The sequence below is a fragment of the Lynx rufus genome, unplaced genomic scaffold (genome assembly GCF_022079265.1).
Source record: "Lynx rufus isolate CCGP_SWC_20201006 ecotype Redwood Valley unplaced genomic scaffold, mLynRuf1.p SCAF_15, whole genome shotgun sequence".
Classification (NCBI taxonomy): Eukaryota; Metazoa; Chordata; class Mammalia; order Carnivora; family Felidae; genus Lynx; species Lynx rufus.
In genome coordinates, this window is record NW_025814829.1 from 63,688,501 (window position 1) to 63,760,589 (window position 72,089).

At 37.2% G+C, this 72,089-nt stretch overlaps 2 pseudogenes; one reads left to right on the forward strand and one right to left on the reverse strand.

Annotated features, from left to right (window-relative positions):
• Window positions 1-22,025: 22,025 nt before the first annotated feature.
• On the reverse strand, window positions 22,026-22,976 carry LOC124509891 (putative vomeronasal receptor-like protein 4; annotated as a pseudogene).
• A 26,626-nt stretch (window positions 22,977-49,602) lies between these two features.
• On the forward strand, window positions 49,603-50,552 carry LOC124509892 (putative vomeronasal receptor-like protein 4; annotated as a pseudogene).
• The last annotated feature ends 21,537 nt before the right edge of the window (window positions 50,553-72,089 follow it).

A 72,089-nucleotide genomic window follows, 5' to 3' on the forward strand; every position in this document is an offset into this window, starting at 1 on the left:
AAGTACAGAGTCTCCATATACCATACCCCTAACACACCTAGCCTCCCCTGTTGTCAACATCTTGCACGACAGTGGTCCATTTTTAGTAGTATATTTGTTTCAGTTCCTTGGTTTAGTTTTGAGCAAGAGAGCATGCATGTGTGTGAGCAGCAAAGGGGCAGGGGAGAGGGGGGAAAGAATCCTGTGCTGTCAGGACAGAGCCTGATGTAGGACTTGACCCCATGAACTGTGAGATCATGACCTGAGCTCAGATCCAGACTTGGACGCTGAACCAACTGAGCCACCCAGGCACCCTGAGAACAGTGGTGCATTTTGTATGGACACTAACTCTTCATTTTGAGGCCCAGTCTCTAATTTGCATTAGTGTTCCTCCTTGGTGTTCTACATTCTGTGAGTTTTCACAAACGTGTAATGATGTGAATCCACCTTTGTGGTATCGTGTGAAAGAGTTTCACTGCCTTAAAAGTCCTCTGTGCTGTGCCCCTTTATCCCTACATTCACCCCAACCCTTACCTCCATAGCCTTGCTCTTTCCAGAGTGTCATGTAGTTAGAATCATACAGTGGATATCTTTGAATGTTTAGAAAGTTAAAATTCCCTGGTAATTGAAGGTCGGCATTCAAGACATTCTTTGCCCTTTGTTTTGTTTTGTTGCTCTTCAGTAGAGGATCTGATGACCTATGCCTTCCATGAAAAAAAGCATGATTTCTCTAGATGTGTGTCACCTAATGGGGAGGGTTGAGAAAAATGACATCGTGAACCACTACATAGCACTCACATTGGGATCATCCTCCTCTGTGATGTGCGGTGGGTGTAGATAGACTCTCTAGCAATGGAAGGAGACAGTCCCAAGAGGTTAGAACTTTATCAAAGTGGAATGCCAAATCCTTCTTACTTACCTTGCCATTGGAAATAAGGTCAGGGAGAGTGTGTTTGCTATGGTGTGGCCATGCTGCAAAGGACAATAGCTATAGAGCACACGTTGTGAGGCAGTGTTTCATCCTAAAAGTGAACAGTCTCTACTGAAGGTTGGGGAAGTTCTGCCGTGTTAGAGCCAAATAAAGATACTGTCTTTTAACTCCTCTAGTAGTGGAAGTCCAGAAAAATCATGCTAGTTTCAGTTTGACATTGTCAGCTTACGATCATCATTCTCCTAACGATACCATTTTTCTCCAGTGTCATAGAGTCGGTCAGTGATGGTCATTGGAAACATCGGTTCACCTGTAGGTGTCAAATTCTGATAAAACCTATTCTTGCTTTTGGTCAATAAGGAGGAGAAAAGTAAATTTCTTAGTGCTTGAACCCTACCAATCGTGTAATTACCATTCAGTGTAGTGTGGTTTCCAGGTGTGGTCCCAAAGGAATACTTTTTGACAAATCATAAGCCGTACACTTGTAATTTCCTCTATTTTTCGATTGTGGATTTAACATGTATTTTGCTTTCTTCTCTAGGAGGAGATAAGAATGCTGAGGAAGACTCTATAACCAGGTGGGATTTTTATGGATTTGTAAAAATGACATTTGTTGGGGCACCTGGGGGGCTCAGTCGGTTAAGGGTGTGACTCTTGATTTCCACTCAGGTTTGTGAGTTCAAGCCCCACGTCGGGTTTTGCGCTGACAGGCTCCATGGGCTATCTTCCCCTCTTTCTGTGTGCACTCACTCTCAAAGTATAAAGGAATGAAATGAAATGAAATGAAATGGAAAGGAAAGGAAATGAAATGAATGAAGTGAAAATTATGTGTTTCCTAAGGGAACGCAGAGAACAAAAGCAGTTGTTGAGTGTTCTACCCTGGACTAGACACTATATCTTATGGGTAACATCTGTTCAGTTATATAGTCACTGCATAGCTTTGCAAAGTAGCTGTGTTATTGTAGCCTACTTTTTATTTCTTTGGCAAATGCGGTTCAGGGAGGTGGATTACTGGCCCCATGATTCCATAGTTAATGGGTAGCTGAGGGCTTTGCCCGTCAGCCCGTGAAGCTTCCACATCCATTCTCTGGTTCCTCAGCAGCTCTGAGATGAAGATACAGATCCTAGTGCAGATCAACTCAGAATGTCAAAGGTAAGGATGTCGGAACTCTAATTGAGGGTTTTCTTAAGAATCCAGGTTAGTCCAAGCATTTGCCCTTATATATTTGACCACTAGTGCTAACAAAAGTCATTAGTGCAGTGGTAACTAGTCCCTTGTTTTTGCCATCAGAGATTTTAGGGTGGATGTCAGCTATGGCCATGGTGTCACGGCTTTTACATAATAAGCAAGATCTCGTCAGGCAGCAACCTTAGATGTGGTGATATCTCCTCTTTTGAGACAAATGATTTTTCTGTAAGGGAAGGATATCTAGTTGTAGACCATGTTACGTTAATTAAATTCAGCCTCTCTTTCGAGGATTTTGCTATATGATTCTCTGTTGCCTGAGTTCCCAGTCTGGTTTCCCTTTGGGCTAGTACCCTTGACTAGTTCTAGGAAGCTTTTTCTTTGTTTGGAGATGTGTTTCCCTATGACTTTTCTGTACTGTGTTTTTGCCTTTTCATTTCTTCTCTGGTTTTTTTGGTATTTTTTTTCCATTAATTTTTCCACTTCTGCCAGCGAAGGACTCTCCATTTTTCCAGAGGCCAAATCAAAAGCACTTAGAATCTCACGATTTAGGGAACCTCAGAGATTAATTCATCAAAATACCCTCTGGTACTTCAACCTCTGTTCAACCTCCTTGCCCAATGGTTGTTTCCATGGAGAATTTGAAACTCAAAAGAGATTGAAGTGACCTATTTGGATATGATAAGTGACAGAAATGAGATTTCCATTCGGGTTCTTTTCTTGGTTTCTTTCTTTCCTTTACTTGTTTCTTTTTTGTCTTCATCTTTCAGGCAAATGTTTTAATAATAGAAAGCTGGAGAGTGTGTCTAATGAATACAATGAAGGAGAGTAAGAATCGAATTAGCAGAGGAGAGCAGGTTTCAAGAAGAACAACACTGAGTTGGATAAGAATAAGAGTTTTAGAAGAGACGTCAGAATATGGGGGTTTATGCCAAGTAAGATAAAGGTGAATGACAGGAATGAAGGACCCAGGATTAGGGGAGTTGTTTAGAAAGGCATATTCAACTAGAGTGTTCAAGAGGGTCCTGACCAGGTTTCTGGTTTTGTGTGTGTTGGGTTCATTGAAGGTGTGAGCATACTTCAGATTTTCTGATGAGAGAGATTAAAAATCATTTGAGCTGCTGTGAAGAGTGTGTTTACAGCAAATAGAACTATGATATCATCTACTTCCACCCCAACTTAGGGAGGATGGCTTAGATCCTCTGAAGGAATTGGGGGTGGGGGGTGGAGATTCTGAACAACAGAGATGTATGGCCCAAGGCAAGCTGTCTCCTCACTCCACTCTTTTCCTAAATCTGTGATGCCCTTCCCATGTACCTGTAGGGCTGGGCACGGGTAGGACTGACTTGTCAAATCAGTAAGGGAGCTTCATCTGGATCGGTGATAACATGCCTATGTTGAGGTGACTGTGTGGATGACTGAGACTCCCAATTCGCTTGTTCTCCAGGAGCAGGACATGGCTCGTACCCTCGGTCATTTGAGCCCATCCTTGTTGTAGGAGTGTGTGCCTTCATAGGCTAAAGATTGAAAGGTTGGAGAATGCCACTGAACCGTGTCGAAGAGTGATGTAGGAGTGGGAGCTCATAGGGAAGAAAATATTCAGGCAGCATATAGAGAAATAGAGGCACAACTACCAGGACCATTTTGATCACAGTGTCTCTCCCTGAAGGCTTGGAAGGTCTTGCTAGTTATTATGGACCTAAATAAGGCAAGACCAGTGGAGGAACACAGTTGGCCTTGGGAAGTTTTAATCTTTTAATCTCTAGTTAGTACTGCCACTCACAACATAGAAACCTAAACTTTGATACGTTTACTTAAACGGAGGTCTTCCTGACACACAGTGTAATATGTGATGCAACAACTCTGGATGTTCCACGATGTTCGCCATAAGCGTAGCTCCCATCTGTTAACGTATGATGCTGTTACGATACCACTGACTAGATTCCCTGTGCTGTACCTTTGAGCCTTGTGATTTATTCATTCTATAACTGGAACCCTGAACTTCCCTCTCCCCGTCACCCATTTTGTCCATCCCCCCACCGGCCCTCCCTTCTGGCAACAGTCAATTCTCTGCATTTATGGGTCTGTTTCTGCTTTTTCTCTGTTTGTTCATTTGTTCCCTTTTTTAGATTCTACATAGAAGTGAAATCATATAGGATTTGTCTTTCTCTGACTTATTTCACTTAGCCTCATACCATCTAGGTATATCCATGTTGTTGCAGACGGCAAGATCTCATTCTGTTTTATAGCTGTGTAATATTCCAGTGTGTGTGTGTGTGTGTGTATGGGTGTGTGTGTACATGGTCTGTTCATCTGTTGATGGACAATTGGGTTGCTTCCATATCTTGTCTATTGTAAATAATGCTGCAGTAATGATAGGAGTGCATATATCTTTTCAAATTAGTATTCCATTTCCCTTGGGTAACGAAATACCCAGTAGTGGAATTACTGCATCCTATGGTATTTGTATTTTTAATTTGTTGAGGCCCCTCTGTACTGGCTTTCACTGTGGCGATACCAATTTACATCCCGACCAGTGCGCAAGGGTTGTTTTTTCTCCACACCCTGAGCAACCCTTGTTGTTTCCTGTGTGTTGAAACTGAGCCATTCTGACAGATGTGAGGTGAGAAGTCATTGTGGTAACGTTTATAGATTTAATTTTCAACCATTTCAGAGAATTGCCTGCCTGTCACCCTTGGTCACGGAAACTCAGACTGGGTCTTTCCTGGAGATTTCACAGGTTAGGAGAGGTGGAGGCAAAATAGAGAACTGAAAGCTTTTTTAAAATGGGGTCCAAAATTTGAAAGACCTGTACTCTGGAAACCGTACAACACTGATGAAAGAAATTGAAGGTGACAGAAAGAGAAAGACATCCGATGCTCATAGATGGGAAGAATACTTTTTATGAAAGTGTCTACACTACCCAAAGCAATCTACAGATGTCATGCAATCCCTGTCCGCGTACCAACAGCATTTGTCACAGAGCTAGACAATCAATCCTAAGCGTTGTATAGAACCACAAAGACCTTGAATGGCCAAAGCAATATTGCGAAAGAGGAAACCTGGAGGTATCGCAATCTCAGATTTCAATTTTATTCCAAAGCTGTAGTAATCCAAACATTATGGTGGGTACTGGCGTAAAAAGTAGCCACATAGCTCAATGGACTAGAACCGAAAACCCAGAACTAAATCCACCACTGTATGGTCAGTTCATCTTCCACAAACAGGAAAGACTATGCAGTGGGGAAAAGGCCGTCTCTTCACCAAATGGTGTTGGGAAGAGTGGACAAGCCACATGCAAAGAATGAACCTGGAGCAATTTCTTTACCATACACAAAAAGAAACTCAAAAGGAATTAAAGACCTAAGTGTGAGACCTGAAACCATAAAATATCCTTGAAGAGAGCACAGGCCGTCATTTCTCTGACTGTGGCTGTAGCAGCATTTTACTAGTTATGTCCCCTAGCCAAGGGAAACAAAGCAAGAACAAACTATGGGGACTACATCAACCTACAAAGCTTTTGCACAGTGAAGGAAACCATCAAAACTAAAAGGCAACCTCTGGGATGGGAGAACATATTTGCAAATGTTTTGCATATCCAGTAAAGGGTTAGTATCCACAATGTATAAAAAATTGATACAAGTCAACACCCCCCTCCAAAAAACCCCAGTTTCAAAATGAGCAGAAGACATAACCAGACCTTCTTCCAAAGACAACATACAGAGGGCCAACAGACACATGTAAAGATGCTCCCCAAAACTACAACGAGATGCCATGTCACACCTATCAGAATGGCTAAACTCCAGGACACAAGAAGCAAGTGTCTGCGAGGATGTGGAGACAAGGGAACCCTCTTGCACTGTTGGTTGAAATGCAAATGGGTGAAGCCCCTGTGGAAAATAGTATGGAGGTTCCTCATAAAGTTAAAAACAGAACTCTCCTATGATCCAGTAATTGCACTACTGGATACTACCCAAGAGAATACAAAAACACGTATTCCATGGGACACACGCACCCCTGTGTTTATTGCGGCATTATTTCCAATAGGCATCTCAAGCGTCCTTTGACAAATGAGTGAACGAGGAAGAAGTCCTATATGTATGTACGTGTGTGAATATGTATATCCATACACACACACACACACACACACACATTGGAATATTACTCAACCATAAAACAATGAAATCTTGCCATTTGCAATCACCTGGATGGAGCCTGAGAGTAGTATGTTAAGCAAAGTCAGGGAAAGACAAACACCATATGATTTTACTCGTGTAGCACTTAAGAAACAACGAATGAGCAAAGGGAGAGAAAAAAGGGGGGACAAACCAAGATACAGGCTCTTAAAGCCAAGAACAGATGGTTCCCAGAGAGGAGGTGTGTGGTGGGCGGCATGAAGGAGGTGATGGGGATGATGGAGTGAGTGCCCTTGTCATGATGAGCACGGGGTGAGTGTGGAGTTGATGAATCACTGTATTGTACAACGTAAACTAATATAACACTGGATTTTTTTTTATTTTTTTTTCAACGTTTTTTATTTATTTTTGGGACAGAGAGAGACAGAGCATGAACGGGGGAGGGGCAGAGAGAGAGGGAGACACAGAATGGGAAACAGGCTCCAGGCTCTGAGCCATCAGCCCAGAGCCTGCCGTGGGGCTTGAACCTTCAGTTTAGTGCAGACAGAATCTCCACAGAATATATATATTCTGTTATTATTTGGATCTACCATATTTTTTAAAAGATTTTATTTTTAATTACTCTCCATACCCAACATGGAGCTTGAACTTACCCAAGTTCAAGAGTGGCAAGCACACCAACTGACCTAGCCAGGTGGCCTAGATCTAACTTCTTTAAGAAACATAACAAAACACTCCTAAGATTAAGCTTGCTTGCTTGCATGCTTTCTCTCTCTTTTTCGTTCTTTCTTCCTTTGTTTCTTTTTCCTGGACAAAATGACAAAACAGAGTAATTCACTGAAACAGATAAGAACAAGAAGTAGAAGTAATGGGCATGGATTTAATCAACAGAGGTATAGGTAAAATACAGACATAAAATTTAAAGCGACAATTATAAGTATGCTAGCTTGGCTTCAAAAAAGAAAAGACTATAGAGAATCCTTTACAGCAGAGATAAAAGAGTTAAAATCTAGGCCGAAGTTGGAAATTCTAGAACTGAAATGGAAACCATATGGAAAGCCATAAAAAGAGGGTGCATAAATCGGACGTATGAAACAGTGATGTAGAAGATAAAAGTATGCAAAATAATGAAGCTGAAAACAAGGGCGTAATTAAAGTATTGGATCATGAAAGTAGACTGAGCAAACTCAGCAAATTCTATAAATGTAATCACATTCATATGAAGGAGCCCCAGCAGATGAAGAGAGAACCAAAAGGGCAGAAGGTTTACATGAGCAAATTATAGCTTAAAGCTTCCTGAATCTGGGGGAAAGACACAGACACCAACATTCAAGAAGCCCAGAGATCTCCTGTTAAATTCAACAAAAGCCAGCCATCACAAGACGTATCATAATCAAATTCACAAAATACACAGTGAAGGAAAGAATCCTGAAGCCAACAAGGGAAATCAAGTCCTTAACCTACAAAGGAAAAGAGATCAAGTCTGCAGCAGATTTCTCCAAAGAAACTTGGCAGGCCAAGCGGAAAGTCAGTATATATTCAACATGCTGAAAGTATGCAGACAAGACTACGTTATCCAGCGAGGCTGTCATTCAGAATGGAAGAAGTAGTTTCCCAGACAAATAAAAACTGAATAAGTTTGTGACCACTAAACAAGCCTTGCTAAAAAATATTAATGGGTACACTCTGTGTGGAGAAAAAAGCCCAAACAATAAAGACTGGAAGGGAGCAGAGAACATCACAGAAACACAAGCTTTACAGGTAACATAACGATATTAAATGCATGTCTTTCAATAATAACTCTGAATATAAATGCATTAAATGTTCAGATCAAGACATAGGGTACCAGAATGGATAAAAATAAGACCTAGGTACATGCTGCCTAAAGAGACCCATTTTAGACCTAAAGACAACAGCAGATTGAAAGTTAGGGACAGATGGGGCACCTGGGTGGTTCAGTTGGTTAAGCATCTGACTTCAGCTCATGTCATGATCACACAGTTCATGATTTGAAGGTCCACATCTGTCTCAGCACTGGTGGCACAGAGCCTGTTTTGGGCTCTCCCTGCCCTTTCCACACTTGCATGCTCTCTCTCAAAATAAATACATAAACTTAAAAAAGCATAAAGTAAGGTAATGGAGAACCATCTGTCATATGAAAATATTTCAAAAGAAATCTTCAATAGCCATACTTATATCACACATACTATACTTTAAAAACAGAGTGTAACAAGAGGTGAAAACTGGCATGATATAATAATCTAAGGGATCTATCCATCAATAAGTTTTAACATTTGTAAATAATTGTGTCCCCAACATGGTAGATACCATACTGCAATACAATACAATACAAAATACAGTAATCTAGGAGACAGTGATAACCCACTTAAGGAGTGGACAAAGTATCCAAGCAGAAAATCAAAAGGAAACAATGACTTTGAATGACACACTAGACCAGATGGATTTAACGGATATATTCAGAATATTTCATCCCAAATCAGCAGAATACATATTATTCTCAAGTGCACATGGAAAGTTATCCAGAATAGATCGCATACTGGGTCACAAAACATCCCTCAACAAATGCAAAAAGATCGAGATCAAAGCATGAATATTTTCAGACCACATCGCTATGAAACTTGAAGTTGACCTGAAGGAAGAATTTAGAAAAGCTACAGATATACGGAGGTTAAAGAACATCCTACTGAAAATGAATGTGTTAACCAGTAAATTAAAAAAATACATGGAGACAAATGAAAATAAAAATACAGCAGTCCAAAACTTTTGGATTCAAATAAGGCAGTCCTAAGAGGGAAGTGTATTGCAAATCAGGCCTACCTCAAGCAGCAAGAAAGATCTCAACTAATCACACTAGCCTCATACCCAAAGGAACTAGGAAAGGAACAGCACACAAAGCCTAAAGCCAGAATAAGGGACATAATAAAGACTAAGAAAAAATAAATGGTATGCAAACAAACAAACAAAAATAATAGCACAACAGGGCACCTGGGTGGCTCAACTGTTCAAGCGTCCAACTCTTGATTTAGGGTCAGCTTATGATCTCATGGTTGTGAGATCTAGCACTGCATAGGGGCTCTGCTGTCAGTGCAGAGTCTGCTTGGGATTCTCTCTTTCACTTTCTGCCCCTCCCCTGCATGCCTTGCCTCTCTCTCAAAATAAATAAATTAACATTTTTAAAAATACCAGTGGAACAGATGACTGAAACTAAGAGTTGTTTCTTGAAAAAATTAATAAGATTGATAAACTCTGAGACAGACTTACCAAAACAAAAAAGAAAGAAAATAAATAGATGAAATATTGAATGAAAGAGGAGATCACAGCCAACACCATAGATATACAAATAATCATAAGATAATACTATAAAAAATTATATGGCAATAGTCTGGCAATCTGGAAGAAATGGTCAAATTCCTAGAAACTCACAAAGTACCCAAACTGAAACATTAAGAAATAAATATTTGAGAAAACATATAACTAGCAAAGAGATGGAATCAGTATTCAAAAATTTTCCAATAAACAAACCTCCTGGTCCAGGTGACTTCCCACGTGAGTTCTACCAGACATTTATAGAAGATTTAACACATATTCTTCTCAAAATTTTCTAAAACTAGAAATGGAAGGAAAACTTCCAATCTTCTGTGATATGCTAGAATTACCTGAAATCCAAAACTCCACAAAGATCCTACAAGAAAGTAGAAATACAGACCAATATCCCTCAATAACATGGATACAAAAATTCTCAACAAGAGAGTGACAAATCAAATCCAACAGTCATTAAAAGAATTATTCACCATGATCAAGTGAAATTTATTCCTGGAAAGAAGGGCCGATTCAATGTTCGCAAATGAATCAAAATGATAAACCACATTAATAAGAGATAAGAATCATATGATTATCTCAATATATGAAGAAAAAGCATTCAAAAAATACAGAATCCATTATTGATAAAAAAAAAACCTCAAAGAAGGAAGTAAGGGGTCCCTGGAAGAAGATGGTGGCGTAGGAGGATGCTGGGCTCGCCACTGATCCTGCTGATCACTTAGATTTCACCCACATCTGCCTAAATAATTCACAAAACCACCAGAAGTCTAGCAGAACAGACTCTCTGGAGCCAAGCATAGACAAGAGGCCCACGGAAGAGGGTAGGACAGAGAGGCAGTGCGTGCTACACGGACTGGCAGGAGGGAGCCAGGGCGGTTGAGGGGCAGCCCGCCCTGCAAGGCAGAGCCCCCGAGTCTGACTTACAAAAGCAGAGGGGTGGGACAGAGTGTGTTCTGACAGCCAGCGGGACTTAACATCTGGAATGTTAACAGCTCTGCTCTGAGAGTGGGAGGGCTAGAGGACAATGGGAGGGAGAGGTGTTGAGCCCCAGAGGACAGAGCTCAGCTCAGCGGGGAACAAAGGAACTGGCCAGAGCCATCTCCCTTGCCCATCCCCCAGGCAAAATCCCAAAGGGAACCAGTTCCCGTCACGGAACTTGATTGCACTGCACAAACACCCAATGCTGTGCTTCTGTGGATCCATCCCTCCAAAAGGTCAGCTTCCCTCTCAGTGCCACTGGGCCCCCCCGCAGTGGACCACCAAAGGGAAAGTAAGCTGATCCTGCACCTCCAGGCCCTGTGCACCTCATGGATCCACCCCAGCTAATACGCCAGATCCCATAGAAACAGCAAGACAAGCCTGGCAGTGTGCAAGTAGCCGAGACAGGGGCCATACCACTCCACAGGGAGTCCTGCCCCTAGGAGAGGGGAAGATAAGGTACACACCAGTCTGATTGTGGCCCCATCGGTGGGCTGGGGCAGACATCAGGTGTGACTGCGGCTCTGCCCACCAACACAAGTTACTCCAGACAGCACAGGGGAAGAGCTCTGCAGTTCCGCACCACTCCAGGGACTATCCAAAATGATGAAATGGAAGAATTCTCCTCAAAAGAAACCCTAGGAAGTAGCGACAGCTAATGAAATGACCAAAAACGATTTAAGCAATATAACAGAAAATGAATTTAAAATAATAGTCATAAAATTAATCGCTGAGCTTGAAAAAACTATAGAGGACAGCAGAGAATCTGTTGCTACAGAGCTCAAGGGACTAAGAAACAGTCAGGAGGAGCTAAAAAAATGCTATAAATGAGGTGCAAAAAAATTGGAGGCGACCACAGCTCGGATTGAAGAGGCAGACGAGAGAATAGATGAATTAGAATATAAAATTATGGAAAAAGAGGAAGCTGAGAAAAAGAGATAAAAAAAAATCCAGGAGTATGAGGGGAAAATTAGAGAACTAAGTGATGTGATGAACCACAATAATATACGTATAATAGGGATTCCAGCAGAGGAAGAAAGACAGAAAGGTGCTGAAGGTGTAATTGAAGAAATCATAGCTGAGAACTTCTCTGATCTGGGGAAGGAAACAGGCATTGAAATCTAAGAGGCTCAGAGAACTCCCTTCACACATAACTTGAATCAATCTTCTGCACGACATATCATAGTGAAACTTGCAAAATACAAGGATAAATAGAAAATTGCGAAAGCAGCTAGGGATAAACGTGCTCTAACATATAAAGGGAGACCAATAAGACTAGTGATGGATCTACCTACTGAAACCTGGCAGGTCAGAAAGGAATGACAGGAAATCTTCAATGTGATAAACAGAAAAATATGGAGCCGAGAATCCATTATCTAGCAAGTCTGTCATTTAGAATAGAAGGAGACATAAAGGTCTTCCCAAACAAACAAAAACTGAAGGAATTCATCAACAATAAACCAGCCCTACAAGAGATCCTGAGGGTGATCCTGTGACACAATTACCAGAGACATCACTACAAACATGAAACCTACAGACATCACATTGACTTTAAACCCATATCTTTCTATAGTAACACTGAATGTAAATGGACTAAATGCTCAAACCAAAAGACATAGGGTATCATAATGGATAAAAAAAGAATGCCCATCTATTTTCTGTCTACAAGAGACTAATTTTAGACCTGAAGGCACCTTCAGATTGAAGGTGAGGGGATGGGGAAATATCTATCATGCTACTGGAAGTCAAAAGAAACCTGGAGTAGCCATACTTATATCAGACAAACTAGACTTTAAATTAAAGGCTGTAACAAGAGATGGATAAGGGCATTATATAATAATAACAGGGCCTATCCATCAGGAAGAGCTAACAATTATAAATATCTATGCGCAATATGGAAGCCCCCAAATATATAAAACAATTAATCACAAACATAAGCAACCTTATTGATAAGAATGTGGTAATTGCAGGGGACTTTAATACTCCACCTACAACAATGGACAGATCATCTAGACACAGGATCAATAAAGAAACAAGGGCCCTGAATGATACATTGGATCAGGTGGACTTGACAGATATATTTAGAACTCTGAATCCCAAAGCAACAGAAGATAGTTTCTTCCCAAGTTCACATGGAACATTCCCCAAGATAGATCACATACTGGGTCACAAAAGAGCCCTTCATAAGTATACAAGAATTGAGATCATACCATGCATACTTTCAGACCACAATGCTATGAAGCTTGAAATCAACCACAGGAAAATCTGGAAAACCTCCAAAAGTGCGGAGGTTAAAGAACACCCTACTAAAGAATGAATGGTTCAACCAGGCAATTAGGGAAGAAATTTAAAAATATGTGGAAACAAATGAAAATGAAGATACAATCCAAACGCTTTGGGATGCAGCGAAGGAAGTCTTGAAAGGAAAACACAGTACGATCCAGGCCTACCTCAAGTAACGAGAAAAATCCCAAATACAAAATCTAACAGCACACCTAAAGGAAACAGAAGCAGAACAGCAAAGACACCCCAAGCCCATCAGAAGAAGAGAAATAATAAAGATCAGAGTAGAAATAAACACTATAGAATCTAAAAATACTGTAAGCAGATCAATGAAACCAAGAGTTGGTTTTTGGAAAAAATAAACAAAATTGATAAACCCTAGCCAGGCTTCTAAAAAAAAAAAAGGGAGATGACCCAAATAGATAAAATCATGAATGAAAATGGAATTATTACAACCAATCCCTCAGAAATACAAGCAATAATCAGGGAATACTATGAAAAATTATATGCCAACAAACTGGACAACCTGGAAGAAATGGAGAAGTTCCTATTCTCGATTATGGAGAAGTTCCACCCACTTCAAAACTCAAACCAAAAGAAATAGAAAACTCGAAAAGACCCATAACCGGTGAAGAAATGGAATCAGTCATCAAAAATCTCCCAACAAATAAGAGTCCAAGACCAGATGGCTTCCCAGGGGAATTCTACCAGACATTTAAAGCAGAGATAATACCTATCATTCTCAAGCTATTCCAAATAATAGAAGGGGAAGAAAAATTTCCAGACTCGTTCTATGAAGCCAGCATTACTTAAATTCCTAAACAAGACAGAGACCCAATAAAAAAAGAGAACTATAGGCCAATACCCCTGATGAATATGGATGCAAAAATTGTCAATAAGATACTAGCAAATCGAATTCAACAGCATATAAAAAGAATTATTCACCATGATCAAGTGGGATTCATTCCTGGGATGCAGTGCTGGTTCAACATATGCAAATCAATCAACGTGACACATCACATTAATAAATAAAAGATAAGAACCATATGATCCTGTCAATCGATGCAGAAAAAGCATTTGACAAAATTCAGCATCCTTTCTTAATAAAAACCCTCGAGAAAGTTGGGATGGAAGGAATATACTGAAACATCATAAAAGCCATTTATGATAAGCCCACAGCTAATATCATCCTCAATGGGGTAGAACTGAGAGCTTTCTCTCTGATATCAGAACACGACAGGGATGTCCACTCTAACCACTGTTGTTTCACATAGGGTTGGAAGTTCTGGCATCAGCAATCAGACAACAAAAGGAAATCAAAGGGGTCAAAATTGGCAAAGATGAAGTTAAGCTTTCACTTTTTACACATGACATGATATTATACATGTAAAACCCGATAGACTCCACCAAAAGTCTGCTAGAACGGACACATGAATTCAGCAAAGTCACAGGATACAAAATCAATGTACAGAAATCAGTTGCATTCTTATCCACTAATAATGAAGCAACACAAAGACAAATAAAAGAAATTGATCCCATTCACAATTGCACCAAGAAGCATAAAATACCTAGGAATAAATCTAACCAAAGATGTACAAGATCTGTATGCTGAAAATTATAGAAAGCTTATGGAGGAAATTGAAGAAGATATAAATAAATGGAAAAACAGTCCGTGCTCATGGATTGGAAGAATAAATATTGTTAAAATGTCAACACTACCCAAAGCAATCTACACATTCAATGCAAGTTCAATCAAAATTGTACCAGCATTCTTCTGGCAGCTAGAACAAGCAATCCTAAAATTTGTATGGAACCACAAAAGATCCCAAAGAGTCAAAGTAACATTGAAGAAGAAGACCAAAGCAGGAGGCATCACAATCCCAGACTTTAGCCTCTTCTACAAAGTTGTAATCATCAAGGCAGCATGATATTGGCACAAAAACAGACACATAGACCAATGGAGTAGAATAGAGACTCCAGAATTTGACCCACAAAAGTATGGCCAACTCATCTTTGACAGAGAAGGAAAGAGTATCCAATAGAAAAAAGACAGTCTCTTTAACAAATGGTGCTGGGAGAACTGGACAGCAACATGCAGAAGGATGAAACTAGACCACTTTTTTGCACCATTCACCAAAACAAACTCAAAATGGATAAAGGACCTGAATGTGAGACAGAAAACCATCAAAACCCTAGAGAATAAAGCAGGGAAAAACCACTCTGACCTCAGCTGCAGCAATTTCTTACTTGATACATCCCCAAAGGCAAGGGAATTAACAGCAAAAATGAACTATTGGGACCTCATAAAGATAAAAAGCTTCTGCACAGCAAAGGAAACACTCAACAGAACTAAAAGGCAGTCAATGGAATGGGAGAAGATATTTTCAAATGACATATCAGACAAAGGGCTAGTATCCAAAATCTATAAAGAGCTCACCAAACTCCACACCCGAAAAACAAATAATCCAGTGAAGAAATGGGCAGAAAACATGGATAGACACTTCTCTAAAGAAGACATCCAGATGGCCAACAGGCACATGAAAAAGTGCTCAACGTCGCTCCTCATCAGGGAAATACAAATCAAAACCACACTCAGGTATCACCTCACGCCAGTCAGAGTGGCTAAAATGAACAAAACACGAGACTATCGATGCTGGAGAGGATGTGGAGAAACGGGAACCCTCTTGCACTGTTGGCAGGAACGCAAATTGGTGCTGCCGCTCAGGAAAACGGTGTGGACGTTCCTCTAAAAATTAAAATAGACCTACCCTATGACCCAGCAGTAGCATTGCTAGGAATTTGCCCAAGGGATACAGGAGTACTGATGCATAGGGGCAACTGTACCCCAATGTTTATAGCAGCACTCTCAACAATAGCTAAATTATGGAAAGAGCCTAAATGTCCATCAACTGATGAATGGGTAAAGAAATTGGGGTTTATATATACAATGGAATACTACTTGGCAATGAGAAAGAAATATGGCCTTTTGTAGCAATGTGGATGAAGCTGGAGAGTGTTAAACTAAGTGAAATAAGTCATATAGAGAAAGACAGATACCATATGTTTTCACTCTTATGTGGATCCTGAGAAACTTCACACAAGACCATGGGGGAGGGGAAGGGAAAAATGTTAGAGAGGGAGGGAGCCAAACCATAAAAGACTTTTAAAAACTGAGAATAAAGTAAGGGTTGATGGGATGTAGGAAGGAGATGAAAGTGGGTGATGGGCAGTGAGGAGGGCACCTTTGCGATGAGCACTGAGTATTGTATGGAAACCAATTTGGCAATTAAATTCATATTAAAAAAATTAAAAATAGATCCATCCTGTGACCCAGCCATAGCACTGCTAGGAATTTACCCAAGGGATACAGGAGTGCTGATGCATAGGGTCACTTGTACCCCATTGTTTATAGCAGCACTTTCACCAATAGACAAATTATGGAAAGAGCCTAAAAGTCCAGCAACTGACGAATGGATAAAGAAGATATGTCATATGTGTGTGTGTATATATATATATATCATATATACTTGACAATGGGACAGAATGAAATCCAGCCATTTGTAGCAATGTGAATGCATGAATGAACTAGAGGGTATTATGCTAAGTGAAATAAGTCAGACAGATAAAGACAGTTACTAATGTTTTCATGCTTATGTGGATCTTGAGAAACTTAACAGAAAAACATGGGGGAGGGGACAGGGGGAAATAACAGAGAGGGAGGGAGGCAAACCATAAGAGACTTATTGCTGAGAAAAAAATGAGGGTTGATGGGAGGTGGGGGAGATGGGGAAGTCGGTGATGGGCAGTGAGGAGGGCACCTGTTGGGATGAACACTAGGTGTTGCATAGAAAGCAGTCTGACAGTAAGTTGTATTTAATGCATAAAAAACGAATGAGTAGGTTAACCAGAAAATCAGCAAAAAATTTAAAAACATATACATGGAAGCAAATGAACTTGAAAACACGACTGTCCAAACTCTATGTGATTCAGCAAAGATCATCTTAATAGGAATATACATAAAAGTCTATCTCAAGAAGCAAGATAGGTCCCAAATACATATCTCATGTTACACCTAAAGAAACTAGAAAATGTGCAGCAAATAAAGCCAAAAGCCAGCAGAAGAAGGGGAATGATAAACATTAGAACAGATATGAACAATATTTGAAACCAACAAACAAAACAGTACAGTAGATAACTAAAAGTAAATGTAGGTTCTTTCAAAGAAAAAAAAACTGATAACATCCCAGTCAGACTTATCAAGAAGAAAATAAAGAATACTGAAATCGAAAAAATCACAAAAAAAGAGGGAAGACCACAATGTATGTCAAAGAAATATAAACAATGATAAGATCCTGGACCAGTTGGCTTCCCAGGAAATTTCTTCCAGGCATTTAAGAAGAGTTAATACCGACTTTTCTCAAAGTTTTCCCCGAAAATATAAATGGAAGGAAGGCTGGCAAACTGATTCCAGGACAGCATCATTACCTTGGATACAACACCAGACAAAGATGCCACACAAACACACACACACACACACACAAAACAAACAAACAAACAAAGGACACTTATCGGCCAATATCCCTGATTAATCTGGGTGCAAAAATCTCAACAAGCACTAGCAAATAGAATTCAACATTACATCAAAAGAACTATGCACAGGGGCGCCTGGGTGGCGCAGTCGGTTGAGCGTCCGACTTCAGCCAGGTCACGATCTCGCAGTCCGTGAGTTCGAGCCCCGCGTCAGGCTCTGGGCTGATGGCTCAGAGCCTGGAGCCTGTTTCCGATTCTGTGTCTCCCTCTCTCTCTGCCCCTCCCCCGTTCATGCTCTGTCTCTCTCTGTCCCGAAAAAAATAAATAAACGTTGAAAAAAAAAAAAAGAACTATGCACAGACATCAAGTGGGATTTATACCTGGGCTGCAGGGCTGATATAAATATTTGCAAATAAGTCAACGTGATATACCACATTAATAAGAGAAAAGATAAGAATCATGATACCATAAATAGATACAGAACATGCATTTGACAAAATACAGAAATCTCTCTTGATAAAATCCTCAAGAAAATAAGGATACAAGGAACAATTCTCAACATTATAAAGGCCATATAGGAAAGACCCACACCGAATATCATCCTCAATGGTAAAAGCTGAGAGTTTCCCCCCTAATGTCAGGAACATGACACAGATGTCCATTCTCACAGCTGTTGTTCAGTATATTACTGGAAGTCCTAGCCTCAGCAATCACACAACAGAAAGAAATAAAAGACATACAAATTGGCAAGGGAAAAGTCAAATTTTCACTCTTCACAGATGACATGATATTCTATGCTAAAACCCCAAAGACACCCAAAACTGCTAGAACTGATTCATGAATTCAGAAAGCTGCAAGGTATAAAATCAACATACTGAAACTGGTTGCATTTCTTTACACCAATAGTGAAACAGAAGGAAGAGGAACCAAGGAATCAGTCACATTTACAATTACACCAAATGATGTAAAATACCAAAAAATAAACTTAACCAAAGAGGTCAAAGACCCATATGGTGAAAAATATAGAAAGCTTATGAAAGAAATTGAACACACAAAGTGGGGCGCCTGGGTGGCTGAGTCAGTTAAGCATTTGACTTTGGCTCAGGTGATAATCTCTGAGAGTGTGATTTAGAGCCCTGTGTTGAGCTCTATGCTGACAGCTCAGCACCCGGATCCTGCTTCGGATTTTGTGTACCCCCTCCCACTCACACTTTGTCTCTCTCTGTCTCTCAAAATTAATAAACACTTAAAAATTAAAAAAAGAAGACACAAAAAAGCATAAACATTCCATGCTTGTAGATTGGAGAACAAATATTGTTAAAATGCTTATACTACCGAAAACAATCTATACGTTCAATGGAATCCTTATTAAAATAACACCCGCATTCATCACAGAGTTTGAAAAAACAATTCTGAAATTTTCATGGAAAGAGAAACATCCCCAAGTAGCCAAAGTAATGTTGAAAAGGAGAAAATATGGAGATCTCACATTGTGAACATCAAGCTGTATTACAAAGCTCTAATCATCAAGACAGTATGGTATTGGCACAAAAACAGACACATAGTTCAGTGGAACAGAACAGAGAATCCAGAAATGGACCCACAATGTGTGACCAACTAATCCTTGACAAGACAGGAAAGAATCTCTAGTGGAAGAAAAGACAGTCTCTTTCGCAAATGGCGCTGAGAAATCTGGATAGTGAAATGCAGAAAAATGAAGCTGGATCACTTTCTTATACTATAAACAAAACTAAATTCAAAATATATGAAATCCCTAAATATGAAGCAGGAATCCGTCAAAACCCCAGAATAGGAAACAGACATTAGCCTCTTTGAACCCTGCAACAGCAAATTCTTACTAGACATAGCTCCTGGAGAAAGGGAAACTAAAGGAAAAATGGACTATTAGGACCCTATCAAGATAAAAAATCTGCACATCAAAGGAAAAAAACAAAACTAAAGGACAGCCGATGGAATGGTAGAAGAGATTTGTAGATTAGATATCAGATAAAGGGTCAGTATCCAAAATAGGTACTTATTAAACACAACAACCAAAATACAAATAATCCAGTGAAGAAATGGGCAGAAGGCATTAATGCACAATTTCCAAAGAACACACCCAGAGGACCAACGGACACAGAAAAGATCCTCAACATCACTCATTATCAGAGAAATACAAATCAAAACCACAATGAGATACCACCTCACACCTATTAGAATGGCTAAAAAACAAGGGAGGAAACAACAGATTTTGGTGAGGATGTGGAATTAGGAGAACACTTTTACACTTTTGGTGGAGATACAAACTGTTGCAGTCACTCTGAAAACAGCATGGAGGTTCCTCAAAGAATTAAAACTAGACCTACTGTATGACCCAGCAATTGCACCAGTAGGTATATACCCAAAGGATACAAAAATGCCAAATCAAAGTGACACATGCACCACAATGTTTTTAGCAGCACTATTAACAATAGCCAGAGTATGTAATGAATCAAAAGGTCCATTGACTGACGAATGGATAAATATATTACATAATGGAATATTATTCAACAATCAAAAAGAACGAAATCTTGCCATTTGCAAACATGTGGATGGAACTAGTGTATTATGCTAAGGAATGAGTCAGAGAAAAACCAATATATGATTTCACTCATATGCGGAATTTAAGAAACACAATAGATGAATATATGGGAAGGGAGGGAAAAATGAGATAAAAATGGAGAGAGGAAAACCATAAGAGATTCTTAAATACAGAGAACAAACTGAAGGTTGCTGGAGTGGTGTTTGTTGTAGGGATGGGGTAATTGTGTGACGGGGATTAAGAAGGCACTTGTTCAGATAAGCCCTGGTCATTATTGAAAGGGATGCATCACTGGGTTGTACTCCTTACAATAACACTACAAGTTAACTAACTTTAATTTATATAGAAAAAATATATAAAATACAAAAGTAAAAAAAATCCTTATAATGTACTGCAAGGATAATAATAAAATATAAGAACATCCCAGAAAGCTAAGTAATTCAAGTGAAGGATCTAAAGAAGCAATCAAATTCAGAGACCGTCTCGCCATCTAGATCTTGACTGACTACAAGGAACTCAAACCTGTGTGGTACTCCAACTCATCCTCAGGGTGATTGGTACAAAGAGACTAGAGATACCTGCACTGTGATATGTCCCAAAGCTCACAATGAAATTATTAATGGTGAAACACAATTAAATTAGTTTTGGGTATAGGGTAGAAGAAATTACATGTCACAAAATAAATATATCAGCAATATGTTTAAATTATTTGATAGTTATTGAGGAGGGCACCTGTTGGGATGAGCACGGGGTGTTGTATGGAAACCAATTTGACAATAAATTTCATCTACAACATATAAAATATGTAAGTAAAGACAGGAAAAATAGGAAATAAAAATAATGTCGAAAGACAAACTATACACTTGTAAGATATATTGTGAAGAAGAGGCCTAATGTAATTAAATCTTGAAAATTAAATAACACAATTTAGTACACAACAATTTAGTTAAATATTATATTAGTCTGAATTGATGAAAGAAATAATAACCTAGAATACTGAACAAAAATGTTGAAGCCAAATCCATTCAAGAGAGAATATTTATAGAGAATAGAATTGTCACTATATTATATTAAGATCAGGGGCGCCTGGGTGGCGCAGTCGGTTAAGCGTCCGACTTCAGCCAGGTCACGATCTCGCGGTCCGTGAGTTCGAGCCCCGCGTCGGGCTCTGGGCTGATGGCTCAGAGCCTGGAGCCTGTTTCCGATTCTGTGTCTCCCTCTCTCTCTGCCCCTCGCCCGTTCATGCTCTGTCTCTCTCTGTCCCAAAAATAAATAAACGTTGAAAAAAAATTTATATTAAGATCAGAATGGGAAGAAATAAGAATCATTTAAATGTTTCACTACTGTATACAAATTAAAAAACAAAACTAAAAAAATGACGATTATAAATTTCTAATTTCAAAACTAGGCATGAAGTTACAAATAAGAAATTAATTGTAACAAAAGCAGATAAGTAAAATACTCACCAGAAATATTACTCAAACTGTGTAAATGAAAGAAATTAAAAAAATATATATGTTGTAACATGAGACAAAGTTTACAACCTTTAAAAGAAGAGAATGATAAATTAGAAAACATACAGAGGTGAGAGTACACTCTCTGCAGCCCTAATACAAGCCGGAACTCATAGAAATAAATATAAATAGTGCTGAGAAAAGTGTTTCTCAGTTAAAATTAGAGGCACAGCTAAATATCTTGAAGTAAAAAGAGTAAATAGAATTTTCAAATATTGCATTACCAATAGGTAATGCATTGTAATAGAATACAATAGTCATGCTTTAGAGTGTATTTTACTTTTATAGAGAAAATTTTCCTTAAGAGTGTTTGAGAAATAAAATGAAAGATAAAGGAATGTTCAACACATGGTAATATTGAATCTTACTTGATACTAAACTCAAAAAAAGCAGGTGGGTAATTGTTACCAGAGGTTTCAAAAATATTTATTATTTATATACAGTAAACCTTTCAATGACATACAAATTAAAATTATATTTAAATGTGATATATGTAAATAAACACTCTATAATTTGAATGAAATCAAAATGATCAGTTCTAGATAATGATTTCCACAATATGTACCTATAACTTGATTGTAATTTTTTCACACATTCGAAACACATTTTCTGTCCTTTAATCAGAACTTATTAGCACCAACGCACTGACAGTGGCATAGACATTGGGCACAAGCTTCTGGAAATCCAGAATGACTGTGTCATATGCCCATAAGAGAGTGGAGGAGAAGGAGATAATGAGGCCCACCTAGTACATGACCACAAAAAAACTTGCCAACAGCAGCATGGTTTGGGTAGCCCTTCTCTCTGGGGAGACTCTTGAGGAGAGGCTGATGCTGGGAAGGTGCTGGCACTGCCCCTGAAGCCTGGACAAGAAAATCACAATGTACACACTTGAGAGCAGCATGCCTCCAACAAAGAAAACATCCATGGATATTGAAAACGTGAAAAACAGTCCCCTGATGATGGAGTTTAGGCGGGAAAGTGAGCAGTGTTTACTGACACAAATAGATTTCTCTGGGTCACATTAGAAGGAGCAGCAGTATACAAGATGCAGTCACTAATGAGAGACAAACTGAGAAACCATAAGATGATAAAAGAATGGAAGATGTACGTTTTGCACGTATGTTTAAAGCTGGCCAACCAGGAGGTGCTAGGGCTGATCATGATGGCCTTGAACATGCTGAGGAGGCAGGTGGTGCTCAAGGAGAGACCCATTGTCACCCTATTCATGCACAATAAAGCCGTGCATTTGAAATCATTTAGAGTGTTCAGTACTTCAAACAGGTCTGTAGACATTAAAAAACAGTGCCGTGAAGAGTTTCATTATGTGGACAAAGGCCAAGTGATAGATGATCAGGACAGTTGGCTTAGGTCTGTGATCTAGAAGTAGCATGAAGATGTGGAAAAGAAGCAGGAAGGGGCTGGCAAAAATTCCAATACGAACTTGTAAAAACTGGCCTATCTTCATACAAATATAATGGACGATATCATCATCACAGTGACAAAGCAAAAGCATATTTTGTTTATCTGAAAAATTAGACCTCACGTTATCAATGTCATTTAATCCTTTGTCAAAATCATCACCACAGATAATTTTTTGTTTTACTCAATTAATCATTAAGTCTATGTTATATAAAGTCTTAGAAATAGAGTCTCAAAATTATTTGTACACCATTTGATTGTGTGTATATTATGTACATACGTATCTATATGTTATCTTTCTATATCTTTCTCTCTCTCTCTCTCTCTCTCTATCTGTCCATATGTGTCATCTAAATTGGGAAGGAGAGAAGGAAAGAGAGGGAAGGAGAGAGACATAGAGAAAGAGAGATCTCATATCCATATTAATGCCAGGATGATGTCCCCATTCCCCATACTCCCCATACAGTATATTCATTTGTTTTTTTTAAAAGTTTGCTTTCCTGTTCTGCATTTTCCTGTCTCATATTCAGCATCAAGAATCCTAATAGCCATTAAAGTTTGCATAGATGTTTGTATAGTTCAACTGTTGCACATTTTACACTAATGGGAAAAGAATTACGAAAGAAACTTGGGGGAAAATTATGCCCAGGCAAGTCTTCCATCACATACTGTGACACTTTTTCTTCTCCCTCCTTCCAAACTTAGAGACCATCATGATCGTGTTTGGTCTATCCTGTTAATTCAGCACAATCTCCCCTTAAAATTAGATAATTATTAATCATCTTTCAACAAAAACCTTAATTCTCATTGTCATACAACCTAATGATTCATATCAGGGATATGAAGATTTGCATACAAACATATGAGAGGATGGAAATAACTATTTTATTACAAATCCTATTAACAAAATTTATTCACATTGAACCTGGCACATTCCTCTTTATTTTCATCACGGTGATTCATTTTATAATCGCTTTTTATATCAGTAGGGAATTGCTGAAGTCCAGCTCTCAATTTTCAAGAGGACAAGAGGAAAAACAACTAATATCCACTTTATGATGTCCACAAAATTGTTTTAAAATATTTTTATGGAGATCTTTGCAGGGAACTTCATTTAATAAAAGGATAGCCTCTCGTGCCATTAAAAAATCTCCAATAGGGGCACCTGAGTGGCTCAGTCAGTTATGGTCTGTCTCTTGATTTTGGGTGTGGTCATGATCTAAGGGTAGTGACTTATGTAAGCTTCTGCACTGACAGCTCAGAGCCTACTTGGGATTCTCTCTCCCCTCTCTCTCCCCTTGCCCCCTCTCACACACTCTCTCAAAATAAAAAAATAAACATTTGTAAAATTGATTTGTATAATTGGACATATTGGGTATACACACACACACATATTAATATATGCTCATCTTCGTGTGTGTGTGTGTGTGTATATATATATATATAGGATATATATATAGGATATATGAATATATTGGTGATATATATTATCATATATATATGCTCATCCTCATGTCTCTTCAGGATATTTCCAATATCAGAATACTTTGTAAAATGTCATTGAACACTTTTGCAATTATCTTATCATGGTATTTGCCCTATATGTAGGCATAATTATTTTACTCAATTAATGTAATAAGAATATTTAGCTATATACATATTTCATTTATTCTTCTATTGAAATGAGAGAGTACTTACCTTTGTTTTCAGTGAAGAAATTTTGACAGTGAATGTTCTTGGCTGAAATTCAGAATATCAATTGCTCTATAAAATTGCTTTGGTAAAAAAATTGCTCTATAATCACCTGATATATGGGATTTTATAATGCAGTAATTGTGCATTTGATTAAACGGCTGTAACTATATTACCAAATAATTATTATGTGAGAAATTTCTCAAAAAGTCAGAATCAAAAAACTAACAGTTGCAACAAATATATATCTGTACCACAGAGCACTGGGGTTATGCTGTCCTATTAGGCCCTAGAGACTAGAACTTATCTATTGGGCTATACTGCTTTAAAGGCACAATGATATCCAAATTGTAGGCATTATATTCCAGTGACAGTAAAGCCATATTTGGGTGATGGCCACTAATATACATGTATAATTACTTAATAAGTGTATATATGAAATATTTTTTTATTTTATTTTAATTTTGTAATTTAATTTTTTTTATTTTTTAAAATTTACATCCTAATTGGTTATCATATAGTGCAACAATGATTTCAGGAGTAGATTCCTTAGTGGCCCTTATCCATTTGACCTATTCCCCCTCCTACAACCCCTCAAGTAACCATCAGTTTGTTCTTTATATTTGTGAGTCTCTTCTGTTTTGTCCCCTTCCCTGTTTTTATATTATTTTTGTTTCCCTTCTCTTATGTTCATAGTTACGTCTCTTAAAGTCCTCATATGAGTGAAGTCATATGATTTTTGTTTTTCTCTGACTAATTTCACTTAGCATAATACCCTCCAGTTCCATCCACATGGTTGCAAATGACAAGATTTCATTCTTTTTGATCGCTGAGTAATACTCCATTTTATAGTATATATACGACACTTCTTTATCCATTTATCCATTGATGGACTTTTGGGCTCTTTCCATACTTTGACTATTGTTGATAGGGCTGCTATAAACGTGGGGGTACATGTGTCCCTTGGAAGCAGCACAGCACACCTGTATCCCTTGGATAAATACCTAGTAATGCAATTGCTGGGTTGTAGGGTAGATCTATTTTTAGTTCCTTGAGGAACCTCCATACTGTTTCCCAGAGTGGCTGCACCAGCTTTCATTCCCACCAACAATCCAAAAGAGATCTTTTTTCTCCGCATCCTTGCCAACATCTGTTGGTGCCTAAGTTGTTAATGTTAGCCATTCTGACAGGTGTCAGGTGGGATCTCATTGTGGTTTGATTTATATTTTCCTGATGATGAGTGATGTGGAGAATTTATCTGGATGTCTTCTTTGGAGAAGTGTCTATTCATGACTTTCGCCCATTTCTTCACTGGATTATTTTGTTTTTGTTTTTGTCTTTTTTTTTGGTGTTGAGTTTGATAAGTTCTTTATAGATTTTGGATACTAACTCTTTATCTGATATGTCATTTGCAAATATCTTCTCCCATTCTGTCGGTTGCCTTTTAGTTTTGCTGATTGTTTCTTTTGTTGTGCAGAATTTTTTATTTCGATGAGGTCCCAGTAGTTCATTTTTGCTTTTGTATCCCTTGCCTCCAGAGAAGTGTTCAGTAAGAAGTTGCTGCAGGCAAGATCAAAGAGGTTTTGCCTGCTTTCTCCTCGAGGATTTTGATGGCTTCCTGTCATACATTTTATGTACATACATACATACCTCAATGTATGAGGTCTTTCTTCCATTCTGAGTTAATTTTTGTGTATGATGTAAGAAAGTGGTCTAGTTTCATTCTTCTGCATGTCGCTGTCCAGTTTTCCTAGCACCACTTGCTGAAGAGACTTTTATTCCATTGGATATACTTTCATGCTTTGTCAAAGATTAGTTGGCCATACACTTGTGGGTCCTTTTCTGGGTTCTCTATTCTGTTCCATGGATCTGAGTGTCTGTTCTTGTGCCAGTACCGTATTGTCTTGATGATTACAGCTTTGCAGTATAGCTTGAAGTAAGTAATTGTGATGCCCGCTGCTTTCGTTTTCTTTTTCAAGATCGCTTTGGCTATTTGGGGTCTTTTCTGGTCCCATACAAATTTTAGGATTATTTATTCTAGCTCTGTGAAAAATGCTGATGTTACTTTGATAGGGATTGCATTGAACATGTAGATTGCTTTGGGTAGTACTGACATTTTTACAATATTTGTTCTTCCTATCCAGGAGCAGGGAATTTTTTTCTAGTTTTGTGCGTGTGTGTGTGTGTGTGTGTGGTCTTCAATTTCTTCCATACGCTTTCTATAGTTTCAGTGTATAGGTTTTTCACCTCTTTGGTTGGATTTATTCCTAGGTATTTTATGGTTTTTGGTGCAACTGCAAATGGGATCGATTCACTGATTTCTCTTTCTGTCGCTTCATTGCTGGTGTGTAGAAATGCAACTGATTTATGTGTGTTGATTTTATATCCTGCAACCTTGCTAAACTCATGAATCAAGTCTAGAAGTTTTTTTGGTAGAATATTTTGGGTTTTCCATATAGAGTAGCATGTCATCTGGGAAGAGTGAAAGTTTGACCTCTTGGCTGATTTGGATGCCTTTTATTTCTTTGTGTTTTCTGATTGCAGAGGCTAAGACTTCTAATACTATGTTGAATAACAGTGGTGACAGTGAACATCTCTGTCTCATTCCTGACCTTAGGGGGAAAGCTCTCAGTTTTTCCCCATCGACCATGATATTAGTGTTGGGTCGTTCATATATGGCTTTCATGATCTGGAGGTATGATCCTTCTATCCCTACTTTCTTGAGGGTTTTTATCAAGAAAGGATGCTGTATTTTGTCAAATGCATTCTCTGTATCTATTGAGAGGGTCATATGGTCCTTGTCTTTTCTTTTTCCGATGTGATGAATCACATTAATTGTTTTGGGGATATTGAACCAACCTGCATCCCAGGTATAAATCCCTCTTGGTCATGGTGAATATTTTTTTAATGTATTGTTGGATCCTGTTGGCTGATAGCCTGTTGAGGATTTTTGCATCCATGTTCATCAGGGAAATTGGTCTATAGTTCTCCTTTTTAGTTGGGTCTCTGTCCAGTTTTGGAATCAAGGTAATGCTGACTTCATAGTAAGAGTTTGGAAGTTTTCCTTCCATTTCCATTTTCTGGAACATGTTCAAGAGAATAGATGTTAACTCTTCCTTAAATGTTTGGTAGACTTACCCTGGGAAGCCATTTGACCCTGGACTCTTGGTTTTTGGCAGATTTTTGATTACTAATTCTATTTCCTTACTAGTTATGGGTCTGTTCAAATTTTCTATTTGTTCCAGTTTCAGGTTTGGGAGTGTATATGTTTCTAGGAAGTTGTCCATTTCTTACAGATTGTCCATTTTATTGGCATGTAATTGCTCATACTATTCTCTTATTATTGTTTTTATTTCTGCTGTGTTGGTTGTGATCTCTCCTCTTTCATTTTTTATTTTTTTTTATTGTGTCCTTTTCTTTTTTTCTTTTTGGTCAAACTGGCTAGTGGTTTATCAATTTTGTTAATTCTTTCAAAGAACCAGCATCTGGTCTCGTTGATCTATTCTACTGTTTTGGTTTTGTTTTGTTTTTGGTTTCAATACCATTAATTTCTGCACTAGTCTTTGTTGTTTCCTGTCTTATGATGGTTTTGGGTTCTATTTGATGTTCTTTTTCTAGCGCCATATAGTGTAAGGTTAGGTTGTGTATCTCAGGACTTTCCTCCTTCTGTAGGAAGGCTTGGATTCCTATATACTTTCCAATTATGACCGCCTTTGCTGCATCCCAGAGGTTTGGGGTTGTCGTGTTATCATTTTTATTGACTTCCATATACTTTTTAATTTCCTCTTTAACTGCTTGGTTATCCCATTCATTCTTCAGTAGGATGTTCTTCAGTCTCCAAGTATTTGTAACTTTTCCAGATGTTTTTCTTGTGGTTGGTTTCGAGTTTCATAATGTAGTGGTGTGAAAATATGCAAGGTATGATCTCAATTTTTGTTCTCAGGGCTGATTTGGTGTCCAGTATATGGTCTATCCTGGAAACCAATCCATGTGCACTGGAGAAGAATATATATTCTGCTGATTTAGGATGAAATGTTCTGAATATATCTGTTAAGTCCATCTGGCTCAGCATGTCACTCAAAGCCATTGTTTCCTTGTTGATTTTCGGAGTAGATGATCTGTCCATTGTTGTGAGTGGGGTGTTAATGTCTCCTACTATTATGGTATTACTATCAGTGAGTTTCTTTATGTTAGTGATTAATTGACTTATATACTTGGGTGCTGTCACATTTGGCACATAAATGTTTACAATTGTTAGGTCTTCTTGGTGGATGACCCCTTGGTTATAATATAATGCCCTTCCATATCTCATGATACAGTCTTTATTTGAAATTCTAGATTGTCTGACATAAGTATGGCTACTCCAGCTTTCTTTTGTTGACCATTAGCATGATAGATGGTTCTCCATCCCTTACTTTCAGTCTGAAGATGTCTTTAGTTCTAAAGTCAGTATCTTGTAAACAGCATATATATGGGTCTTGATTTCTTATCCATTCTGTTACCCTATGTCTTTTTTTCAATTGTTTTAATGTTTTTTTTTTTTTAATCTTTGAGACTTAGAGAGACAGAGCATGAATGGGCAAGGGGCAGAGAGGGAGGGAGACACAGAATCCGAAGCAGGGTCCAAGCTGTCAGCACAGAGCCCAACATGGGGCTCAAACTCACAGACCATGAGATCATGACCTGAGCCGAAGTTGGACACTCAACCGACTGAGCCACCCAGGTGCCACTACCCTATGTCTTTTGATTGGAGCATGGAGTCCATTGACCTTTAGAGTGAGTACTGAAAGATATGAATTCATTGCATTATGATGCTTGTAGAGTTGGAGTTTCTGCTGGTGTTCTCTGGTACTTTCTAATCTTTGGTGCTTTTGGTATATATACCAAAAATACCATATATTTTTCATCTTTTCTCCCCTCAGAGAGACCCCCTTAAAATTTCTTGCAGGGCTGGTTTAGTGGTCACAAACTCCTTCCATTTTTGTGTGTCTGGGAAACTTTTTATCTGTCCTTCTATTTTGGATGACAGCCTAGCTGGATAAAGAATTCTTGGCTGCATATTTTTTTTTTTCTGATTCAGCACACTGAATATATCTTGCCACTCTTTTCTGTCCTGCCAAGTTTCTGTTGATAGATCAGCTGAAAACCTGATATTTCTTCCCTTGTAGGTTATGGAATTTTTTTCCCTTGCTGCTTTCATGATTCTCTCCTTGCCTGAGTATTTTGTGAATTTGACTGTGATATGCCTTGTTGATGGTCGGTTTTTGTTGAACTTAATGGAGGTCCTCTGTGCTTCCTGAATTTTTATGCCTGTGTCTTTCCACAGATTAGGATAGTTTTCTGCTAGGATTTGCTCACATAACCCTTCTACCCCTACGTCTCTCTCTTGCTCTTCTGGGACCCCTATGATTCTGATATTGTTCCTTTTTAATGAGTCACTGTTTCTCTAATTCTTATATCGTGTTCTTTTGCCTTAATCTCTCTCTTTTTTTCTGCTTTGTTATTCTCTGTAAGTTTGTCCTATATATCACTGATTCTCTGTTCTGCCTCATCCATCTTTGCCGACTCTGCATCCGTCATAAGGGCAGCTCATTTATAGCATTTTTAAAATTTTTTTTACGTTTATTTATTTTCGAGACAGTACATGAATGGGGGAGTATCAGAGAGAGAGGGAGACACAGAATCTGAAACAGGCTCCAGGCTCTGAGCGGTCAGCACAGAGCCCGACACGGGGCTCGAACTCAGGGACCATGAGATCATGACCTGAGCTTAAGTCGGACACTTAACCGACTGAGCCACCCAGGCGCCCCTCATTTATAGCATTTTAAATTTCATTCTATTTTTTACTTCTTTTATCTCTGCAGAAAGGGATTCTCATCTATTTTCGACTCCAGATAGTATTCTTATTGTCCTGACTCTAAATTCTGGTTCAGAAATCTTGCTTGTATCTGTGTTGGTTAAATCCCTGGCTGTCGTTTCTTCATGCTCTTTCTTTTGGGATGAATTCCTTCGTTTTATCATTTTGAAGGAAGAAAAGGAATGAATGAGGTAGAAAATTAAGATTGAAAAAATAAAATTTAAAAATATTAAAATTAAAAAAATTAAACACATACACACACAAAAATTGAATAAATGATGCTAAATTCTGTATGTTTGGCGTGGGTGTTGAAAGCGGTTTGACAGATTACAGCAAAAAAAGAGGGGGAGACAAAAAAGGGAAATCATTTGAGAATGGGAAAAAATGAATACACTGGAGTAGACTAAAATGAGCTGATGGTAGTAAAATAGAATTTGAAAAAATCTACATAAATGTAAAGAATAAAGTAAAAAAATAAAGAAAATTAATAAAAATTAAACATAAATTTGAATCTTTTCCTTTCCTGTATTCAAGGAAAAGACAAGGAAAGAAAAAGAGAAAAAAGATTTTAAAAAGATTAAAAGAAGAAAGAAGGAAAAAGGAAATAGTTTGAAAATTATAAAACGTGGATACACTGTAGTAGACCAAAATAAAATGATGGAAGTAAAGAGAATTTGAAAAAAAATACATAAAGGCAAAAAATATAGTAAAAAATTAATGAAAAAATTTAATACAAATTGAAAGTAAAAATGAAATTTTTCTTTCTGAATTCAAGAAAAAGATAAATGAAAAATTAAAAAATAAAAAAAGAAAGAAATAAAAAGGAAAGTGTTTGAAAATTTGAAAAGGTGAATACACTGAAGTAAACTAAAATAAAATGATGGAAGTAAAAAATAATTTGAAAAAATTTACTCAAAAGTAAAAATAAATATATAGTAATAAAAATTAAAGAAAACTATTTTTAATAAAAATTGAAAATAAAAATGAGTTTTTTTTCTCTTTCAGTATTCAAGAAAAAGAAAAGAAGTGTAAAAAAGAGAAAAAAAGAAAAAAAGAAAATTGAACTGATGGACCTGCTAACAAATTGAAGTATGATTGAAATTACTTGGTTCTCCCCTAGAAATCAGTCTATGTAGGGCTTTAGAGTCCATACACTAAGCTGGCAGTAAGACTTGTGTTCTTGAGAATGTAGTTGGCCCAATTGGGTGGGGTCAGTGTAAGGGCTCCATTCTCCACTAGATGGCGCTGCTAGCCTACTGGGGTGGATTTTTGCAGAGCTCATGAGTGTTTATGCGCATGTGCGGGAGCAGTGAAAATGGCTCCATCCAGCTATCCAGCCTGTTCTCCTGGATCAGCAATCATGCACCTGTCCTCTGTCTTCAGCTTTCCTCCACTCCCCATGCTTTCACTCTCCGTGACCAGGCCCCAGGCGGTGCCTCTCCCCCGAGTTTTGTCTCAGATGCGACTGTTTTCCCCAGCCCCTTACTTCCAAAGGACTGCGGCTTTGACCAGGAATTATCCAAGAAATGAAAATGAAAATGAGGAGACATTACCTTATACCAATTAGAATGGCTATTATAAAAAAACAAGAAATAAAAAAGAGTTGGTGTGTTTATAGAAAAAAGAAAAGAGAACACTTGAGTACTATTGGTGGGAATGTAAATTCATGCAGCCACTAAGGGAAACAGTATAAAGGTTTCTTTAAAAAATTAAAAATAGAACTAAGACATGATCCAGCAATTTCACTTCTGAGTATATACTGAGAAATAGTATAAACACTAATAAATATACAAACATCTTCATATGCATTGCAGCATTATTTACTGTAGCCAAAATATGAAAACAACTTGTGTCCATCAAGTAGATACATGGACAAAGAAAATGTAATGCAAATATGAAGGGACTATTATTCAGTCAAAAAGCAATCTTGCCTTTGAGAACAGCATGGATAGATGGGTCTTATGGGCAATATTCTATGTGAAATAAATCAGACAGAGAAATACAAATACCACATGAAATATTTATATGTGGAATCTTAAAAAAAACAGAGCTCATAAATACAGAGAATAGACTGGTGGTTGCCAGAGGTGGGGGTATGAAAATGATCAAAGGGATTAATGGGGAAAAAAGGTACTAATGCCCAGTTATAAAATAATGTCATAGAGATATTTGATACAGTTAATAATATTGTATTGCATACTTGAACGTTGCTAGAGGTACCTTTTAACAAATCTCATCACACACACAGAAAATGTAACTATGTATGGCGATGGGGGCAGGAGTTACAATGGTTTAAAAGTAGGGAGACCCTAAGTTTGTCTCATGCTTCAAACACAGGTAGATAGTTATCAAATAATTCTGAATGCCAGAGAAATCAATCAGAGTCTGAAATGAACAAATACTCAAGACTTCATGTAGAAAAGGGACCACCATTTGGAAGGTAAGAGATGCAGAGAGTTCCGCTGGGGACATATTGCTCTGAGTCCAGCCACCAGGAGGGAGCCTGCTTACACAATCTACAGCAAAGTAGTGCAAGAAACATAAGGCAAAATCTCAACCTTTCAGCAGTTTGTCACAGTGGGGAAAGTGCATGGTTAAGGGGTTCAAGTGGTGAAGCACGATGGAATCCCAGGATTGACAGTGCAGTCTGAGGATGCCTTGGGTCACAAGAAACATAGATCATGCCAAAGTGCTGTGCTATTTCGAGGCATAAGAGAGGGCACTTGCCCCAGCTGAGGGCTACAAGCAGGCATGCCTGCTTTCTGCTCTGTTATGCATGAAACTGAACTGTCGCTTAGTCATGTAATTGCTTCTTTTGCTTTGTTCATTCGTTTGTTTTGCAAAGGCCAGCAAAAGCATGGCCAGACCCTCCCCCAAGAAGCAGCAGAAGTCCCTTCTGAGAGAATCCCTAAAATTTAAGTTTTGAAACTTAAGTTAATGAGAAACATGCTTGAAGGAGTAAAAGTAGGATGGAAGAAACAGATGAATGAATTAATGACCTAGAAGACAGTACTGGAAGGTAATCAACTGAACAAAAAGGGAAAAGAATTATGCAAAATGGCAACAGACTTAGGGACCTCAGTGACTCCATCCAACATAATAACATGTATTATAGGGTGACTGAAGAGAAGTGGAAAGAAGTGGAAAATTTACCTTAAGAAATGATAGCTGAAAAAATTTCTAATTTGGAAAGGTAAACAGATACCAGACGCAGGAGGCACAGATAGCCCCAAAGTTAATCAACAACAGCAGACCCAAATCAAGATATGTGGTCAATAGGTTTACAAATTACACTGAGAAAAACAACATCTTAAAAGCAGGAAGACAAAAGAAGTCATTGACTTACAAGGTAAAGCCTATAGGCTAGCTGTAGATTTCTCAACAAAATCTTGACAAGTCAGAACTGAGTGGTATGATATATTCAAAGTGCTCATTGGGAAAAATCTGCTGCCAAGTATACACTATACAGAATGGGTATCATTCAGAGTAGAAGGAGAGATAAGAGTTTCCCAGACAAATGAAAACTGAATGAGTTTCTGACCACTACACCAGTCCTGAAAGACATAATAGAAGGGACTGTTTGAGACAACAAAAGAGATCGAAGTGACAATGACAAGAAAGTATCAGAGAAAAATTCCCTAAACAATAACTATCAAGAAATATCTATCAACAAATATAAACTATCAACAAATAACTATCAATAATTCGCTTGAATTAAAATGGGTTTAATGCTCCAGTCAAAAGGTAAAGGGTTTCAGAGTGGATAAGCATACAAGATCCACCTGAAAAAGGACTAGAAGAGATGTATTTTCGACCTAAAGTCACCTGCATATTCAAAGTGAGGGGATAGAGAAGGGTGAATCATGTAAATGAATGTCAAAAGAAAGCTAGAGTATCAAAGTTTACATACAGAAACTAGACATTAAAACAAAGACATTAAAACAAGACATGAAGAATGGCAGTACAAAATAATAAAAGTTTCAATGCAAGAAGAAGACATAGTAATTGTAAATATTAATGCAGCCAACATGGTAACACACAAATATATAAAATTATTAATAGCAAATATAAAGTAACTAATCCATTGTACTAAAATAAGTTTAGGAATTTTAAAACCCCACTTCAATGGAAAGATCATCTGAACAGAAAATCAACAAGGAAACAATGGATTTGAATGATACACTGGATAACAGATACATTCAGAACATTTCATGTTAAATGAGCATGCTCATGTAAGCATGCTACACATTCTTATAAAGTGCACACAGGGAACATTCTTCAGAATACATTACATACTAGTAACAAAACATGCCTCAACATATACAAAAGTTGGAAATCGTACTATGCATATTTTCTGACAACACTAAGAAGCTAGAAGTCAATCACTAGAAAATAATTCTAAAGTCCACAAGAACATGGAGGTCAAAAAAACATGCTACTAAATAATGAATGAACCAGGAAATCAAAGTAGGGATTTTAGAAATGCATGGAAGCAAATTAAAAGGAAAATAAAATGGTACAAACCTTTGGTATGCAAGAAGAGTGGGCATAAGAGAGAAGCATATAGCAATACAGATCTACCTCAAGAAGCTAGAAAAAGCTCAAATAAACAACCCCAATTTACACCTAACAGAGCTAGAAAGCAAACAACAAATGAAACCAGCCAAAGGAAGGACATTATGTAGAGGAGAGAAGAAATAAACAATATAGAAACTAAAAAAACAAAAACAAAAACAAAAAAACAATCAAACAAAAAAGAGAACAGATCAATGAAACCTGGAGCTAGTTTTGTGGGAAAAATAATAATACTTATAAACTTCTAGTCATAACATCACAAGGAAAATAGAAATGACCAAAATAAATAAAACCACCAAAAAGAGAGGATGAATAACAGCCAACACCACAAAACTGCCACCAATTTTATGATAATATAAAGAAAAATGATATGTCAACAAATTGGACAACTGGAGAAATGGACAAATTCCTAGAAATATATACACTACAAAAACTGAAAGAGGAAGTAGTAGAAAACGTTAACAGACCGAAGCCCAGCAGAGAAAGTGAGTAATGAAAAGTCTCCTGAAAACAAAAATCTAGGGCCAGATGTCTTCACAGAAACATTCTATCACACATTTTGGCAAGAATTAATACCCATCCTTCTAAAATTTTCCTAAAATATAGAAAAGGAAGGAACATTTGCAAATTCACCCTATGAGTCCAGCATTACACAGATATCAAAACCAGATCAGTACTCCACTAAGAAAGAGAACTACAGACCAATATCCTTGATGAGCAGAGATGCAAAATTCTCAAGGAAATAGTAGTAATCCAACAATACATTTAAAAACTGATTCACCATGATCAACTGAGATTTACTCCTGGGATGCAAGGTGGTTCAATATTACAAATCAATCAACATGATACATCATATCCATAAGAAAAATGATAAGAACAATCTAATCAATTCAATAGACATGCAAAAAGTAATTGACAAGCATCCATTTATTTTAAAATCCCTCATTAAAGCATGTGTAGGGATCATACCTCAACATAATTAAAGCCATCTATAAGAAACCCACAGCTAAAATTATCCTCAATGGGAAAAAAACTGAGAGCTTTTCCTCTATGTTCACGAAGAAGTAGGGATGTGAGTTCTCACCACTGTTAATTAACGTAGTACAGGAAGTCATACCCAGGGCAATCAGAAAAAATAAAAACTAAAATTAAATAAAAATTTAAAAAATCCAAATTGCACGGAAGAATACCAGGTACTGTTTTGGCAAATAACAGGATAATATCTGTACTAAACCTAAAAGACTCTCCAAAACACTGCTAGAACTGACACACAAATTCATTAACCTTGCAGAACACAAAATCAATGTACAGAAATCCATTACATTTCTATACAATGGTTAGTTTTTATTTTTTCTTATTGCTATGGATATGACTTCCCGTACTACGTTAAGTAACAGTGGTGAGAACTCACATCCCTACTTCTTCGTGAACATAGAAGAAAAGCTCTCAGTTTTTTTTCCCATTGAGGATAATATTAGCTGTGGGTTTCTCATAGATGGCTTTTATTATGTTGATGTATGATCCCTCTACACATGCTTTAATGAGGGCTTTTCAAATAAATGGATGCTTGTCAACTATTTTTTGTGTGTCTATTGAATTGATTAGATTGTTCTTATCATTTTTTCTTATTGATATGTTGTATCATGTTGATTGATTCGTAATATTGAACCACCCTTGCATCCCAGGAGTAAATCTCAGTTGATCATGGTGAATCAGTTTTTAAATGTATTGTTGGATTACTACTATTTCCTTGAGAATTTTGCATCTCTGCTCATCAAGGATATTGGTCTGTAGTTCTCTTTCTTAATGGAGTACTGATCTGGTTTTGATATCTGTGTAATGCTGGACTCATAGGGTGAATTTGCAAATGTTCCTTCCTTTTCTATATTTTAGGAAAATTTTAGAAGGATGGGTATTAATTCTTGCCAAAATGTGTGATAGAATGTTTCTGTGAAGACATCTGGCCCTAGATTTTTGTTTCCAGGAGATTTTTCATTACTCACTTTCTCTGCTGGGCTTCGGTCTGTTAACGTTTTCTACTACTTCTTCTTTCAGTTTTTGTAGTTTATATGTTTCTAGGAATTTATCCATTTCTCCAGTTGTCCAATTTGTTGACATATCATTTTTCTTTATATTATCATAAAATTGGTGGCAGTTTTGTGGTGTTGGCTGTTATTCATCCTCTCTCATTGGTTTTATTTATTTTGGTCATTTCTATTTTCTTTGTGATGTTATGACTACAAGTTTATCAGTATTATTATTTTTTCCACAAAACTAGCTCCAGGTTTCATCGATCTCTTCACTTTTTTGTTTGATTGTTTGTTTTTTAGTGTCTATATTGTTTATTTCTGATCTCCTCTATATAATGTCCTTCCTTTGGCTGGTTTCATTTGTTGTTTGCTTTCTAGCTCTGTTAGGTGTAAAGTGGGGTTGTTTATTTGAGCTTTTTCTAGCTTCTGGAGGTAGGTCTCTATTGCTATATGCTTCTCTCTTATGCCCATTCTTCTTGGATACCAAAGGTTTGTACCATTGTATTTTCCTTTTAATTTGCTTCCATGCATTTCTAAAATCCCTACTTTGATTTCCTGGTTCATTCATTATTGTTTAGTACCATGTTTTTTGACCTCCATGTTCTTGTGGACTTTAGAATTATTTTCTAGTGATTGGCTTCTAGTTTCTTATTGTTGTTGTCAGAAAATATGCATAGTACGATTTCCAACTTTTGTATATGTTGAGGCATGTTTTGTTACTAGTATGTAATGTATTCTGAAGAATGTTCCCTGTGTGCACTTTATAAGAATGTGTAGCATGCTTACATGAGCATGCTCATTTAACATGAAATGTTCTGAATGTATCTGTTATCCAGTGTATCATTCAAATCCATTGTTTCCTTGTTGATTTTCTGTTCAGATGATCTTTCCATTGAAGTAAGTGGGGTTTTAAAATTCCTAAACTTATTTTAGTACAATGGATTAGTTACTTTATATTTGCTATTAATAATTTTATATATTTGTGTGTTACCATGTTGGCTGCATTAATATTTACAATTACTATGTCTTCTTGCATTGACACTTTTATTATTTTGTACTGCCATTCTTCATGTCTTGTTTTAATGTCTTTGTTTTAATGTCTAGTTTCTGTATGTAAACTTTGATACTCTAGCTTTCTTTTGACATTCATTTACATGATTCACCCTTCTCTATCCCCTCACTTTGAATATGCAGGTGACTTTAGGTCGAAAATGCATCTCTTCTAGTCCTCTTTCAGGTGGATCTGGTATCCTTGTCCATTCTGAAACCCTTTGCCGTTTGACTGGAGCATTAAACCCATTTTCATTCAAGCAAATTATCGATAGATATTTGTTGATAGTTTATATTTGTTGATAGATATTAATTGATAGTTATTGTTTCTGGAGTTTTTCTCTGATACTTTCTTGTCATTGTCACTTCGATCTCTTTTGTTGTCTCAAACAGTCCCTTCTATTATGTCTTTCAGGACTGGTGTAGTGGTCAGAAACTCATTCAGTTTTCATTTGTCTGGGAAACTCTTTATCTCTCCTTCTACTCTGAATGATACCCATTCTGTATAGTGTATACTTGGCAGCAAATTTTTCCCAATGAGCACTTTGAATATATCATACCACTCAGTTCTGACTTGTCAAGATTTTGTTGAGAAATCTACACTACAGCTAGCCTATAGGCTTTACCTTGTAAGTCAATGACTTCTTTTGTCTTCCTGCTTTTAAGATGTTGTTTTTCTCAGTGTAATTTGTAAACCTATTGACCACATATCTTGATTTGGGTCTGCTATTGTTGATTAACTTTGGGGCTATCTGTGCCTCCTGCATCTGGTATCTGTTTACCTTTCCAAATTAGAAATTTTTTCAGCTATCATTTCTTAAGGTAAATTTTCCACTTCTTTCCACTTCTCTTCAGTCACCCTATAATACATGTTATTATGTTGGATGGAGTCACTGAGGTCCCAAGTCTGTTGCCATTTTGCATAATTCTTTCCCCTTTTTGTTCAGTTGATTACCTTCCAGTACTGTCTTCTAGGTCATTAATTCATTCATCTGTTTCTTCCATCCTACTTTTACTCCTTCAAGCATGTTTCTCATTAACTTAAGTTTCAAAACTTAAATTTTAGGGATTCTCTCAGAAGGGACTTCTGCTGCTTCTTGGGGGAGGGTCTGGCCATGCTTTTGCTGGCCTTTGCAAAACAAACAAATGAACAAACAAAGCAAACAAAACAATTGCATGACTAAGCTGCTGTTCAGTTTCACGCATAACAGAGCAGAAAGCAGGCACCCCTGTTGTAGCCGCCCTAGCTGGAGCAAGTGCCCTCTCTTATGCCTCGAAATAGCACAGCACTTTGGCATGATCTCTGTTTCTTGTGACCCAAGGTATCCTCAGACCACACTGTCACTCCTGGGATTCCATCGTGCTTCACCAATTGAGCCCCTTAAGCATGCACTTCCCCCACTGTGACAAACTGCTGAAACGTTAAGATTTTGCACTATGCTCCTTACACTACTTTGCTGTAGCTTCTGTAAGCAGGCTCCCTCCTGGTGGCTGGACTCAGAGCAAATGTCCCCAGGGGAACTCTCTGCATCTCTTACCTTCCAAATGGTGGTCCCTTTTCTACATGAAGTCTTGAGTATTTGTTCATTTCAGACTCTGATTGATTTCTTTGTCATTCAGAATTATTTGATAACTATCTACCTGTGTTCAAAGCATGAGACAAGCTTAGGGTCTCCCTACTTCTAAACCATTGTAACTCCTGCCCCCATCGCCATACATAGTTATATATTCTGTGTGTGTGATGAGAATTGTTAAAAGGTACCTCTAGCAACGTTCAAGTATGCAATACAATATTAACTGTATCATATATCCTTATGACATTATTTTATAACTGGGCATTAGTACCTTTTTCCCCCATTACACCTTTTGATCATTTTCATACCCCCACCTCTGGCAACCACCAGTCTATTCTCTGTATTTATGAGCTCTGTTTTTTTTAAGATTCCACATATAAATATTTCATGTGGTATTTGTATTTCTCTGTCTGATTTATTTCACATAGAATATTGCCCATAAGACCCATCTATCCATGCTGTTCTCAAAGGCAAGATTGCTTTTTGACTGAATAATAGTCCCTTCATATTTGCATTACATTTTCTTTGTCCATGTATCTACTTGATGGACACAAGTTGTTTTCATATTTTAGCTACAATAAATAATGCTGCAATGCACATGAAGATGTGTGTATATTTATTAGTGTTTATACTATTTCTCAGTATATACTCAGAAGTGAAATTGCTGGATCATGTCTTAGTTCTATTTTTAATTTTTTAAAGAAACCTTTATACTGTTTCCCATAGTGGCTGCATGAATTTACATTCCCACCAATAGTACTTAAGTGTTCCCTTTTCTTTTTTCTATAAACACACCAACTCTTTTTTATTTCTTGTTTTTTTTATAATAGCCATTCTAATTGGTATAAGGTAATGTCTCCTCATTTTCATTTTCATTTCTTGGATAATTCCTGGTCAAAGCCGCAGTCCTTCGGAAGTAAGGGGCTGGAGAAAACAGTCGCATGTGAGACAAAACTTGGGGGAAATGTACTGCCTGGGGCCTGGTCACAGAGAGTGCAAACATGGGGAGTGGAGGAAAGCTGAAGACAGAGGACAGGTGCATGTTTGCTGATCCAGGAGAACAGGCTGGATAGCTGGATGGAGCCATTTTCACTGCTCCCGCACATGCGTATAAGCACCCATGAGCTCTGGAAAAATCCACCCCAGTAGGCTAGCAGTGTCATCTAGTGGAGAATGGAGCCCTTACACTGAGCCCCACCCAACTGGGCCAACTTCATTCCCAAGAACTCAAGTATTACTGCCAGCTTAGTGTATGGACTCTAAAGCGCTACATAGACTGACTTCTAGGGGAGGACCAAGTAATTTCAATCATACTTCAATCTGTTAGCAGGTCCATCAATTCAACTTTCTTTTTTTCTTTTTTTTCTCTCTTTTACATTTATTTTATTTTCTTGAGTACTGAAAGAAAAAATCATTTTTATTTTCAATTTTTATTAAAAATAGTTTTCTTTAATTTTTATTACTATATATTTATTTTTACTTTTGAGTAAATTTTTTCAAATTATTTTTTACTTCCATCATTTTATTTTCGTCTACTCCAGTGTATTCACCTTTTCAAATTTTCAAAGAATTTCCTTTTTATTTCTTTTTCTATTTTTTAATTTTTCATTTGTTATCTTTTTCTTGAATTCAGAAAGAGAAAAATTTCATTTTTACTTTCAATTTGTATTAAATTTTTTCATTAATTTTTTACTATATTTTTTGCCTTTATGTATTTTTTTTTTAAATTCTATTGACGTCCATCATTTTATTTTGGTCTAGTACAGTGTATCCACGTTTTATAATTTTGAAACTATTTCCTTTTTCCTTCTTTCTTCTTTTAATCTTTTTAAAATCTTTTTTCTCTTTTTCTTTCCTTTTCTTTCCCTTGAATACAGGAAAAGAAAAGATTCAAATTTATGTTTCATTTTTATTAATTTTCTTTTTTTTTACTTTATTCTTTACATTTGTGTAGATTTTTTCAAATTCTATTTTACTACCATCAGCTCATTTTAGATTACTTCAGTGTATTCCTTTTTCCAATTCTCAAATGATTTCCCTTTTCTCTCCTCCTCTCTTTTTGCTGTAATCTGTCAAACCGCTTTCAACACCCACACCAAACACACAGAATTTAGCATAATTTATTCCATTTTTGTGTGTGTATGTGTATTTATTTTTTTTAATTTTAATATTTTTAAATTTTATTTTTTTAATCTTAACTTTCTACCTCATTCATTCCTTTCATTCTTTCAAAATGATAAAACGAAGGAATTTACCCCAAAAGAAAGAGCATGAAGAAACGACAGCCAGGGATTTAACCAACACAGATACAAGAAAGATTTCTGAACCAGAATTTAGAATCAGGACAATAAGAATACTATCTGGAGTCGAAAATAGATGAGAATCCCTTTCTGCAGAGATAAAAGAAGTAAAAAATAGAATGAAATTAAAAATGCTATAAATGAGCTGCCCTCATGATGGATGCAGAGGCGGCAAGGATGGATGAGGCAGAACAGAAAATCAGTGATATATAGGACAAACTTATAGAGAATGACAAAGCAGAAAAAAAGTGAGATATTAAGGCAAAAGAGCAGCATATAAGAAATAGAGAAATCAGTGACTCATTAAAAAGGAACAATGTCAGAATCATAGGGGTCCCAGAAGAGCAAGAGAGAGACGTAGGGGTAGAAGGGTTATGTGAGCAAATCCTAGCAGAAAACTATCCTAATCTGTGGAAAGACACAGGCATAAAAATTCAGGAAGCACAGAGGACCTCCATTAAGTTCAACAAAAACCGACCATCAACAAGGCATATCACAGTCAAATTCACAAAATACTCAGGCAAGGAGAGAATCATGAAAGCAGCAAGGGAAAAAAATTCCATAACCTACAAGGGAAGAAATATCAGGTTTTCAGCTGATCTATCAACAGAAACTTGGCAGGACAGAAAAGAGTGGCAAGATATATTCAGTGTGCTGAATCAGAAAAAAAAAATATGCAGCCAAGAATTCTTTATCCAGCTAGGCTGTCATCCAAAATAGAAGGACAGATAAAAAGTTTCCCAGACACACAAAAATGGAAGGAGTTTGTGACCACTAAACCAGCCCTGCAAGAAATTTTAAGGGGGTCTCTCTGAGGGGAGAAAAGATGAAAAATATATGGTATTTTTGGTATATATACCAAAAGCACCAAAGATTAGAAAGTACCAGAGAACACCAGCAGAAACTCCAACTCTACAAGCATCATAATGCAATGAATTCATATCTTTCAGTACTCACTCTAAAGGTCAATGGACTCCATGCTCCAATCAAAAGACATAGGGTAGTGGCACCTGGGTGGCTCAGTCGGTTGAGTGTCCAACTTCGGCTCAGGTCATGATCTCATGGTCTGTGAGTTTGAGCCCCATGTTGGGCTCTGTGCTGACAGCTTGGACCCTGCTTCGGATTCTGTGTCTCCCTCCCTCTCTGCCCCTTGCCCATTCATGCTCTGTCTTTCTAGGTCTCAAAGATTAAAAAACAACATTAAAACAATTGAAAAAAAGACATAGGGTAACAGAATGGATAAGAAATCAAGACCCATATATATGCTGTTTACAAGATACTGACTTTAGAACTAAAGACATCTTCAGACTGAAAGTAAGGGATGGAGAACCATCTATCATGCTAATGGTCAACAAAAGAAAGCTGGAGTAGCCATACTTATGTCAGACAATCTAGAATTTCAAATAAAGACTGTATCATGAGATATGGAAGGGCATTATATCATAACCAAGGGGTCATCCACCAAGAAGACCTAACAATTGTAAACATTTATGTGCCAAATGTGACAGCACCCAAGTATATGTCAATTAATCACTAACATAAAGAAACTCACTGATAGTAATACCATAATAGTAGGAGACATTAACACCCCACTCACAACAATGGACAGATCATCTACTCCGAAAATCAACAAGGAAACAATGGCTTTGAGTGACATGCTGAGGCAGATGGACTTAACAGATGTATTCAGAATATTTCATCCTCAGTCAGCAGAATATACATTCTTCTCCAGTGCACATGGAATGGTCTCCAGGATAGACCATATACTGGACAACAAATCAGTCCTAAGTGAAAACAAAAATTGAGATCATACCATGCATATTTTCAGACCACTACGTTATGAAACTCGAAACCAACCACAAGAAAAAAAATTTGGAAAAGTAACAAATACTTGGAGACTGAAGAATATCCTACTGAAGAATGAATGGGATAACCAAGCAGTTAAAGAGGAAATTAAAAAGTATATGGAAGTCAATAAAAATGATAACACGACAACCCCAAACCTCTGGGATGCAGCAAAGGCGGTCATAAATGGAAAGTATATAGCAATCCAGGACTTCCTACAGAAGGAGGAAAGTTCTGAGATACACAACCTAACCTTACACTATATGGCGCTAGAAAAAGAACAGCTAATAGAACCCAAAACCAGCAGAGACAGGAAATAACAAAGACTAGTGCAGAAATTAATGGTATTGAAACCAAAAACAAAACAAAAACAAAAACAAAATGGTAGAATAGATCAATGAGACCAGATGCTGGTTCTTTGAAAGGATTAACAAAATTGATAAACCACTAGCCAGTTTGACCAAAAAGAAAAAGAAAAGGACACAATAAAAAAATAAAGAATGAAAGAGGAGAGATCACAACCAACACAGCAGAAATAAAAACAATAATAAGAGAATAGTATGAGCAATTACATGCCAATAAAATGGACAATCTGTAAGAAATGGACAACTTCCTAGAAACATATACACTCCCAAACCTGAAACTGGAACAAATAGAAAATTTGAACAGACCCATAACTAGTAAGGAAATAGAATTAGTAATCAAAAATCTGCCAAAAACCAAGAGTCCAGGGTCAAATGGCTTCCCAGGGTAAGTCTACCAAACATTTAAGGAAGAGTTAACATCTATTCTCTTGAACATGTTCCAGAAAATAGAAATGGAAGGAAAACTTCCAAACTCTTACTATGAAGTCAGCATTACCTTGATTCCAAAACTGGACAGAGACCCAACTAAAAAGGAGAACTATAGACCAATTTCCCTGATGAACATGGATGCAAAAATCCTCAACAGGCTATCAGCCAACAGGATCCAACAATACATTAAAAAAATATTCACCATGACCAAGAGGGATTTATACCTGGGATGCAGGGTTGGTTCAATACCCCAAAACAATTAATGTGATTCATCACATCGGAAAAAGAAAAGACAAGGACCATATGACCCTCTCAATAGATGCAGAGAATGCATTTGACAAAATACAGCATCCTTTCTTGATAAAAACCCTCAAGAAAGTAGGGATAGAAGGATCATACCTCCAGATCATGAAAGCCATATATGAACGACCCAACACTAATATCATGGTCGATGGGGAAAAACTGAGAGCTTTCCCCCTAAGGTCAGGAATGAGACAGAGATGTTCACTCTCGCCACTGTTAGTCAACATAGTATTAGAAGTCTTAGCCTCTGCAATCAGAAAACACAAAGAAATAAAAGGCATCCAAATTAGCCAGGTCAAACTTTCACTCTTCACAGATGACATGCTACTGTATATGGAAAACCCAAAATATTCTACCAAAAAATTGCTAGACTTGATTCTTGAATTCAGCAGTTTCAGGATATAAAATCAACACACATAAATCAGTTGCATTTCTATACACCAACAATGAAGCGACAGAAAGAGAAATCAGTGAATCGATCCCATTTGCAGTTGCACCAAAAACCATAAAATACCTAGGAATAAATCCAACCAAAGAGGTGGAAAACCTATACAATGAAACTATAGAAAGCTTATGGAAGAAATTGAAGAAGACACAAAAAAAAAATAGAAAAAGATTCCATGCTCCTGGGTAGAAAGAACAAATATTGTCAAAATGCCAATACTACCCAAAGCAATCTATATGTTCAATGCAATCCCTATCAAAGTAACATCAGCATTTTTCACAGAGCTAGAATAAATAATCCTAAAATTTATGTGGGACCAAGAAAAGACCCCAAATAGCCAAAGCGATCTTGAAAAAGAAAACGAAAGCAGCGGGCATCACAATTACTTCAAGCTATACTGCAAAGCTGTAATCATCAAAACAATATGGTACTGGCACAAAAACAGACACTCAGATCCATGGAACAGAATAGAGAACCCAGAAAAGGACCCACAAGTGTATGGCCAACTAATCTTTGACAAAGCATGAAAGTATATCCAATGGAATAAAAGTCTCTTCAGCAAGTGGTGCTAGGAAAACTGGACAGCGACATGCAGAAGAATGAAACTGGACCACTTTCTTACATCATACACAAAAATTAACTCAGAATGGAAGAAAGACCTCATACATTGAGGTATGTATGTATGTATGTACATAAAATGTATGACAGGAAGCCATCAAAATCCTCGAGGAGAAAGCAGGCAAAACCTCTTTGATCTTGCCTGCAGCAACTTCTTACTGAACACTTCTCTGGAGGCAAGGGATACAAAAGCAAAAATGAACTACTGGGACCTCATCGAAATAAAAAATTCTGCACAACAAAAGAAACAATCAGCAAAACTAAAAGGCAACCGACAGAATGGGAGAAGATATTTGCAAATGACATATCAGATAAAGAGTATCCAAAATCTATAAAGAACTTATCAAACTCAACACCAAAAAAAAAGACAAAAACCAAAACCAAAACCAATAATCCAGTGAAGAAATGGGCGAAAGTCATGAATAGACACTTCTCCAAAGAAGACATCCAGATAACCTCCACCTCACTCATCATCAGGAAAATATAAATCAAAACCACAATGAGATCCCACCTGACACCTGTCAGAATGGCTAACATTAACAACTTAGGCACCAACAGATGTTAGCAAGGATGCAGAGAAAAAAGATCGCTTTTGGATTGTTGGTGGGAATGCAAGCTGGTGCAGCCACTCTGGGAAACAGTATGGGGCTTCCTCAAGAAACTAAAAATAGATCTACCCTACAACCCAGCAATTGCATTACTAGGTATTTATCCAAGGGATACAGGTGTGCTGTGCTGCTTGGAAGGGACACATGCACCCCCACTTTTATAGCAGCCCTATCAACAATAGCCAAAGTATGGAAAGAGCCCAAAAGTCCATCGATGGATGAATGGATAAAGAAGTGTCGTATATATACTATACAATGGAGTATTAGTGATCAAAAAGAATGAAATCGTGTCATTTGCAACTATGTGGATGGAACTGGAGGGTATTACGCTAAGTGGAATTAGTCAGAGAAAGACAAAAATTATATGACTTCACTCATATGAGGACTTTAAGAGACATAACATATGAACATAAGGGAAGGGAAACAAAAATAATATAAAAACAGGGAAGGGGACAAAGCAGAAGAGACTCACAAATATAAAGAACAAACTGATGGTTACTTGAGGGGTTGTGGGAGGGGGAATGGGTCAAATGGGTAAGGGGCACTAAGGAATCTACTCCTGAAATCATTGTTGCACTATATGATAACGAATTAGGATGTAAATTTTAAAAAATAAAAAAATAAAAATAAAAATAAAATAAAATAAAAAAATATTTCATATATACACTTATTAAGTACATGTATATACATGTATATTAGTGGCCATCACCCAAATGTGGCTTTACTGACACTGCAATATAATGCCTACAATTTGGATATCATTGTGCCCTTAAGGCAGTATAGCCTAATAGATAAGTTCTAGTCTCTAGGGCCTAATAGGCAGCATAACCCAAGTGCTCTGTGGTACAGATATGTATTTGTGGCAACAGTTAGTTTTTTGTTTCTGACTTTTTGATAAATTTCTCACATAATTATTTGGTAACATAGTTACAGCCATTTAATCAAATGCATAATTACTGCATTATAAAATCCCATATATCAGGTGATTATAGAGCAATTTTTTTACCAAAGCAATTTTATAGAGCAATTGATATTCTGAATTTCAGCCAAGAACATTCACTCTCAAAATTTTTTCACTGAAAACAAAGGTGAGTACTCTCTCATTTCAATAGAAGAATAAATGAAATATGTATACAGCTAAATATTCTTTTTTTTTAATTTTTTTTCAACGTTTTTATTTATTTTTGGGACAGAGAGAGACAGAGCATGAACGGGGGAGGGGCAGAGAGAGAGGGAGACACAGAATCGGAAACAGGCTCCAGGCTCCGAGCCATCAGCCCAGAGCCTGACGCGGGGCTCGAACTCACGGACCCCGAGATCGTGACCCAGACCGCGAGATCGTGACCTGGCTGAAGTCGGAGGCTTAACCGACTGTGCCACCCAGGCGCCCCAATATACAGCTAAATATTCTTATCACGTTAATTGAGTAAAATAATTATGCCTACATAGAGGGCAAATACCATGATAAGATAATTGCAAAAGCGTTCAATGACATTTTAGAAAGTATTCTGATATTGGAAATATCCTGAAGAGACATGAGGATGAGCACATATATATATGATAATATATATCTCCAATATATTCATATATCCTATATATATATCATATATATATACACATATACACACACATGAGGATGAGCATATATTCACATATGTGTGTGTGTATATATGTATACACACACATATATATATGTGTGTGTGTGTGTGTGTATACACAAACACACACACACACACACATATATATCCAATATGTCCAATTATACAAATCAATTTTACAAATGATTATTTATTTTGAGAGAGTGAGTGTGTGAGAGGGGGAAAGGGGAGAGAGAGGGGAGAGAGAATCCCAAGTAGACTCTGAGCTGTCAGTGCAGAGGGTTACATCAGTCACTACCCTGAGATCCTGACCACGCCCAAAATCAAGTGTCAGACCCTAACTGACTGAGCCACTCAGGTGCCCCTATTGGAGATTTTTTAATGGCACGAGAGGCTATCCTTTTATTAAATGAAGTTCCCTGCAAAGATCTCCATAAAAATATTTTAAAACAATTTTGTGGACATCATAAAGTGGATATTAGTTGTTTTTCCTCTTGTCCTCTTGAAAATTGAGAGCTGGACTTCAGCAATTCCCTACTGATATAAAAAGCGATTATAAAATGAATCACCATGATGAAAATAAAGGGGAGTGTGCCAGGTTCAATGTGAATAAATTTTGTTAATAGGATTTGTAATAAAATAGTTATTTCCATCCTCTCGTATGTTTGTATGCAAACCTTCATATCCCTGATATGAATCATTAGGTTGTATGACAATGAGAATTAAGGTTTTTGTTGAAAGATGATTAATAATTTTCTAATTTTAAGGGGAGATTGTGCTGAGTTAAGAGGATAGACCAAACGCGATCATGATGGTCTCTAAGTTTGGAAGGAGGAAGAAGAAAAAGTGTCACAGTATGTGATGGAAGACTTGCCTGGGCATAATTTTTCCCCCAATTGTTTCTTTCGTAATTCTTTTCCCATTAGTGTAAAATGTGCAACAGTTGAACTATACAAACATCTATGCAAACTTTAATGGCTATTAGGATTCTTGATGCTGAATATGAGACAGGAAAATGCGGAACAGGAAAGCAAACTTTTAAACAAAGAAATGAATATACTGTATGGGGAGTATGGGGAATGGGGACATCATCCTGGCATTAATATGGATATGAGATCTCTCTTTCTCTATGTCTCTCTCCTTCCCTCTCTTTCCTTCTCTCCTTCCCAATTTAGATGACACATATGGACAGATAGAGAGAGAGAGAGAGAGAGAGAAAGATATAGAAAGATAACATATAGATACGTATGTACATAATATACACACAATCAAATGGTGTACAAATAATTTTGAGACTCTATTTCTAAGACTTTATATAACATAGACTTAATGATTAATTGAGTAAAACAAAAAATTGTCTGTGGTGATGATTTTGACAAAGGATTAAATGACATTGATAACGTGAGGTCTAATTTTTCAGATAGACAAAATATGCTTTTGCTTTGTCACTGTGATGATGATATCGTCCATTATATTTGTATGAAGATAGGCCAGTTTTTACAAGTTCGTATTGGAATTTTTGCCAGCCCCTTCCTGCTTCTTTTCCACATCTTCATGCTACTTCTGGATCACAGACCTAAGCCAACTGTCCTGATCATCTATCACTTGGCCTTTGTCCACATAATGAAACTCTTCACGGCACTGTTTTTTAATGTCTACAGACCTGTTTGAAGTACTGAACACTCTAAATGATTTCAAATGCATGGCTTTATTGTGCATGAATAGGGTGACAATGGGTGTCTCCTTGAGCACCACCTGCCTCCTCAGCATGTTCAAGGCCATCATGATCAGCCCTAGCACCTCCTGGTTGGCCAGCTTTAAACATACGTGCAAAACGTACATCTTCCATTCTTTTATCATCTTATGGTTTCTGTTTGTCTCTCATTAGTGACTGCATCTTGTACACTGCTGCTCCTTCTAATGTGACCCAGAGCAATCTACTGTGTGTCAGTAAACACTGCTCACTTTCCCGCCTAAACTCCATCATCAGGGGACTGTTTTTCACGTTTTCAATATCCAGGGATGTTTTCTTTGTTGGAGGCATGCTGCTCTCAAGTGTGTACATTGTGATTCTCTTGTCCAGGCTTCAGGGGCAGTGCCAGCACCTTCCCAGCATCAGCCTCTCCTCAAGAGTCTCCTCAGAGAGAAGGGCTACCCAAACCATCCTGCTGTTGGCAAGTTTTTTTGTGGTCATGTACTAGGTGGGCCTCATTATCTCCTTCTCCTCCACTCTCTTATGGGCATATGACACAGTCATTCTGGATTTCCAGAAGCTTGTGCCCAATGTCTATGCCACTGTCAGTGCGTTGGTGCTAATAAGTTCTGATTAAAGGACAGAAAATGTGTTTCGAATGTGTGAAAAAATTACAATCAAGTTATAGGTACATATTGTGGAAATCATTATCTAGAACTGATCATTTTGATTTCATTCAAATTATAGAGTGTTTATTTACATATATCACATTTAAATATAATTTTAATTTGTATGTCATTGAAAGGTTTACTGTATATAAATAATAAATATTTTTGAAACCTCTGGTAACAATTACCCACCTGCTTTTTTTGAGTTTAGTATCAAGTAAGATTCAATATTACCATGTGTTGAACATTCCTTTATCTTTCGTTTTATTTCTCAAACACTCTTAAGGAAAATTTTCTCTATAAAAGTAAAATACACTCTAAAGCATGACTATTGTATTCTATTACAATGCATTACCTATTGGTAATGCAATATTTGAAAATTCTATTTACTCTTTTTACTTCAAGATATTTAGCTGTGCCTCTAATTTTAACTGAGAAACACTTTTCTCAGCACTATTTATATTTATTTCTATGAGTTCCGGCTTGTATTAGGGCTGCAGAGAGTGTACTCTCACCTCTGTATGTTTTCTAATTTATCATTCTCTTCTTTTAAAGGTTGTAAACTTTGTCTCATGTTACAACATATATATTTTTTTAATTTCTTTCATTTACACAGTTTGAGTAATATTTCTGGTGAGTATTTTACTTATCTGCTTTTGTTACAATTAATTTCTTATTTGTAACTTCATGCCTAGTTTTGACATTAGAAATTTATAATCGTCATTTTTTTAGTTTTGTTTTTTAATTTGTATACAGTAGTGAAACATTTAAATGATTCTTATTTCTTCCCATTCTGATCTTAATATAAATTTTTTTTTCAACGTTTATTTATTTTTGGGACAGAGAGAGACAGAGCATGAACGGGCGAGGGGCAGAGAGAGAGGGAGACACAGAATCGGAAACAGGCTCCAGGCTCTGAGCCATCAGCCCAGAGCCCGACGCGGGGCTCGAACTCACGGACCGCGAGATCGTGACCTGGCTGAAGTCGGACGCTTAACCGACTGCGCCACCCAGGCGCCCCTGATCTTAATATAATATAGTGACAATTCTATTCTCTATAAATGTTCTCTCTTGAATGGATTTGGCTTCAACATTTTTGTTCAGTATTCTAGGTTATTATTTCTTTCATCAATTCAGACTAATATAATATTTAACTAAATTGTTGTGTACTAAATTGTGTTATTTAATTTTCAAGATTTAATTACATTAGGCCTCTTCTTCACAATATATCTTACAAGTGTATAGTTTATTTGTCTTTCGACATTATTTTTATTTCCTATTTTTCCTGTCTTTACTTACATATTTTATATGTTGTAGATGAAATTTATTGTCAAATTGGTTTCCATACAACACCCCGTGCTCATCCCAACAGGTGCCCTCCTCAATAACTATCAAATAATTTAAACATATTGCTGATATATTTATTTTGTGACATGTAATTTCTTCTACCCTATACCCAAAACTAATTTAATTGTGTTTCACCATTAATAATTTCATTGTGAACTTTGGGACATATCACAGTGCAGGTATCTCTAGTCTCTTTGTACCAATCACCCTGAGGATGAGTTGGAGTACCACACAGGTTTGAGCTCCTTGTAGTCAGTCAAGATCTAGATGGCGAGACGGTCTCTGAATTTGATTGCTTCTTTAGATCCTTCACTTGAATTACTTAGCTTTCTGGGATGTTCTTATATTTTATTATTATCCTTGCAGTACATTATAAGGATTTTTTTTACTTTTGTATTTTATATATTTTTTCTATATAAATTAAAGTTAACTTGTAGTGTTATTGTAAGGAGTACAACCCAGTGATGCATCCCTTTCAATAATGACCAGGGCTTATCTGAACAAGTGCCTTCTTAATCCCCGTCACACAATTACCCCATCCCTACAACAAACACCACTCCAGCGACCCTCAGTTTGTTCTCTGTATTTTAGAGTCTCTTATGGTTTTCCTCTCTCCATTTTTATCTCATTTTTCCCTCCCTTCCCATATATTCATCTATTGTGTTTCTTAAATTCCGCATATGAGTGAAATCATATATTGGTTTTACTCTGACTGACTCATTTCCCTTAGCATAATACTCTAGTTCCATCCACATGTTTGCAAATGGCAAGATTTCATTCTTTTTGATTGTTGAATAATATTCCACTCTGTAATATATTTATCCATTCGTCAGTCAATGGACCTTTTGACTCATTACATACTCTGGCTATTGTTAATAGTGCTGCTATAAACATTGTAGTGCATGTGTCCCTTTGAATTAGCATTTTTGTATCCTTTGGGTATATACCTACTGGTGCAATTGCTGGGTCATACAATAGGTCTATTTTTAATTTTTTGAGGAACTTCCATGCTGTTTTCAGAGTGACTGGATCAGTTTGTATCTCCACCAAAAGTGTAAAAGCATTCTCCTAATTCCACATCCTCACCAAAATCTGTTGTTTCCTCTCTTTTTTTTTTTTTTAGCCATTCTAATAGGTGTGAGGTGGTATCTCATTGTGGTTTTGATTTGTATTTCTCTGATAATGAATGATGTTTAGCATCTTTTCTGTGTCCGTTGGTCCTCTGGGTGTGTTCTTTGGAAATTGTGCATTAATGCCTTCTGCCCATTTCTTCACTGGATTATTTGTATTTTGGTTGTTGTGTTTAATAAGTACCTATTTTGGATACTGACCCTTTATCTGATATCTAATCTACAAATCTCTTCTACCATTCCATCGGCTGTCCTTTAGTTTTGTTGTTTGTTTCCTTTGATGTGCAGATTTTTTATCTTGATAGGGTCCTAATAGTCCATTTTTCCTTTAGTTTCCCTTTCTCCCGGAGCTATGTCTAGTAACAATTTGCTGTTGCAGAGTTCAAAGACGCTAATGTCTGTTTCCTATTCTGGGGTTTTGATGGATTCCTGCCTCATATTTAGGGATTTCATATATTTTGAATTTAGTTTTGTTTATAGTATAAGAAAGTGATCCAGCTTCATTTTTCTGCATTTCACTATCCAGATTTCTCAGTGCCATTTGCGAAAGAGACTGTCTTTTCTTCCACTAGAGATTCTTTCCTGTCTTGTCAAGGATTAGTTGTTCACACATTGTGGGGCCATTTCTGGATGCTCTGTTCTGTTCGACTGACCTATGTGTTTGTTTTTGTGCCAATACCATACTTTCTTGATGATTAGAGCTTTGTAATACAGCTTGATGTCCATAATATGATGTCTCCATATTTTCTCCTTTTCAACATTACTTTGGCTACTTGGGGATGTTTCTCTTTCCATAAAAATTTCAAAGTTGTTTTTTCAAACTCTGTGATTAATGCGGGTGTTATTTTAATAAGGATTCCATTGAACGTATAGATTGTTTTCGGTAGTATAAGCATTTTAACAATATTTTTTCCTCCAATCTACAAGCATGGAATGTTTATGCTTTTTGGTGTCTTCTTTTTTTAATTTTTAAGTGTTTATTAATTTTTGAGAGACAGAGAGAGACAAAGTGTGAGTGGGGGGGGGTGACACAAAATCCGAAGCAGGATCCAGGTGCTGAGCTGTCAGCATAGAGCTCAACACAGGGCTCTATATCACACTCTCAGAGATTATCACCTGAGCCAAAGTCAAATGCTTAACTGACTCAGCCACCCAGGCGCCCCACTTTGTGTGCTCAATTTCTTTCATAAGCTTTGTATATTTTTCACCATATAGGTCTTTGACCTCTTTGATTAGGTTTATTTTTTGGTATTTTACATCATTTGGTGTAATTGTAAATGGGATTGATTCCTTGGTTCCTCTTCCTCCTGTTTCACTATTGGTGTAAAGAAATGCAACCAGTTTCAGTATGTTGATTTTATACCTTGCAGCTTTCTGAATTCATGAATCAGTTCTAGCAGTTTTGGGTGTCTTTGGGGTTTTAGCATAGAATATCATGTCATCTGTGAAGAGTGAAAATTTGACTTTTCCCTTGCCAATTTGTATGTCTTTTATTTCTTTCTGTTGTGTGATTGCTGAGGCTAGGACTTCCAGTAATATACTGAACAACAGCTGTGAGAATGGACGTCTGTGTCGTGTTCCTGACATTAGGGGGGAATCTCTAAGCTTTTGCCATTGAGGATGATATTCGATGTAGGTCTTTCCTATATGGCCTTTATAATGTTGAGGATTGTTCCTTCTATCCTTATTTTCTTGAGGGTTTTTATCAAGAAAGAGTTCTGTATTTTGTCAAATGCATGTTCTTTATCTATTTAAGGTATCATGATTCTTATCTTTACTTTTATTAATGTGGTATATCACGTTGACTTATTTGCAAATATTTATATCAGCCCTGCAGCCCAGGTATAAATCCCACTTGATCTCTGTGCATAGTTCTTTTAACGTAATGTTGAATTCTATTTGCTAGTACTTGTTGAGATTTTTGCATCCAGATTAATCAGGAATATTGGCCGATAAGTCTCCTTTGTTTGTTTGTTTGTTTTTTGTTTGTTGGGTGTGTGTGTGTGTGTGTGGCATCTTTGTCTGGTTTTGGATCCAAGGTAATGATGGTGTCCTGGAATCAGTTTGCCAGCCGTCCTTCCATTTATATTTTCGAGGAAAACGTTGAGAAAAGTAGGTATTAACTCTTCTTTAAATGCCTGGTAGAAATTTCCTGGGAAGCCACTTGTCCAGGATCGTATAATTGTTTATATTTCTTTGACATACATTGTGGTCTTCCCTCTTTTATTTGTGATTTTTTCGATTTCAGTATTCTTTATTTTCTTCTTGATAAGTCTGACTAGGGATGTTATCAGGTTTTTTTTTCTTTGAAAGAACCTACATTTACTTTTAGTTATCTATTGTAGTGTTTTGTTGTTGGTTTCAAATATTGTTCATATCTGCTCTAATGTTTATCATTCCCCTTCTTCTGCTGGCTTTTGGCTTTATTTGCTGCACATTTTCTACTTTCTTTAGGTGTAACGTGAGATGTGTATTTGGGACCTATCTTGCTTCCTGAGATAGACTTTTATGTATATTCCTGTTAAGATGATCTTTGCTGAATCACATAGAGTTTGGACAGTCGTGTTTTCAAGTTCATTTGCTTTCATGTATATGTTTTTAAATTATTTGCTGACTTCCTGGTTAACCTATTCATTTTTTTATATATTAAATACAACTAACTGTCAGATTGGTTTCCATGCAACACCTAGTTTTCATCCCAACAGATGCCCTCCTCACTGCCCATCACCCACTTTCCCATCTCCCCCACCTCCCATCAACCCTCATTTTTTTCTCAGCATTTAAGTCTCTTACGGTTTGCCTCCCTCCCTCTCTGTCATTTCCCCCTTTCCCCTCCCCCATGTTTTTCTGTTAAGTTTCTCAAGATCCACATAAGCATGAAAACATTATTAACTGCCTTTATCTGTCTGACTTATTTCACTTAGCATGATACCCTCCAGTTCATTCATGAATTCACGTTGCTACAAATGGCTGGATTTCATTCTGTCCCATTGCCAAGTGTATATACATATATATATATATAACTATTTCACTTAGTTTAACACTCTCCAGCTCCATCCACGTTGCTACAAAAGGCCATATTTAATTCTTTCTCATTGGCAAGTAGTATTCCATTGTATATATAACCCCCAATTTCTTTACCCATTCATCAGTTGATGGACATTTAGGCTCTTTCCATAATTTAGCTATTGTTGAGAGTGCTGCTATAAACATTGGGGTACAGTTGCCCCTATGCATCAGTACTCCTGTATCCCTTGGGTAAATTCCTAGCAGTGTTACTGCTGGGTCATAGGGTTGGTCTAGTTTTAATTTTTTGAGGAACCTCCACACCGTTTTCCTGAGCGGCCGCACCAACTTGCGTTCCTGCCAACAGTGCAGGAGGGTTACCATTTCTCCGCATCCTCTCCAGCATAGATAGTCTCCTGTTTTGTTCATTTTAGCCACTCTGACTGGCGTGATGTGATATCTGAGTGTGGTTTTGATTTGTATTTCCCTGATGAGGAGCGACGTTGAGCACTTTTTCATGTGCCTGTTGGCCATCTGGATGTCTTCTTTAGAGAAGTGTCTATTCATGTTTTCTGCCTATTTCTTCACTGGATTATTTGTTTTTCGGGTGTGGAGTTTGGTGAGCTCTTTATAGATTTTGGATACTAGCCCTTTGTCTGATATGTCACTTGCAAATATCTTCTCCCATTCCATTGGTTGCCTTTTAGTTCTGTTTATTGTTTCCTTTGCTGTGCAGAAGTTTTTATCTTTATGAGGTCCCAATAGTTCATTTTTGCTTTTAATTCCCTTGCCTTTGGGAATGTATCAAGTAAGAAATTGCTGCAGCTGAGGTTAGAGTGGTTTTTCCCTGCCTTATTCTCTAGGGTTTTGATGGTTTCCTGTCTCACATTCAGGTTCTTTATCCATTTTGAGTTTGTTTTGGTGAATGGTGTAAAAAGTGGTCTAGTTTCATCCTTCTGCATGTTGCTGTCCAGTTCTCCCAGCACCATTTATTAAAGAGACTGTCTTGGGGCGCCTGGGTGGCGCAGTCGGTTGAGCGTCCGACTTCAGCTCAGGTCACAATCTTGTGGTCCGTGAGTTTGAGCCCCGCGTCGGGCTCTGGGCTGATGGCTCAGAGCCTGGAGTCTGCTTCCGATTCTGTGTCTCCTTCTCTCTCTGCCCCTCCCCCCTTCATGCTTTGTCTCTCTCTGTCTCAAAAATAAATAAACGTTAAAAAAGAAAAATTTTTAAAAAGAGACTTTTTTCTATTGGATACTCTTTCCTGCTTTGTCAAAGATGAGTTAGCCATATTTTTGTGAGTCCAATTCTGGAGTCGCTATTCTACTCCATTGGTCTATGTGTCTGTTTTTGTACCAACACCAGGCTGCCTTGATGATTACAGCTTTGTAGTAGAGGCTAAAGTCTGGGATGGTGATGCCTCCTGCTTTGGTCTTCTTCTTCAATGTTACTTTGACTCTTTGGGATCTTTTGTGGTTCCATACAAATTTTAGGATTGCTTGTTCTAGCTTCCAGAAGAATGCTGGTACAATTTTGATTGAATTTGCATTGAATGTGTAGATTGCTTTGGGTAGTATTGAGATTTTAACAATATTTATTCTTCCAACCCTTGAGCATGGAATTTTTTTTTCAATTTCTTTATAGCTTCTTCAATTTCCTTCATAAGCTTTCTATAGTTTTCAGCATACAGATATTTACATCTTTGGTTAGATTTATTCCTAGGTATTTTATGCTTCTTGGTGCAATTGTGAATGGAATCAGTTTCTTTTATTTGTCTTTCTTTTGCTTCATTATTAGTGTATAAGAATGCAACTGATTTCTCTACGTTGATTTTGCATCCTGCGACTTTGCTGAATTCATGTGTCCGTTCTAGTAGACTTTTGGTGGAGTCTATCGGGTTTTCCATGTATAATATCACGTCATCTGTAAAAAGAGAAAGCTTGACTTCATCTTTGCCAATTTTGATGCCTTTGATTTCCTTTTGTTGTCTGATTGCTGATGCTAGAACTTCCAGCACTATGTTAAACAACAGCGGTGAGAGTGGGCATCCCTGTCGTGTTCCTGATCTCAGGGAAAAAGCTCTCAGTTTTTCCCCGTTGAGGATGATGTTAGCTGTGGGCTTTTCATAAATGGCTTTTATGATCTTTAAGTATGTTCCTTCTATCCCGACTTTCTCAAGGGTTTTTATTAAGAAAGGGTGCTGGATTTTGTCAAAGGCCTTTTCTGCATCGATTGACAGGATCATATGGTTCTTCTCTTTTTTGTTAATGTGATGTATCACGTTGATTGATTTGCGAATGTTGAACCAGCCCTGCATCCCAGGAATGAATCCCACTTGATCATGGTGAATAATTCTTTTTATATGCTGTTGAATTCGATTTGCTAGTATCTTATTGAGAATTTTTGCATCCATATTCATCAGGGATATTGGCCTGTAGTTCTCTTTTTTTACTGGGTCTCTGTCTGGTTTAGGAATCAAAGTAATACTGGCTTCATAGAATGAGTCTGGAAGTTTTCCTTCCCTTTCTATTTTTTGGAATAGCTTGAGAAGGATAGGTATTATCTCTGCTTTAAACGTCTGGTAGAACTCCCCTGGGAAGCCATCTGGTCCTGGACTCTTATTTGTTGGGAGATTTTTGATGACTGATTCAATTTCTTCACCGGTTATGGGTGTTTTCGAGTTTTCTATTTCTTCTGTTTTGAGTTTTGAAGTGGGTTGGTGATTAGGAACTTCTCCATTTCTTCCAGGTTTTCCAGTTTCTTGGCACATAATTTTTCATAGTATTCCCTGATAATTGCTTGTATTTATTTCTGAGGGATTGGTTGTAATAATTCCATTTTCATTCATGATTTTCTCTATTTGGGTCATCTCCCTTTTCTTTTTGAGAAGCCTGGCTAGAGGTTAGTCAATTTTGTTCATTTTTTCCAAAGACCAACTCTTGGTTTCATTGATCTACTTTACAGTATTTTTAGATTCTATATTGTTTATTTCTGCTCTCATCTTTTCTTATTTCTCTTCTGCTGGGCTTGGGTTGTCTTTGCTGTTCTGCTTCTCTTTCCTTTAGGTGTGCTGTTGGATTTTGTATTTGGGATTTTTCTTGTTACTTGAGGTAGGCCTGGATCGTAATGTATTTTCCTCTCAAGACTTCCTTCGCTGCATCCCAAAGCGTTTGGATTGTTGTATCTTCATTTTCATTTGTTTCCACATCTTTTTAAATTTCTTCTCTGTCTGGTTGACCCATTCATTCTTTAGTAGGGTGTTCTTTAACCTCCATGCTTTTGGAGGTTTTCCAGACTTTTTCCTGTGCTTGATTTCAAGCTCCATAGCATTGTGGTCTGAAAGTATGCATGGTATGATTCAATTCTTGTATACTTATGAAGGGCTGTTTTCTGACCCAGTATGTGATCTATCTTGGAGAATGTTCCATGTGCACTTGAGAAGAAAGTATCTTCTGTTGCTTTGGGATGCAGAGTTCTAAATATATCTGTCAAGTCCATCTGATCCAATGTATCATTCAGGGCCCTTGTTTCTTTATTGACCGTGTGTCTAGATGATCTATCCATTGTTGTAGGTGGAGTATTAAAGTCCCCTGCAATTACGACATTTTTATCAGTAAGGTTGCTTATGTTTATGATTAATTGTTTTATATATTTGGGGGCTCCCATATTCGGCGCATAGATATTTACAATTGTTAGCTCTTCCTGATGGATAGACCGTGTAATTATTATATAATGCCCTTCTTCATCTCTTGTTACAGCCTTTAATTGAAAATCTAGTTTGTCTGATATAAGTATGGCTATTCCAGCTTTCTTTTGACTTCCAGTAGCATGATAGATAGTTCTCCATCCCCTCACCTTCAATCTGAAGGTGTCCTCAGGTCTAAAATTAGTCTCTTGTAGACAGCAAATAGATGGGGATTCTTTTTCTATCCATTATGATTCTTTTGGTTAGAGCATTTAGTCCATTTACATTCAGTGTTATTATAGGAAGATATGCATTAAAGTCATTGTGATGTCTGTAGGTTTCATGCTTGTAGCGATGTCTCTGGTACTTTGTCTCACAGGATCCCCCTTAGGATCACTTGTAGAGCTGGTTTAGTGGTGACGAATTCCTTCAGTTTTTGTTTGGGAAGACCTTTATCTCTCCTCTATTCTAAATGACAGACTTGCTGGATAAAGGATTCTCGGCTGCATATTTTTTCTGTTCATCACATTGAAGATCTCCTGCCATTCCTTTCTGGCCTGCCAGGTTTCAGTAGGTAGATCCGTCACTAGTCTTATTGGTCTCCGTTTATATGTTAGAGCACGTTTATCCCTAGCTGCTTTCAGAATTTTCTCTTTATCCTTGTATTTTGCCAGTTTCACTATGATATGTCATGCAGAAGATCGATTCAAGTTATGTCTGAAGGGAGTTCTCTGTGCCTCTTGGATTTCAATGCCTGTTTCCTTCCCCACATCAGAGTCCTCAGCTATGATTTCTTTAAGTACACCTTCAGCACCTTTCTCTCTTTCTTCCTCTGCTGGAATCCCTATTATACATATATTATTGCGTTTCATCGCATCACTTAGTTCTCTAATTCTCCCCTCATACTCCTGTATTTTTTTATCTCTCTTTCTCTCAGCTTCCTCTTTTTCCATAACTTTATCTTCTAATTCATCTATTCTCTTGTCTGCCTCTTCAATCCGAGCTGTGGTCGCCTCCATTTTATTTTGCACCTCATTTGTAGCATTTTTTAGCTCCTCCTGACTGTTTCTTAGTCCCTTGATCTCTGTAGCAATAGATTCTCTGCTGTCCTCTATACTTTCTCAAGCTCAGCGATTAATTTTATGACTGTTATTTTAAATTCATTTTCTGTTATATTGCTTAAATCGTTTTTGGTCAGTTCATGAGCTGTCGCTACTTCCTGGGGTTTCTATTGAGGAGAATTCTTCCGTTTTGTCATTTTGGATAGTCCCTGGAGTGGCGCAGAACTTCAGGGCTCTTCCCCTGTGGTGTCTGGAGTAACTTGTGTTGGTGGGCAGGGCCGCAGTCAGACCTGATGTCTGCCCTAGCCCACTGCTGGGGCCACAATCAGACTGGTGTGTACCTTATCTTCCCCTCTCCCAGGGGCAGGACTCACTGTGGAGTGGTATGGCCCCTGTCTTGGCTACTTGCACACTGCCAGGCTTGTCTTGCTGCTTCTATGGGATCTGGCGTATTAGCCTGGGTGGATCCACGAGGTGCACAGGGGCTGGAGGGGCAGGCTCAGCTTGCTTTTCCTTTGGTGGTCCACTGTGGGGGCGGGGGCAGTGGCACCGAGAGGGAAGCTGACCCGTTGGAGGAATGGATCCACAGAAGCACAGCATTGGGTGTTTGCGCAGTGCAACCAAGTTCCGTGACGGGAACTGGTTCCCTTTGGGATTTTGCCTGGGGGATGGGCAAGGGAGATGGCTCTGGCCAGTTCCTTTGTTCCCCGCTGAGTTGAGCTCTGTCCTCTGGGGCTCAACACCTCTCCCTCCCATTGTCCTCTAGCCCTCCCACTCTCAGAGCAGAGCTGTTCACTTATAACATTCCAGATGTTAAGTCTCGCTGGCTGGCAGAACACATTCTATCCCTCCCCTCTGCTTTTGCAAGTCAGACTCGGGGGCTCTGCCTTGCAGGGCGGGCTGCCCCTCAACTGCCCTGGCTCCCTCCTGCCAGTCCGTGTAGCATGCCCTGCCTCTCTGTCCTTCCTACCCTCTTCCATGGGCCTCTTGTCTATGCTTTGCTCCAGAGAGTCTGTTCTGCTCGTCTTCTGGTGGTTTTGTGGGTTATTTAGGCCGATGTGGGTGGAATCTAAGTGATCAGCAGGACGTGGTGAGCCCAGCATTCTCCTACGCAGCCATCTTCTTCCAGGGACCCCTTACTTCCTTCTTTGAGTTTTTTTTTTTTTATCAATAATGGATTCTGTATTTTTTCGAATGCTTTTTCTTCATATATTGAGAAAATCATATGATTCTTATCTCTTATTAATGTGGTTTATCACGTTGATTGATTTGTGAACATTGAATTGGCCCTTTTTCCCAGGAATAAGTTTCACTTGATCATGGTGAATAATTCTTTTAATGACTGTTGGATTTGATTTGTTACTCTCTTGTTGAGAATTTTTGTATCCATGTTCATGAGGGATATTGGTCTGTATTTCTACTTTCTTGTAGGATCTTTGTGGAGTTTTGGATTTCAGGTAATTCTAGCATATCACAGAAGGAGATTGGAAGTTTTCCTTCCATTTCTAGTTTTAGAAAGTTTTGAGAAGAATATGTGTTAAATCTTCTATAAATGTCTGGTAGAACTCACGTGGGAAGTCACCTGGACCAGGAGGTTTGTTTATTGGAAAATTTTTGAATACTGATTCCATCTCTTTGCTAGTTATATGTTTTCTCAAATATTTATTTCTTAATGTTTCAGTTTGGGTACTTTGTGAGTTTCTAGGAATTTGACCATTTCTTCCAGATTGCCAGACTATTGCCATATAATTTTTTATAGTATTATCTTATGATTATTTGTATATCTGTGGTGTTGGCTGTGATGTCTCCTCTGTCATTCAATATTTCATCTATTTATTTTCTTTCTTTTTTGTTTTGGTAAGTCTGTCTCAGAGTTTATCAATCTTATTAATTTTTTCAAGAAACAACTCTTAGTTTCAGTCATCTGTTCCACTGGTATTTTTAAAAATGTTAATTTATTTATTTTGAGAGAGAGGCAAGACATGCAGGGGAGGGGCAGAAAGTGAAAGAGAGAATCCCAAGCAGACTCTGCACTGACAGCAGAGCCCCTATGCAGTGCTAGATCTCACAACCATGAGATCATAAGCTGATCCTAAATCAAGAGTTGGACGCTTGAACAGTTGAGCCACCCAGGTGCCCTGTTGTGCTATTATTTTTGTTTGTTTGTTTGCATACCATTTATTTTTTCTTAGTCTTTATTATGTCCCTTATTCTGGCTTTAGGCTTTGTGTGCTGTTCCTTTCCTAGTTCCTTTAGGTATGAGGCTAGTGTGATTAGTTGAGATCTTTCTTGCTGCTTGAGGTAGGCCTGATTTGCAATACACTTCCCTCTTAGGACTGCATTATTTGAATCCAAAAGTTTTGGACTGCTGTATTTTTATTTTCATTTGTCTCCATGTATTTTTTTTAATTTACTGGTTAACACATTCATTTTCAGTAGGATGTTCTTTAACCTCCGTATATCTGTAGCTTTTCTAAATTCTTCCTTCAGGTCAACTTCAAGTTTCATAGCGATGTGGTCTGAAAATATTCATGATTTGATCTCGATCTTTTTGCATTTGTTGAGGGATGTTTTGTGACCCAGTATGCGATCTATTCTGGATAACTTTCCATGTGCACTTGAGAATAATATGTATTCTGCTGATTTGGGATGAAATATTCTGAATATATCCGTTAAATCCATCTGGTCTAGTGTGTCATTCAGAGTCATTGTTTCCTTTTGATTTTCTGCTTGGATACTTTGTCCACTCCTTAAGTGGGTTATCACTGTCTCCTAGATTACTGTATTTTGTATTGTATTGTATTGCAGTATGGTATCTACCATGTTGGGGACACAATTATTTATAAATGTTAAATCTTATTGATGGATAGATCCCTTAGATTATTATATCATGCCAGTTTTCACCTCTTGTTACACTCTGTTTTTAAAGTATAGTATGTGTGATATAAGTATGGCTATTGAAGATTTCTTTTGAAATATTTTCATATGACAGATGGTTCTCCATTACCTTACTTTATGTTTTTTTTTTTTGGTTTATGTATTTATTTTGAGAGAGAGCATGCAAGTGTGGAAAGGGCAGAGAGCCCAAAGCAGGCTCTGTGCCACCAGTGCCGAGACAGATGTGGGCCTTCAAATCATGAACTGTGTGATCATGACCTGAGCTGAAGTCAGATGCTTAACCAACTGAACCACCCAGGTGCCCCATCTGTCCCTAACTTTCAATCTGCTGTTGTCTTTAGGTCTAAAATAGGTCTCTTTAGGCAGCACGTACCTAGGTCTTATTTTTATCCATTCTGGTACACTATGTCTTGATCTGAACATTTAATGCATTTATATTCAGAGTTATTATTGAAAGACATGCATTTAATATCGTTATGTTACCTGTAAAGCTTGTGTTTCTGTGATGTTCTCTGCTCCCTTCCAGTCTTTATTGTTTGGGCTTTTTTCTCCACACAGAGTGTACCCATTAATATTTTTAGCAAGGCTTGTTTAGTGGTCACAAACTTATTCAGTTTTGTTTGTCTGGGAAACTACTTCTTCCATTCTGAATGACAGCCTCGCTGGATAACGTAGTCTTGTCTGCATACTTTCAGCATGTTGAATATATACTGACTTTCCGCTTGGCCTGCCAAGTTTCTTTGGAGAAATCTGCTGCAGACTTGATCTCTTTTCCTTTGTAGGTTAAGGACCTGTTTTCCCTTGTTGGCTCCAGGATTCTTTCCTTGACTGTTTATTTTGTGAATTTGATTATGATACGTCTTGTGATGGCTGGCTTTTGTTGAATTTAACAGGAGATCTCTGGGCTTCTTGAATTTTTATGTCTGTGTCTTTCCCCCAGATTCAGGGAGCTTTAAGCTATAATTTACTCATGTAAACCTTCTGCCCTTTTGGTTCTCTCTTCATCTGCTGGGACTCCTTCATATGAATGTGATTACATTTTTAGAATTTGCTGAGGTTGCACAGTCTACATTCATGATCCAACACTTTAATCCCCCCCTTGTTTTCAGCTTCATTATTTTGCATACTTTTATCTTCTACATCACTGATTCATACCTCTGATTTATGCACCCTCTTTTTATGGCTTTCCATATGGTTTGCATTTCAGTTCTAGAATTTCCAACTTCAGCCTAGATTTTAACTCTTTTATCTCTGCTGTAAAGGATTCTCTATAGTCTTTTCTTTTTTGAAGCCAAGCTAGCATACTTATAATTGTTGCTTTAAATTTTATGTCTGTATTTTACCTATAACTCTGTTGATTAAATCCATGTCCATTACTTCTTGTTCTTATCTGTTGCAGTGAATTACTCTGTTTTGTCATTTTGTCCAGGAAAAAGAAACAAAGGAATAAAGAAAGAAAGAAAGAAAAAGAGAGAGAAAGCATGCAAGCAAGCAAGCTTGATCTCAGGAGTGTTTTATGTTTCTTAAAGAAGCTAGATCTAGGGCACCTGGCTAGGTCAGTTGGTGTGCTTGCCACTCTTGAACTTGGGTAAGTTCAAGCTCCATGTTGGGAATGGAGAGTAATTAAAAATAAAATCTTTTAAAAAATAAGGTAGATCCAAATAATGACAGAATATATATATTCTGTGCAGATTCTATCTGCACTAAACTGAAGGTTTGCAGCAGTCTATGATCAGTAGATTTGGTGCATGTGAATGGTTTGTGCTAGTCTTCTGTGGGAAGGGCCTGTTGCACTGTGTCTTATGCTCACTTGCCTGTTTAGAAATGCAGCTGCAGGGCATAAAGCAACTGGGTTTGGTGTATTTTGCTCCAGTCCCCAGTTGGTGGCAATGTTGAGGGCAAAATGACTTCACACTCTTTCTCTTTTTCATAATTTCCCTTACACTAGTTTAGATTATTTATTTTAGTTTTTAAATTTTTATTTAAATCCAAGTTAGTTCACACATACTCTAATAATTAATGATTTGAGGAATAGAATTTATCAATTCATTACTTAAATATAACATGCAGTGCTCATCCCAACATGTCCCTCATTAATGTCCATCAGCCAGTTAGCCAGACCCCCACCCAATACCCCTCCAACAATGCTCAGTTTGTTCTCTGTATTTAAGAGTCTCATAATTATGGTTTGCTTCTGTCTCTGTTTTTATCTTATTTTGCCTTCTTCCCCCTATTATCTTTTATTTTGTTTCTTAAGTTTCACATATGAGTGAAATCATATGATATATTTTTCTTACTGACTTATTTAACTTAACATAATACAATCTATTTCTATCCACGTTGTTGCAAATGGCAAGATTGCATTCTTTTGGTTGCCAAGTAATATTCCATTGTATATATGTATACCATATCTTCTTTATCCAGTCATCAGTGATGGACACGGGTTCTTTCCGTAATTTGGCTATTGTTGATAGTGCTGCTTAAAGAATGGGATGCATGTTCCCTTTCAAATCAGAATTTTTGAATCCTTTGAATAAATACTTAGTATTGCAATTGTTGTGTTGTGGGGTAGTTCTACTTTTAATTTTTTGGGGAACCTCCCTACTCTTTTTCAGAGTGGCTGTACCTGTTTGAATTTCCACAAGCCGTGCAAAGAGATTATTCCTCTTTCTCTACCTCCATGAGCATGGACTGTTTTTCCATTAATTCGTGTCTTCTTCAATTTCTTTCATGAGCTTTCTATAATTTTCAGCATGGAGATATTTTACCTCTTTGGTTACGTTTATTTCTACGTATTTTAAAGTTTTTGGTTTCATTGTAAAAGGCGTCGATTCCTTGATTTCTCTTTCTGTTGCTTCATTACTGGTGTATAGAAATGCCACTGATTTATTGATGTTGACTTTCTTTCCTGTCACCTTGCTGAATTCATGTATCAGTTCTAGCTGTTTTGTTTTTTTGTTTTTTTTTTTTTGTTGTTGTTTTTTGGTGGAGTCTTTTGGGATTTCCAGGTAGAGTACCATGACATCTGCAAAGAGTGAAAAGTTTTTTCTCCCTCCCTCACCCTCTCTCTTGTCCCAGAGGTGGAGAGCTTGTGCCTGACACTCATCAGTATGTCCTCAAAGAATATAAATAATCACCCTTCTTATGTACCCAGCTTCTACCAGATCCTTACTTTCACCCTGTGTGTAAGTGTTGTTTTATCACAGGCAACAGGCTGGGTTTCTGAACTCCAAATTTTAGAGACTTGTGTGCGGTGGTCCAGTGTTGATTCTGGGCGAGGACCTCAATACATTTCTGCTATTTCCTGTCCATTCCCAGGAAAACATTATCTCAATCGCCCAGGGGTTCATAAGTTATGGCAAAGTGGAGCAGAAAGCTGGCACCAAGACTCACAGCCCCCAGCTTCTGCTCCTATGTCTGGGATGGTGCAGCAGGTGGGCACCACCCTTCCTTCTGTCCCCATAGAGGCCTCGCTGCCACTCTCAAATGCACTCCAAGTGGAGGAACCTTTCCCCTGTGTGACCCAGGAGATCCTCAGACCACACTGTCCAGTCCAGTGTCTCTGCCCTTCTTCCCCACAAGAGCATCACTGAGGTTGTCATAACCCTGAAGGTGGTGAACTTCTAAATCTTCAGATTTTTTACTCTGCTGCTTATAATATCTTGTGGTAGACATGGTAAGCAGGGTTCCTTCCTGTCTGCAACACCTTCAACACCCTCAGTCCTTATCTACAAGAAATCAATTCTCCGAATCTCCTACCTTGAATGATTCTTATAGAATTGCAATTTTGTTCTCTAAGTCCTCAAATTGATTTTCTGGGTGTCCAGAATGATTTAATATTTATCTAGCTGTGTTTGAAAGAGAAAGCAAACTTCGAGACCTCCTACTCTTAAATAAGTAATTTTATCCTTAAACATCTAATGTCTTTCTAATTTTTGGATTTTTAAAGTTTATGTAGCTAAGAATATTTTATTTTCAAAAACTTTAGTTCTTTGAAGCTTTATCTTTGAGAGAGAAAGCGTGAATGGGGTGGGACACAGAGAAAGGAGGGCAACGGATCCAAAGAGGGCTCTGGGATGACAGCAGAGAGCCAATGTGGGGCTCAAACTCACAAACCCTGAGATCATAACCTGAGCTGAGGACAGACCCTCAGCTAGCTTAGCCACTCAGGTGCCCCTACTTGTAAAAAGTTTAAATTTTTATCTCCTTATTTTCAATACCTTAAATTCATTTCTTCAATTATTTCTAAATGTGTTTTATTGGGGCGCCTGGGTGGCGCAGTCGGTTAAGCGTCCGACTTCAGCCAGGTCACGATCTCGCGGTCCGTGAGTTCGAGCCCCGCGTCGTGCTCTGGGCTGATGGCTCAGAGCCTGGAGCCTGTTTCCGATTCTGTGTCTCCCTCTCTCTCTGCCCCTCGCCCGTTCATGCTCTGTCTTTCTCTGTCCCAAAAATAAATAAACGTTGAAAAAAAATTAAAAAAAAATAATTGTGTTTTATTTGTTGAATACAATTAGGGATGTATTTTTCTTTTCCTTTTCAATTTTTTCATTGCTAGTATATAAATATATATTGTAGGTTTGTATTTAATATTGATTTTGTATCTTGTATCTTGTTCAACTTGTTTATTATTTCTTGTGAAATTTTGGTAACTCCCTACAAATTTGATATACAGAATCATATCATGTGTAACAAAATGCAGTTTTAGTTCCTTTTTTTTTTCCATTATGGAAAACATTGATTTTTGGAAGTTTAGCCTACGTTTTATGTGTGAAATAATCTCAAAATTCATGGAGTATAATTTGTATATATTTTGCTGAATTTCATTTGCTTTCTTTTTGAGAACGTGAGTCTATATTCAAGAGATAATAATCTGTCATGTTCTTTTCTTATCATGCCTTGGTTTGCTTTTGGATTCAGAGTAATACTAATCACCTAATATTATCTGGGAAGTATTCCCACTTCTAGTATTTTTTGGAAGTGTTTGTGCAGACTTTGAATCAATTATTCACTAAATATTTGCCAAAATTACCAATTAAGTCATTTAGGTTTTCGTTTTTATCTGTGAAGTTATTTTTCATTAATCCATTTTCTTGCTATAAATCTATTTATATATTTCTTTCTCTAAATGTCTATTCAGATATTTTATTTCTTGATTTATCTTTGTACCTTGTGCATATCGAAGTGTTTATCGCTACTGTTTAGTATTCTTTGTTTCATGATTTTCTAGTCAGTTGGCATAAACTAATCAGGAAGAATAAAACATGAGAATAATGATTTGTAGAAATCAATTAATGATCCAATGATTATACTGTTGTAGGATACAGGTTATGAATACTAATACTCATATTTATTGTGTGACCAAAATAGATGCTAAATACAAACTGAATTTATGAATAATGTCTTTTGAATTTAGATTTTATCAAAACAAAAGCAGGATTCTGCTCTTTTTTCAAAATAATTATTGAGTTAAGACCTAATACTAAATTTACCATAAGAACAAATGAAAAATGACATAGTAACTTAAGAAAGTTATAAAAATAAACATTTCATGAATCGCAATGGGTAAAACCAACTTTGAAAATACAGTCTGTTAGACACTAGTCTTTTATACATTTAGGTGACACTTGAGTTAAAAATGTTCAACTTAAATTTATGGAAGATGCCAACTTGGTACATCTTTATCATATTAAATGACATTTAAGACATCATAGATAAGAAATTGTTTTGTATACTACAATAAATATAAAGAATTTCAAGTGACTTTAATAAGCAGTTTCTTTAATTAGAGATAACTGCAAAATATTAACATTTTAAACCAGTGAATATAGGATACACATTATTTTCAAATAAAAAGCATAAATTTTAATGATAATGACTGTAGACCTATTAATCATAATTAACTTCATGAAAACATAAATCTCACAGGTTGTTAATATAATTTTAAGTATATTGTAGAATAAATAAAAATTAAACCTGAGATTTTTCAAAATGACCTTGGAAGTGAAAGGGGGAGCATAAGCTAAAAGAGTGTTGAAGTCAAAGACATAAATTCAGGTAAATAACTATATTAATGCTGGCATAATGCTAAGAAAATAACTAATTCTTACCATAAACAGGAAATATTAAATACAGTGGAGTGTATCATACCAGGAAATTGTGTAAAACATAAAATAAATTTTCAAAACTTAACAAAAATTATTTATATTCTACAAATTATTATTACCATAAGTATATTTATAATTACACAAATATACAAAGTTGAGAGTCATGAGATGTTGTTGTCTGCCAAAAATATCTTTGTGAAATAGTTTACTATTGTAGTTACTGGATATATGTGCTTTTAGGTAAAATACTAGTTATTTCCTAATCTTTTAATGTAGGTAACTAAAAACCCTCAAGAAGTTACAAGAACCCTAAAACCTGCTGAATAGAATTGGAAGGAAAATATGAGATCTCCTCTAGAGCAGAAATACATCAAGGGAATATCTACATGAGTTGACTAAGAAGCAAGTGTTCCCTTTAAATAATGGTTTATCACAGGGACTTAAAATTCACGTGTGTTGAACTTTTTTTTCCCATGGCAAATGGAATAAACAAATGCACTGACTTTCAAATGTGATATTTCCCAAAAGTAAGAATCAAATTAAAAATTTTGAAGCCCAGGGCGCCTGGGTGGCACACTTATTTAAGCGGCCAAATTCAACTCAGGTCATGATCTCGCAGTCTGTGGGTAGGAGCCCCACATTGGTCTCTGTGCTGAGAGCTCAGAGCCTAGAGTCTTCTTCAGATTCTCTCTCTCTCTCTCTCTCTGTCTCTGCTTCTTCCCCACTCCTGGTGTGTCTCTTTATCTCTCAAAAATAAATAAAAAGTAAACATAAAGCCTATAAGAAAATACAAAATCAGAATGGTGTGTCAGAAATTAGATGTCACATAAACGTCAGATATTGGCATTATGTTTAAAATGTTTAAAAATTATGTAGGAAAAACAGAAAATCAAAATACTGTGGAATAACAAGACACCATAAGCTTGGCAATGGTCATATAAAAAGTTAAAATTCTAAACATAATACACTTAATACATATATAAGAGTTAAAGGTTAAATTAGACTGAGATAAGAGGAAGAGTAAACTGGAGTATGAAACTCAATGACTAAAGAATATAGTCCAAAACAATAAAGTATGTACATACTAGTTGTAGAAACATGAATAGTAGGATGAGAAGGAATAAGACAATAGACACATCCAACTGTTTCACTAAATATGTAAAATAAAAAATGAATAATCAAATAAATAGTGAATTATAAATTCTTGAGTTCAAACACCTGACATGAAGACTTGAATTTAGAAGAGGGGTGTGTCAAAGAGAAATAAAATAATTAAAATATATTTAGTAAAACAGAGAAACTCCACAAGTTGAAAAAAGGATTAAGAACAGTGAGAGAGAGAGAGAGGGTGAGAGACAAAGAGATAGAAAACCTACACATGAGAGCAAAATCTCCACAGCTATTGTATTGCCAGAAATGAAAGAAAAAATATTGATGCCCATACAAGTTATTATTCAAGCCAAAACTGGATAAATACCTTTAATAAATAAGAATACTATTTTCAAAAGTACAAGCACCGAGGACTTTAAGAGAAAAAACAGATGAACATACAGGAAGGGAAACAAAAATAATATAAAAACAGGGAGGGGGACAAAACAGAAGAGACTCATAAATATGGAGAACAAACTGAGGGTTACTGGAGGGGTTGTGGGAGGGGGGATGGGCTAAATGGGTAAGGGGCATTAAGGAATCTACTCCTGAAATCATTGCTTCACTATATGCTAACTAATTTGGATGTAAATTTAAAAATTAAAAAATAAAATAAACAAATAAATAAATTACTTGCTCCCTTAAAAAAAAAAAGTAAAAGCCTGAGAAATTTGACTGCATTAAGCACTTGATTTTTAAATTTCAGCTTTATTGAGGTATAACTGACAAAATTGTATGACATGTAATGTGTACACTTTGGTGATCTGATATGCATATACATTGGGAAAGCAATCCCATTATCTAGTTAATTAACCCATCCATCATCTCACATGGTTATTTCTGATACAAAATTTAAGTTCTACTCAGCAAATTTCAATTATACAATACAGTGTTAATGATAGTCACCAAGTTTCACATTAGTCTCAGACCTTATAGTTGAAAGTTTGCACCTTTTTACCAGCCGCTCCCTATTTCCCCACACACACTATCCCAGCCAACAATTTTCTACTCCTTCTTTCCCCCATGTTACGTATGTATATTTTTTTTAATTTAAATACAAGTTAGTTAACGTATAGTGCAGTATTGGTTTCAGGAGTAGAATTTAGTGATTCATCACTTACTTATCATGCCCGGTATTCATCCCAAGTGCCCTCCTTAATGCCTATCACTCATTTAGCCA